At 34.4% G+C, this 72089-nt stretch overlaps 1 protein-coding gene across 1 annotated transcript; it reads left to right on the top strand.

Moving 5' to 3' along the window:
• Window positions 1-21796: 21796 nt before the first annotated feature.
• On the top strand, window positions 21797-59608 carry LOC129231509 (acetylcholine receptor subunit alpha-like). Its single transcript, XM_054865842.1, has 6 exons — window positions 21797-21874; window positions 45038-45082; window positions 45177-45286; window positions 47877-48057; window positions 51433-52233; window positions 59417-59608. Exons 1-6 carry the CDS (start codon window positions 21812-21814, stop codon window positions 59606-59608), a joined length of 1392 nt encoding a protein of 463 aa, XP_054721817.1. The 5' UTR covers window positions 21797-21811.
• Window positions 59609-72089: the final 12481 nt, after the last annotated feature.

Here is a 72089-nt window from a genome sequence, read left to right as displayed (position 1 = left end):
ATATGCCGTTCCCCCATTGTGGATTCAAGGCTAAACAATTGATTTCACGTTTGCTCATTTTGTCTTAAAACAATCAATCCTATTCTCGTACGTCTTAGACTTAGATCGTCTTCGTTTTTGTCTCAGTCGCATGAAAAATTTGCTACCACAATTCGTGAATAGGGTGCTATTTCACCTATGTGACTGGTCGAAAACAACAGAGGAAAAAGTTCAACTAGTATGAAAATCACCATGATTGTTCAGTTCCGTATTTCCTTACGAATACTGAATGTATCTCGTCTCCGCCTTAAACGTTATGTTAACAATTTAATACATTGAACCAGTGTCTTATGCGAGTCATTCACAGCATATAATTGCATAAGACAAATACAACTGTTTCGTGAATCTATGAATGAAGGATATTACATTATTTTAGGCTCCTCAAAAGTCTTTAAATGTTAAAACGTCACAAAATGTGGTTCAATAATGTCTTAATTTTGTTGCTTTTTTTTACCGAAATATACCATGTTATTTATCTCGGGTTCAACAGAATTGTTTTTATTTTATTGCTATACTTTCTGTTTTGTAAAGGGAAACAAATTCATTACGAAAATATACTAAGTTGCGATTTAGCTTACATTCAATCTAGTGGTTTTTATCTTCATGAACAATATTGTGTCATTTTACATCAAGCATTGACGGCGAAAGACTGACTTTCGCTATTTTAAAATAAAAATAATAATATTTAAATCCTAAACAATTTTATTCGTAAAATGTTAGCTAAAGACAAATAACAAAATTTCAATTTTTCCGAGAAGAAAATTCCCTAACGCATGTTATGGCATTTAGAAAGAAAAATCAGAACTGAAGAAAAATGAAATTGCTCCTCGAAATTTTAGTTATTTTACTTATCTCTCAATCGATAATTAAAATTCGAGACAAGAGAAGTATACACAGGCACATCCATTATGTATAAGTGCTCAATTTGTTTTAAACATTGAAGATTGAGCTGTCGCTCCAGAAAAAAAAATGTTGATCCAAAGTACAAGGAAAGCACAATAAAGAAAATGATGCAAGATTCAATAAAGAAAAGGAAAATCGTTAACGGAGCAGTTATTTTGAAGTTTCTTGGGGTCTTTTTAAGTACGAGTTCTTTTAATTTCTTTTAGTTAAGTAATCAGTTTCTGGATTGATTACTTGCAACTCTCTTTGGCTTGCGTTAGCTTTTGCAAAAACAAGCAGAAAAGATTCAGAGTATTAAAAGAGCGCCTATTTGTGTTTATTTATTTACTTATAGCTCTCTTTTCATGTGCTTATTTCGATATGTTTGGAGTCTTCTAGAATGAGCTCTTTGAAATCCCTTAAAAATAGCAACCAGCTTTTAATTGCTCATCTACAAGTATGTTGCTTACGTTAAATTTAGCATAGAGGAGCAGAAAAGGTTTTAAATATTGAAATAGATGAATGTAGAGTCAGGTAGTGTTAAAGGAAGCGTAGAGTAAAATGATTTAAAGTCGATTACCACAATTGGACTAATTTTTGAAACTAAACTGTTGGTGAGTGAAGACTAGGTAACACACAGAAGAGATTCTAAGAGATCCTCGTATTTCCAAACAATTGTATAGGTGCTATTGTTGTTTGAAGAAGAAAAACTTTTTTTCTCCAAGTTTCGGGAACTTGTACGTAACTACGAACAAAATGTCACTAGTCAAATTTCTGAAATAAACGACTCATTTAGATATTCTACGAAAATGCTCTGAAAGTTGAATCTAGGAATATTCGTTCATGCACCACAGCGTTTGAAAGATAGTTCTTTAAAATTAGTTCGGGGTCTGTGATGTAAAACGTGATAAAAATCACGCATTCAATAACTTTTTAGAAATTACGTTTATCCAAAAACAGCCGACAAGATGCACAACAGCAGCAAAAACTACATCCTTGTACGAAATTTCATGTTTCCAGGAAGCACGCCACAAACACCTCGTATTTTATTACATGTATAAAAGATTAAAGATCCATTTCGTATTTCATTGAAAAGTTGCTTTGTTTTCCGTGTTCTTATTTTCAGGAAGAAAGAAAAAAACTATTACAATATTTAAAGGATATGTTTCGCAACAAATTGCAATTACCGTGAATCTGCAATTAAGTGTGCGTCCCGTCGCACTTTGTTCATTTATATCCTATGTTCATCTATCCATCAAATATCTCGACTTACTTCGATATAATACGCAGGGTCTCATCAATATCTTTGATGTATGACTCAAAGTATGCATTCCTTTATGGAAGTCATACATCATACTCTCGTTTAGGATTGAAGCTTTTCTTATCACCCGAAAGTGCTTTGCTGTTTTTGTTTAGCCGTGAGTATGGTTCCATAAAAGCGTTCCCTCGGAAACATTCACTCTTCATTCTTCTCTGCAATTTGTGGCACTCTGGATTTTTTTTATGTATATACTTTATAATATGGCATGCGTTTTGTTTGAAAAGTACTGAAAAGGATGCATATCATAATTTTTTGCCCGATGTTTCTGAAAGTACAGGGAACAAAATAGAAGTGCAATAAATTTAAATTTTAATTAAGTAAAAATAAAAAAAAACAAATAAGGAAATACTTCTGGAAATAGGATGTATATCGCACCTCGACTACGAAACTGACGAAACTCAAAAAGAAAAACAGTATTCGAGAAAACCGAGGTGGAAAGATTGGAGGAAGAATTTCTGAGGTAGTGAGAAGCAAAGGGATGCAACTGGCAAAATGAAAAATTTGCAGATAACCTGTACAAATGGTAGGTGAACCTCTCCTCTGTCTTGGGGCAAGAGATTGTACTAGTAGCCTCTGGTAGGTGCTGCTGTGTAGCATGATTTAGAAAAAAATTTCAATGAAAACCTACCTAGAATCTGATCTTTAAACGCGTTTTACTCAATACTTGAAAATGTCCACTTGCATCCCTTCACTTCTCACTGCCTCATATGCTTCAACATTCTTACCGCCCCGTAGAGCCTTAATTCGTCGAGTGGTTAGAGAGCTAGTTTAAGAATCATAGGATCTTAGGTTAAACCTTACTACTTTCATATCGTTCTTTTTGATTCAGCGCAACCAGCCACAATGCTCTGGGTTTTTTTTTCTACCGTGAAATAGAATTTTATGGTAAAAAGTACTGCCAACCTGAAGGATAGTTCTTCTTACCGTTAACTTTCAGGAAAATTTTTAGCAGTGTACGTTTTACCAAAATATTGAATTACGTCACATTCGTAGCCGGGGTGTGATATGTCCTGCACATGACGTTTTTAAGTTTCTTTCCCAGTATTTTTGAAAGTACGAAAAACAAAACCGAAGTCTCCAACAGACGTAATGCAAGCTTCAATAACTTGTAATCAGGAATTTAGCAAATAAAAACATACTTTCATACTTAATATTCCAGTTAGTTATTCAATAAAAATATTGAAATCAAACTTTTGGGTATTATTTCTTTCAGATTTAAGTCGTGCTATAATGAAATAATAAGGTGCGTAGTTAGCAATGAGAACAAATTATGTCCTAAAATCAAGTTTTTTGTCCTTGCATTAATGTTCTATCATGTTGCATTCCTTTCTCATCTTGTGGTAAAATATTTAACTAATATATTTTTTTTACTTTCAAATTTCTTTTTCCCCATATTCCAGCAAATTTCAATGGTTTACTTGTGTTAGAACATGATCTGAGGGTGAGGGGTCCAAACAAGGAAAATTTAATTATAATTACAGTGTAGAAAGACCGAGGGTAAAATTGCAATGAGTCAAATTTCAGTTTTTTAACAAATTCCCGTAGATTTTTTTTATTACACTGTATTTTATATTTGCTTTTCAAAAGAAATAATTACATTTTATGTTCTTATACAGTTATTTTCTGCAGCAAAGCGACTTTGCAGTGAAGTCTTCACAATGTCGCAAAGTGAGTCAAAAGAGTGACGTCACATAACGTCAAATGAAACGCGTCACAAATGTGTTCGAGTACATGCGGAGTAAGTGCTTGCGAAATCCGTGCGTCCGAAAGTCCTAGGGTCGGTCCCTAGTAGTTACCTTGGGTGCACGGTACTGGAGACTATCTCTTATTCAGCACTATGATGCAAACCTGCAAATGCCTCACTTGCCACGCCGCTTAGGTCCGGGCACTTAAGTTTCTAGTGTCACAAATGCGTCGCATCGCGACTCCTGTATGACTAGGAGTGACATTCCTGAAACTTTGGTGTCACGTGTTGTGCCATCATAGTTTTAGCAAGAAACTAGATGCATTGAAGCACAATATTTCATATTTTATTCAAGGTAATGATTGGTAATGGCAAACTATTGCCATTACCAATAAAATTGTTGTTGTTAATCAGTTGGTGTTTTTTGCGTGAGGTTACAAAAGAAGTGGTTTTATTAGTTAAATACAAACTTTTTGTCCACATAAACTTACTGGGAATATCCACCAAGCAATGTATTCGGATAAATTGAAAATCCAAAGCATGTGGTCGAATGTTGGCCATTTCAATGTCCCTTTTCGGATTGAGACCTTTATCAGATGAAGAAATCGTCCCTTTCTTTGTTGCTGACGCTATTCGCTTCCAGCCATTCCTGCTTTGAATTCTGATTAGTATTTACGTGAGTTTTAATAATTTCTGCCCCATTCAAAAAGTGGCTCAATTCTCAAAATATGGAATCAATAGTGTCCTTTCGAAGCAGCTCACGAAGCGTAATTCCCTTTTGATGCGTTTTCTGGCAAGTTGCCGGCACCTTTCGGTGATAAGCGAGGAACTTTTTCGCTATTTTACATCTGTTCAACATTAGATCGCTCTCGAAATGCAAGTTACGAAGCTTCTTTTTTTCCACACTATGCTAGTGCAAAGAATGGTAATCGATGCTCAAGCTCTGGTATTTTAAAGCCCCGCAGAGCAATTCCCATTTTTCCATTTCTTTGTCTGACCCTTCTGCTGATGGGAAGTTCGCTTGGAAGTGGGCTCGTTAATAGAAATATCTCAAGTACTGAGTCCTCGCAGTTTAAAACCTCATCTAATGAAACAATGCTAATTGAGAGTCAGCAAAACTTAACGAAAACGTCTTTTCATTTCTCAAATTCAATGAAATAATCGACTACTTTTTCCTCCTAACCCTTTAAAGATCATAAGCTTTGCATTAGACAACAGACATTTTTATACGCAACTCTATTAAATTGCTATGGAAATAATATGAAAGTACAGAAATGTGTTCAATAGGTTTTGTGCCAATGGACGGGACGTTATGTGTCTGAATTTTCCATTATATTAGGATTAGTCAATAAATAACGAAGTAGAGGCTATAAAATAGGTTTTATTCGACATTTTTCAAAAATACTGACCGAAATTTGTTTAAACACTTATCCCTCTGGGAAATTAGTCGCTTAATTCCGTGCTCGTAAGTCTTTTGGCTGCTGCAGGAACCAATTACGCAAGAACTCCTTTACTTCATCGGCCGAATGAAGTCGTTGCCCCCGAAGTGCCTTCTTGAAGTTGCCAAGAGATCTGGGATCCATATGGAGATAGATCTGGACTATGTGGGGGATGATTCAAGACTTCCCACTTAAAATTTTTGCAAAAGTTCCTTTTTTGCATTGACTGTGTGAGGTTCCGATAAACTTTCGCGTGCTGTCATCTTGTTGCACGATAACGTTAGACCACGGACAGCCAATGCAAACTGAGGAACTTTTTCGGAATTTTAAGTGGAAAGTCTTAACCCTTCCCCCGCTTCTAGTCCAGATCTTTCCCATATGATCCCACATCTTTGGTGAACTCAAGAAGGCACTTCGGGGGCAACGATTTCATTCGGACGATGAAGTAAAGAAGAGCGTGCGCAATTGGTTCCAGCAGCAGCCAAAGGACTTTTATGAGCACGGAATTGTGCAACTAATTTCCCAGTGGGATCAGTGTTTAAACACTTTCGGTCAGTATTTTTGAAGAATATCGAATAAAGACTGTTTTATAACCTCTGCTTCGTTATTTATTGACTGACCCTCATAGATGCATAACTACAAACATTTTCGAAGATTCGTTCAATTTATTATTCAAACTAGAAATACTTGAATAAGAGTGTAAATAAACTTGATTACCACACTACTTGTGCTAATTTCTGAAGCTAAACTGTTGGTGGGTGAAGATTATTTAACTAAAAAGACATTCTGAGAGTTCCTGGTGTTTGCAAACAGTTTTGCAGGCGTCATCATTGCTTGAAGATGACACGCTGAAAACGGTTTTTTTTCCTAATGGGGGCTGCGTTCTAATGCCTTTTAGTCTTTAACAGACCTAGTGTGATCCTCCGATACGAGATCCAGTCTTTCATGTGCCACCATCAAGGCGCAGGATGTCGATGGCATGGATAATTTGGACGCCCAGTTTCCAAAAGATGGAAGCACCTGGGCATCGCATCATGTGCGAAGTGCAATTTCGCATCATTTGATGCGAAATTGCACTTGGAATTTAATTTAGCCGAAGGAATTCTAAGCCAAACGAATACCCAAGGGATCTTTTTTACATGCCACCTACTCATACGACATGGGCTCTGATGGTTTTCTGCATCTCGAAAATCCACCGACTGGCAACCCCAGGTCAGAACTGGTCCACTGGCGAAGAACGCTGAAAAAAGTAGTTTTTTAAAGTTGAAAAATCTTACAATTTCCTCTGTGGAAGGTCTACAAATGCGAAGTAACTGGTTTCAACAAGTTTTAATTGTCATGTCTAAAGGTTACTAAAAACTATTTATTTGGCAATTTTTCCTTCCCAGGTATTTTGGATTTGCAATTTAGGCGTTTACATTTAACCCTTAAATACTCGACGGTGAATGGAAAAAACTGTTTCACTCTTCCTATTCTTTTGGGAAGATTAAATTTCAATGTAAAGTACACTTTTGTATGTTATTTTACATGAATTCAGCGCATTATTAAATTTTGGCATAATTTTTCTTTTTAAATTATGTTGGATTACGTTCGGTAATCCAGCCGATCACGTGACCTACAAGACACAGTTTGATTATTGCTTGAGTAGAACTTCTTTATTTTCTAAACTGCGTAAATTGCGATTATCTATTTTTATGCTAGTATATCATTAGCCGCAAGGGAAAATAAGGTGGGAAGGGGGGGTCATTTACCCCATAGTCTCAGGGGTGACGAGAAATATACTTGCTGACAATCAATCATCAAATCAAATTTCTCCTACCTAGTTAGTGTCAGAGAGTGTTGTCTTAGACACAATGCAGAAAACTTAAACTCCAGATTTATCCAGAAGAAAAGGATTTAAAGAGGAAACGTTGAAATTCTGTTTAATTCTACCCCAAATGACCCTACTTACATTTAATGTTTAATTAAAAAATACTTTCAAACAGAAATAAAAAGCTCTTGGAGAATGAGCTACTAGGTCGGTGGGGAATAAGCTAGGTTAGAAACCAATTCGCAATTCCATTATAAAATAAAACGAAAAACAATTAAAATATCACCTATCCATTTACGGTAAGATATATTGCAACTATCATAGGACAAAATATGAGGCACATTCAGTATTAAAAGATTCAAAGAATCTACATCATAAGTCTAGAAGATAGAGTACATTGCAAACGTAAAAGAACATGACATTTTGAATTCAAATACTTTAGAATGACTTTCCTTTATACAATCTAAAACAAATCCAATCTTGTCTCACAAAGTAAATTTTTAATGTACTTATGGCTAAAATCTTTTATTTGTAGCGAGATAATTTTATTTGGCTAACGTCCAATATAGGAAGGTGGATTTCCACCAACAAAAGATTCAACTCGGTCCTGAAATACGATTTGGATTACTTTTTCTTAACTGCCGTTTCTCTTGGAAAATAAGAAGTATTTCCTAGTTTTTGTTGTTTAGAAGCAAAAAAGAAATGATTAACTGAGAAATATTTTTCGAGGGGAGAATGTTATGAGATTGTTCATAAATGATGTCACATCTTTTTTCATCATTTTTACACCCACCTCCTTTGTCTCAAAATGTCACACTTCACGTTATCTCCCCGTTCCTCTTGTCACGCTCTATTACATAATCCTACTGTTCAAGAAAATGCGTGATGTCACACTACTTATTAATCCCTCCCTTCCTCTTGTTACAAACAATCACATCCCCCCCCCCCCAAAGAATGATATCATTTTGTGGACGACCCTTTCTGGGTTAATTTTCAGAATTTATGAATTATAGTATCTTAGGTCTTTCTTGTTAGTCTTAGAAAAATTGGCATGAATAAAAAGAGTGGGTACCGTAAACGCGGGATACTTTGGCCCTAGGGTCCTTCTTTGACTCAGATTGAGAAAAAGTTATAACGTTCTCTGTAAACCTTCAAGAAGCAAATTTAAAATATATTTTGTCAAAATCCGCTAAAGGAGAGTCTCAAGCACTCCTTAATGTATACTAAACAGTTTCATAGCTCTCCTCAAGGAGCAGCATCAGTGGCTTTGTGTTCCTTGTGCTAACGTGTGTCTTTATAAACCCTCAGACTTTTACATTTAGAAGCAGTTCTATATCAGCTGAAAGTTTAAGTACTTATTTATAAACACCATTCAATACTTTGTTTTACCATAGTCGTACTTCTCATTTCTGTTAAGGTTTTTCATTAAAAGATTCACAATAATAATACATCTCCTAAAGTAAAAATTAAAACCTACTTTGACTCAGCATAAATACTTGAAAAAAAAAGTCAGGGAGATTTGGAAAAGAAAAGCTAAAAGCAAATCTATGAATCGGAAAAACTTGAGAAAAAACAGGAATTCCCAGCAACGGATTAAGAGAGCGATTACAGATTGTAACCAGTAGTTGGAAAAACTACAGTACTTTTTTTTTGTAGCGAAATACAACTACAACTACTTTAGTACAAATGTAGTTAACTATAACTACTTTAGTACAAATGTAGTTACCTACAACTACTTTTTTTCAAAATGTAGCAACCACAAACTACTTTTGAAATGTAGTCCCTACTTCGCTACTTTTTAAAAATTCAATAAATAAAAATTATACACATCGTTTGAGGATTGAAGGAACAAATTCAAAAAAGGGTTTAGATTAATATAGTGACTCATCTGAACATGGAATATTACTAAATTATTCTTTATTTCCTTTGATGAGCCAATGTCAATCCTAACTTTTTTTATGGTTTTTACGAATATTCCCTGCAAGAAAGGATTTGTAGTGAAAAGAATTCAACCTTCAAATTTTTAATCCTTTCCTAACCATAAATATTTAATTCAAGTGCAACTCGGTTACTTGAAAAATAGATCCAGTCATAATCAAATTTTAAATTATACATACATACATATGCATAAAATTGATTTAGATGATGAAAAGCATCCCAATAGTCTTTTATTATTATGTTAATATATCAACAATCACTAAAAAGAAAAAAATAAAGAAATAGGAAAAATATCCCAAACAGCACTACTATGTATAGTCAAAAAATAATTATCCGAAATATGAAACATAAAACTGCTTACTTTTCCTTCAATGTGTAATTTCTACAGTGACCTACAACGCGATTCGACTGACAGCGAGTTTTTCTCGAGTAACGAATTTTTTACAGCTCACGCGAATTCCTCACCCGCAACACGAAACTTTTTGGAGCAGACGCGGAGGGCTTACGTATCACCTTCTTTCTTGGCACTAAGTATTAGTTTCGTGAATGAACTTTCCCCTTTAGCATCACTGAAAGTGGAAGTTCCCCACTCCGTACTAGTCGAAACATCAGATTGTTAATGTTAAAATCGCCACTCCGCATCTTTTTCAGTGTAAATATAAAGTTGATGAAACATAATTTCACATAAGCGGACTTTTTATCTAAAGCTTGAAAATGGAAGGAAAATCAGAAAGTTTGACGCAAAAGAAATGTACAGATTTTCGATGTGCTTGAACTAAAAGATGCGTCGAATATTATTACTGTATCTACTGTTGTAGCGCTGCATTTTATGTTTGCTACATACTCTACGTACCGTACATACTGTTTAATTTTATGCTATTCTCTCCTATTGCTTTTGTGCAATACAGCATTTTTATTCAAAAACACAGCTTTTTTTAAGTACAGTAAAATTTCAGTTCTCTATGTTTAAATTCGGTAATGTGAAGTTAAGAAATGGAATGAAACAGTTTTAGGGGCGATTTCAAGAGTCTAAAATAATTGGTATGAACATAAAAATCGTATAGATACCCTTTTCCACAATGTGAAATATCAATCTACGCGAATAATTTTGGGAACTCATCCCTAGCGTAAGTTGAGATTCGACTGCATGTGCGGACGGCATTGATACCTAAAGATTTTTTCTTTACGGGCAAACTTAACATGAAAAAGAAAAATTGGAACAAATCTGATATACCCCCCTCTTGGCGACTTTTTCCTGTTGGCGCCAAAAAAGCGTCGCCAAGAAAACTATGTATGACGTCATATGTCATACATCGTTCTTAGCGATGCTTTTTTAGCGCCAACAGGAAAAATTCAAATTATGTCATTAATTATTTAATGAAAATTAATGCATTAATTTTTTTTCCGTTGTTTCTCCGGGATACGAGCCCTCGGTCTCAGCCGAGGTCTCATTACGAAAGTACTATGAGACCTCGGGCTCGCCAGGACCTCGCTACCGCTCGGTCCGTTATCCCTCCGACTTTTAATATACATCACAGTCGGATATAAGTCACAGATCTCCTCCGTTCAGTATACAATAAAGTCACAGATTTTATGTGAAATTAACACCATTTTTGTGCTACAAAAATGCCAACCAGACCAAAATACAAACTACCAGAAACACACTAAAAACACAATAATTCAAAATATGTTCACTTACCTTTTTTACTTTTCTTTTTACTTCCTCACGTGAGGCAGTGCACATATGTTCCGCTCTTAGGAATATTTGTTCGGATTTTAATTCAATGTAATTTAATATTTCTTCATTAATATAATTTCGCCAATCGGCTAAAGTTTGTGATGAAAAAAAATATTGACTTTCAATATCAGCAGTTTTGGTCCCAATTAAAATCTCATATGTTATCAAAAAAATCTCCTCTATTTTCAACTTGCTAGAACTAAACCATGACCCACTCCTGATCGTTGCTTCTTTTCCACAAACACCCCCAATAACCTTTCTACAAAAAAAAAATTAACCCATCTGAACATTTTTTAGTTTTTTTTAATTTTCATAACAGAATTACATCTAGAACATAACATTTCATTCTTAAGTAAACCAATTTCCCTTAAAAATTCTAAAAAAAAACCTCTTTATTTTCAATTAGTTTAAATATAAAAAATCTATTTAGGACTCCGGTACGTCCAAAACGTTGGACGACCTGACGAAAAAAGAAAAAGAAGATTCATTCAAAAATTTCAATTGATACATTTGGACAACATCACAAACCGAACTCATAATTAAAATAGAAAATTCAACTAAATTAACATTAAAAAACAACAAGAAAAAGAATACTCTAAAATAAAGTTTGAATTGAAACTTTATTTTAGAGTATTCAACTTAAAATCTCCCTAAGAGCGAAACATATGAGCACCTACCCTCCTACCACACATACACGTGCAAAAAGACAAACTTCGAGAAACTACTTTCCAGCGTTCAAGTTGCAAAACCAGGGTTGCCAAGTTATCACCTTATTGGCGATTTTCGTATCGAGCGAAAAATTAAAATCTCGCCAAGAGGGGGGCATATCAGAGGAGAGCCGAAAAATTTCCTTAATCATACGTGTCTATAACACTGTAATATTTATTGTTAGCCTGCTAGGGCAGTTTAATAACTTCCTATCCTATAACATTTGCAGTAGCTTCCATATTATGTGGATCGTTCTATTCACCAACGAAATAGCTTAGTTATTTGAGAGAGCAATTTTCTATTCAATTCGAGAAAACGATATTAACATTTTTAAACTTGTTAGAACTTTAATTTGTAACTGGAACGTATGTACATTAAAAATGTGTAGAAAGACGGCCCATTTCAAAACTCAACATCAACGGCATACGAACATTCAAATAGCCACGAGCCAAAACAGCAACGCCCTTCTTGTAGGAGTCTCAGTGTTGCCGACAAATAATTCAGAAACGATTGAGTGCTAGATTTTAATCAAAAGAGGAGGGATTAGTTCCAAAAGATTTGGACCTTTTAGCAGAAAGTCATTAATAGACTGCATTTGTTTAGTTTTAAATTGGCATCGAACACAGGACGTACTTTCGTAGACGAATGGTCCTTGTCAACACCTCTATGGGGCAAATAATGAGCTGATTTATCTATTTTCCTTTAAGGTTCTTCCTCAATGATTCGTTCTTCTAACCATTCCTTAAATACTACGTCGTACTCAAAATACCTGTTTTCCCGATGCAATTTGTTTGTAGTAGACCTGCATCTTTGTTTTGATGTTTCTAGGTTACTTTCTAAATCCTCGAACCCTTCAAGTCGGGTAGCCTGATTTCATAACGCCCTTCATCATTAATTGTAACAGTTTTCTCGAAAGTATTGAACGCATCTTGTTCTAGATTTTTATTTTCTGTGGGGTCACGAATTCCTAAAGCATCCAATCTCCATAAGTTTTCTATGTTAGGAGAGTGGACAAACAGAGATGAAATATTAAGAGCGATAAAGATTTTACTTCCCAATTCAAAATCAGTCTTATCTTCTTTTAACTTGCCCATTAAATGCCAACCTAACTTAGTTTCAGTTGCTACTAAAGCGGAATTCAAGCGTTCAATTTTCCCCGTAACAATTTTCCAATAATTTTAAGCGCCTATCAGCAAAGAAATGCCTTCACCCCCGTATAGCATTATCACTAACATCGGCTAACAATAACCCCTTAGATTTCAGCTCCTCATGTACTTCTGCGGGGGGGGGGGGGCTGACTCTAAAGTAGCATGAGTCATTTCGTCAATCTCAAGAGCTTTCATTTCAAGTTCTGTACAATCCAGTTTATTTTTTATTTTGATTATCTACTCGAGGACAAACGAGGAAATTTTCGGCACGAAGGTATGAACTAACAACTCTTCTTTTCCTAATGTATGTAACCTCAAGGATCTAGATATATCCTTCTGGATAAAAGTCTACCCGTGTCGAGAAGGCAAAGGTAAAACTTTATCAGTATCCTTACGCCCTTAATTAAAAGGGTGCAGTTTGAAGCAAAGTTCTATAATGACCCCTCTACGACACTATTTGAAACAATGTTATCAGCTTTATTAGAATAACCTGTACTTTATTCTTAAAATTTTCTTTCCTATAACAAAGTGACATTGTGTTTCTTTGTACAAAAATTGCAAGATTTATCACTTTATGGCAGTCTATAATTCTATGAAATGATTGCAAGCAAACAAAACACCTTCCGGTACGTTTTCAAATTTGCCCTTATTTGCGTCAGCAGTTAAAGAGCAACAACTTTCACTATCATGATCTGAATTTAAACCAAAAATACAGCATTTATCGAGAGGTGTCAAGAGTTCAAACTGCAGAAAGAGTGTATTTCTTTTACGAAATGTTTTTTTGGAAAAGTTCTTCGATTTATCAAAGGCAAATTTATTCTTTTCAAAGTGTGGAATATTTTGACCATGGGGAATTTGGGTTTCCGCTTTTTTGTATTGCGTCAACTCGTTCTTTCGTCTCAATTTCTACCTCGAACAAATTCCATTTAAGTCTTGAACGCTCAAATTTGTCTTCTGAGATTGTTCTCGCGTAAATCTGAGGGTTAAATCAGATGGAAGAACTTTCAAGATAAAAGGGAAAAGTAGTGTACTACATGTGTCAGCAGCAACATTATGAGATTCCAGGCTTCCAATTTCAACAATGCATTTATCATTAAAAGAAAAAACACGTAATGCATAAAAGTCCCTAGAATTTTTTTACACACATTGAATATTTAACAAATTGTTCAAGAGAGCTTGGACTAAATACGAATTTCTTCCGAAATAAAATTGAAGAATTTCAATCGCAATCTTCTAGTTTTCCACTGTTGACGCAAATCCACTTACTCACTGCATTTGAAACCCAACCACCAAGTACAGATTTTAGATTCGAAAATCGGTCAACATCTGGAAGATTTTCGAAAAAATGTCCCGTGCGCGTAACGCTAAGTTTTTTATTTTTTCCAGCTAACCAAAGCCTTAAAAAAATAATGCTGTTGGGAAAGCATGACAGTTAATTCCATATTCAATTAATAGTTACTTGAATAAAAATAAAAACTAAGCGTTAAGCACGGGACATTTTTTCGAGAATCGCCCATCTGTTAACGAAGGCTTTTTATGAACTGCATTTTCAATCAGACTCCAAAAGTTTAAATATCTATCCCTTTCACCGTAATATTTATCTATGCGAAGTTTAGGCAAGTGCACAGTGTTAATTAAAATTAAACTTTCAAGCCCCGAAACCTTTTGATTACCAGATGTGCTAATGTTGTTAAATTTTAAAAATGTTCGATAAATTTTTAATTTTAATGTACGCAAAAATTTGATCTTTTAAATCTTTCAAAAGAACAGTTTTTTTTGTCTAGCTAAATTTTCAAATCCTCAAACTCCTTAATAGTCGCGCTTGTATTGCTAAGTTTTTCTTCTATTCTATTACAATATGCGTGTAGTTAGTTTTCGATACGATGTTCGTATAGCTTTCAATGCTTTAAGTCCATAATGAATGGCAAAAAAACAAGTTCAAATATCAAATAACGTAAAAGTGGGTATTTTTACTTACCCCTTTCTGAGAAGGTTCAACTGTCCAAAGTTGTTTAGGTATCCAATTGCACAACAGCAAAAATTGTCCAATTTTCCAAAACAATCCAATTTTTCGATAGCTCAAGTTGTGTACATGTCCAAATTTTCGATAATCCAAATATATATATATATATGTGTAGTTCCGAGTTTTCAACCTTTTTCAACAATCTAAAGGAACCTGGTTGAGGCACCAAAATATGTTCTATTCACCAACGAAATAGTTTAGGTGTTTGGGAGAGCAATGTTCTATTCAATTCGAAAAAACGACAGTTCAACATTTTTAAACTTGTTAGAACTTTAATTTGAAACTAGAAACGTATGTACATTAAAAATTGTATAAAATAACGGCGCATTTCAAAACTCAACATCGACAGCAGACGAACATTCGAACCAATACAGCAACGCCCTTTTTTGTAAGAGTCTCAGTGCTGCCAACAAATAATTCAGAAAATATCGAGTACTCGTGACATGGATATTGGCACAATAATCTCAATGACAGCTAAAATGTTCATACACGGGACATTCTTTCTTTCTTTCTTTCTTTCGGTGCTTAATTGCACAGGTTTGTTTTGATGAGGACTACAATATGAGTGCCTTGCCTCCCTTACGCATGATATATTTTTTATTAGACATATAAACAACACATGGAAAGAATTTACATCACAAAGAAGAGAAAGTACAACCAAAGCGAGGGTGGGAGTCGAACTCACCGCCTCAAGTGTGGCAATGTCAAGCAGTCACTTAGACCGCTCGGCCACTGAGGCCCCGGGACATTCTCTGCTGCCAGAAAACACACAAACGGTACTAAATTGGCAGTTATTTCTTATTCCTTTCTTTCTAAGCCATGCTCTATTCAAGACGAATATTTGGAAAAGGAGAAAGTTTCGATGCCAAACAAACTAATGGCGTCAAACAGGTAGAACGAGGTCTCGGCGGCCGTCTGGTTTCGCCAACTTGCTTTGTAAGCAGAGAGGCGCGGGTTCGATTCCCGCCTGTAGCCCTGAGTGTTCTTTCATTCCTATGTAATGTACATCTTTCATGTGTATTGTCCTGGAAATAAAATACGGAAAAAGCTTGTGGATTATAAGAGGTAAAAGCTTCCCCGCTGGGAATAGCTATATACCACAATGTGTGTTATCACAAATCAAATCAGGTAGAACGTATGGTGTCAAAATAATATGTTAGACGTCAACTCGTATTTTTCAGAGGCTTACGAGGCTATTTTTACTCGTGTAAGACTTGCACTAGTCAGATTCGTTTGAAAATTCGTTTTTTTTTTTTTTTTTTGAAACTTTATTGAAAAGTAGTTTCTAGAAATCGCTACAAACTACTTTTATTTTTGTATCGAACTAATCGCTACTCTACTTTTTTTCTTAAAAAGTAGTACGCTACACTACGAACTACTAAAAAGTAGCTACTACAGTTGCGTCGCTACTTGTAACGCGCTACTTCCAACCACAGATTCTAACTATCATATCAGGGCTCAGTTACATGGCTTTTATTATGGAATATGATGAGGAACTAAAAGTTACAGGAGGTTTAGAAAACATTGATCCAGTTGCATCTACTTATTACAAATTTTGGTAATTTTTTCGGAAATTTTACGAAATTTTGTTATTGTAGAATGAAATAATCTCAGGTTTCCGGAGAAAGCTGTTCATGCGAGAGAAGAAGGAGCTAAGTTGAGAGTACGGAACGCACCAAAAAGTTTTGGAAGTGCCCGAAAATTTAGTATCCTTTGTTTTACGAGTTGTGTTATTTAATAAAATTATTCAATCTCTAAACCTGATGAAAATATGACGACTCTCCGTTGGTAATTTCTGAAACAATAACTAGATATGCACACATACACTACATAAATATTTTTAATTTCCCTTAAAACAAATGCGTGTGACTCAAACTTCTTGTAAAATGTTTTTTTCTTTCAAATAAATAGTTTTCCCTGTAAACACACATGTTTCTTTCGCTCTAGTTAGTTCTACAATGATTTTAGTAGGGAAAACCACTATAGGCCAAAGTAACCCAAACATAAGGGTAACATTGTCCCAAATAAAAAACAATTAAAACTGATAATTATACTTTGAAACAAAGTGATCAGTGTAAGAATGAAGGCTACGTCCGGTGTCAATGATGTTGTGAGATTCCGGGCTGTTGTGCCGTGGTCTGAGTGTTTCTACCCCAAACGTTTCGACCGCATCTGCGACGGTTATCTTCAGTGTTTACGTTGTCGAACCTTCCAGGGAAGCGACTTCCTAGTAACTGATGCAGATTTCGAAGTATTGTCAATATTTATGTGGGAAGAGCTAGCTCTCCCTTCGTTTTGGGCCAGGATTGGCTGATGAACGTTCGTCCTTGTTTCTGGTTGGCTGAAACTTGAGCTCTTTTCATTCTGGTTGGAGATTGGCTGCTGGATATCCGTCGCTGTTTTTGGTTGACTAAAATTATCTCAACATCCCCTAAATTTTCAAACATCCCTACAATTTTAACAAAAAGGAAGAAGGAATTCAGATTAACACACTCTGGCATGCTGCACTTAGACGGATTATCCCGAGAGTTACTGGAAATATGAATAGTTATAATATTATTAAGTATGAGAAAAGATAAGAAAGGTTTCAAAATATGGACCAAAGTAAACCGCGTTTACAGTAAAGAAAACAGGAAAATATTTATTCTGCCGTAAAAAATCATAAACTGAATTTGAAATCAAACTACTCAATCCACCAGAAAAGAAGCATACGCACTTAATGGAATGAAAAATCTCACTTATGTGTTTATTTTACATTTAAATACTGATCACACATGTTATGCTACTTTAAGTTTAGCTCATGGTTACTTGAAATGTTCAAACTGTTGAGCGTTAACGGCAGACACATAACGAAACGACTAGCGGTTGCCAAAACAACGTAACGCGTAACATTGACGCAGTTGAGGCGACCCTTTTGTCGTTCCATCATGAGTATTTGTGTGTGTGCATGGTTTTGAGAATGTATTGGGATCAAAAAAAAAAACACGTTCATAAAGTAAAAATATTCTAATTTTAACAATTTTTCCTTTCAGATTATTTACTTATAAATTTTTAAGAATCTAAGATGTTTTAATTTCATGATGGACAAGAATAATTTTAAAATGTGCTCCGTCGTTTGGTGTTAAGATTAAATGAGGCAGTGAGAAGCAAAGGGATGTAAGTGAACATTTTCAAGTTTTGAGTAAAACGCGTTTAAAGATAACAGCCTAGGTAGGCTTTCATTGATTTTTTTTTTTTTTTTCTAAATCATGCTGTATAGCAGAAACTATATAAAAGGTCCTTAAACCGTCTCTTGTCCCAAGACAGAGGAGAGGTTCACCTACCATTTGTACTGGTTATTTCCAATTTTTTTAATTTTGCCACTTACATCCCTTTGCTTCTCACTGTCTCAAATGCAAATGTAGTGAATATAAATGACATTTCAACTGACGCTTTCGAACGAAGTGAATTAGCGGACCACGTTTCCCAACAATATAATTCAATGCTGTAACCCATTCATGTGTTGATAAATCTTGAGAACAGTGTCCGAATTCAATGTTACGGACAGAATAACTGTGCTAATTGATAAATTTGTACACAGACTAATTTAGCTAATCCTGAAATTTTTCAATAATAACAGGAAAATTAATTTACACCAATAAAGAAACTGCTTCTAACAATTTATTGCATTGATTTGGTTCCCTTTCCATCACTATCCACTCAACCTGCCATAATTGGCAAATTGGACACATTTCTGCAATAATTAAAAACTCATATCACTTTTCATTCATTCAAACTATGTTATACAATGTTTAAAGTTACTAACCTTTTGATTCATGAAACGCTACTAAAATTAAGTTATAACTCAAAATCTGAAAAAAAGTAAAATTTGTAAAAACAGGTAAACTTAAAGCTATCTACTAGGGGATACCTTTTCGTATTATTGCGAACTTTTTATGTAAACTCTAGCTGCGTTGCCTGGCGTTACATGGTCGACCTCAAAAATAAAAGTCGTATCACGTGACGCATTTTCGAAAATCAGGCTTGAATAAATTTTTAAAAAAAATGTGTATAATTTTCCGTCAACGTGTAGGAAAGAGCAATTTCATGACTCAAAATTTAAATTTTTATGCCTTTCCTTTTTATTTCCTTTTACAAAAAAGGAAGTATTGTATTCGCGAAAAAAATTTCACTCAAAAATCGGCCTTAATTTCCATTTTTCTCACCCACGAATGAATGTTGAGTTTTTTTTTCGACCCGACCTCACGTGGATATATGCCTAGAAACCTACAGACACTCGAATTATCCCTTTTGACTTCCCCCGAGTTAATTACAACGAATTTTCTCTTGATGTCCGTATGTACGTATGTATGTGCGTATGTGTGTATGTATCTCGCATAACTCAAAACGGTATGTCCTAGAAAGTTGAAATTTGGTACGTAGACTCCTAATGGGGCCTAGTTGTGCACCTTCTCTTTTGGTTGAATTTGGATGTTCCTAAGGGGACTTTTGTCCCTTTTTTGGGGGAAATCTTTGTTAATTTCGATGTAAACTCGAGTGGTGTTATAATTTGTTGGACACTTGGCAATATATCAATAGTCTTTTGGTCGCCAAGTTTTGTCACCAACTTGGCGACAAATTTTGCGATTTTTTTTTAAAAAATCTGGTTTTGTGATTTGGCCACTGTTTGTGATATTTAAAGTAAACTTTTGAATCACATTAAAATTGTCAATAATAGGAAAATGACATTAAATTGGAGTAAAAGGAATTCATGTGATGCACACATCAGCTCGTTTTTAATTCAAAAAATTTAGTCATTGTTGTAGTTAGGCGTAAACATTGTTTCATGGATTTTATGACGAAAATCTTCCTAGGGGCGCCTGTTTTAGAATGAACCAACTTAAGAAATCGAAATTCTTGTATTTTTTGAACAATATTATAACAGGAGTTCGGAATAGTAACTTAAATGCTAATAACGAATCGTCCCATGCTTAAACTAAACTTAAAATATTGCTTTCATTTGTATAAATATTGGCTTTTCTGCGTAAGTTACTGAACTTCTGCAACTTCTGTGGGGGAATGTGTTGTAAAGTGAAATAGCGGGGCAAAGTGAAATGGTAAAATATTTCGTAGTTTGCAGCGTCATCTATCTAGCAATATTTCAACTACGCTATTAAACATGTAGTTGATTCCATTAAAAAAAAATGGATTATATCTGAAGATCAAGGAATATGATAATACCAATCATTTAAAAATTTGACTCTTACCGTAATATTTTATGGTATATAAAAAGTTTTCTTGTTACTTACATTTTAAAAACTAATTGCGATCTACTGATGATCAGTACAGTACTACTTGTTTATTTTGTGGTAAGCATGTTTTAGTTTTAAATGAGTCATACATTTTGTTAACCATCTCAGACGTGGCGTGCCGTCAATGAACTTTAAACATGTGCTAACCATTTATTAATTGATTAAATTACTCGATTTTTTTCGTAGTTAACTTTTTACATTCTGCTAATTATTATCTTTCCCATTTTTTTCGTTTTGGGATTGACAACATTACGAAATAGGGATTGGAAGATTGGGACTGACACATTTTCCCAACCACGAATTCTCGTTGCGAAAGCGAATTTGTTTTTCTGATTTTTTTAAAAAATATATAATTTTTTATTAATCATTTCAAATGCTTATATTATGTTTTATTATTATCTAGAGACTAGTTTATAGTGAATTTTTTTTAACATTTCATTTTTTTTTTAAATCTGAAATATTAAATTCAAAAATATTTGTCCGTATTATTGGACGCGTCATAACGCTTTTAATTTATTTTCTACAAACATGGAATATTTCTATAAAATACTCTCTACCACAGCATACTGTCTAACAAATAAAAATATTTTTGGTTAAGTATTTCATAATTCCGTCTGAAAGCGTTTTAAGGTCATGCAGGGCACATTGAACTAATTCTTTTCATTTATTTATTGAATTATTACGTGTTTACTCATTTACTTCCTTATTTGATAACTATTTTATTTACTCATTAATTTACTTATATATTAACGTATTTATTATTTTATTTATTCGTTTATTGTTTCATCATTTATTTATACCATTCATTCATTTATTTATACATTTCTTTGAAGGAAAATTTTTTTAAATAATCAAATAGAAAATATAACTTACAAAGAATTATAACCGTCCTTTCCCCATGTATGGAGTAAAATGATGACTTTTCATTTTTATCTGAAGGCCCAAATTTACTGCCGAAATTGGAAAGTAATATTTTCGTATAAGTGTTATAATTAAAAATACATTGCTCTTTCTTTATATACTGTACTTTTCAAAACAAAATTCCAATTTGTTTATTATGAAAAATGCAAGTTAGTTATTTCCCCTTGCCTCATCTTCCTCTACTAGTTATAGTGCCAAAAATACTGTGTTGCTTCAAGAAATAAAAACTTTAAACTTATGGATATTTCACATTAAAGTAGAATACATTAGATGTAATATTTTGGAGGGCACATGAGTATTTGGATCAAAAAAACTCCTACGATTTTTTATGTCTATTTAAAAAAGGAAAACTTAACGAAGTCACTAAGAATAGTTCTTTCGTACAGAATAAGATTCTCTAGCGTCACAAATCAAAACATTGCAAAAGTACATTTAAGCTGTATCTGTATACTATAATAAATATTTTACTATTTAATTAGGAATAACATTTTGGGACGTATAGGCATTTTGATACATAAGACTCTTAAGATGTTTCATGTCTATTTCACATATAAAAGCATTGCCAAGAAAATTTTATTGAATCTTATATTGAATCTCTAAGCTTTTTATTGGATCAGGAATAATATTTTTCGGACATTTAAGCATTTTTATACAAAAGACGTTTAGTATATACTAAAGAAATAAACACATTAAAATAGGGAAGGATGTTTCTTGATATACAAAATAAAACATTTTATTTAAATCACTTTTAATATTTATAAATGAGTTATAAAGCAATTCTTCTCATTGCAGGTAGTGTTGGAAATCCTGATGCTCGAAGATTATACGATGATCTCATATCCCGCTACAATAAGCTTGTCAGACCCGTCATGAACGTTACAGATCCGCTAACAGTACACATCAAGCTGAAATTGTCACAGCTCATTGAAGTGGTAAGTAAAAACGCGGGCTCACAATTCATTCATTTGCCGCAAGCAAGCACTAGCACTTTTTAGTCAAGGAAGTACAAAATAATTTTGAAAAAAATATAAAAAAGAAGCGACTTCAAAACTGCAGCTGGAAATTGCTCTAAAAAGTAAAAAAATAATTCTATTTGAACACCATCGATACTACTTTTAAACAAATATTTTGAAGTCGACGCAAAAACGAAAGGGGAAAACGATGTATAACCATTTTTCGTTTGCATTTTTCATGAAAACCAGTCCAAATTAAGAGCGAAACATTTATACTGCTATACAGATTGGTTGTTATTACCGTAATGTTTGTAAATTCTTCTGTAGAATCTGGGTTCCTAAAGTTTTCATTTGTGATTAAAGTTCGGTTAAGCATAATTTTATCGTTTTTTTTTTTTTTTTTTTTTTTTTTTTTTTTTTGCGCTAACTTCAAAATATATGCTTAAAAATAGTATAGATGGTGGTTAAAGAATAAAAGTATTTTTTACTTTTTAGAGCAATTTCCAGCTGCAATTTTGAATATGGCTCGATTTTATTTTTTATTTTTTCAAAATTATTTTACTTCCTTATTTTTAGTATAAATGTATTTCAGAAATAATATGTTGCCATCACGAAACGCCATATAAATGTCCTATATTTTAAAAAACTTATCAATCTATCTAAAAACCATTTAAATATTGATGGTTTCCCCAACTAATTTATATTTCACAGCAATACAAGTTAATCACGATAAAAATCTCATTTCTTCATACTTTGGTCGTGCTGTCCATTATTGGCATGAGATAACAATACCTCAACTAGAGCAATGGTAATGAATGAACTTCATGTTTGCTTCAGAGAAGCCTTCATTCAAACTTCTCATCATGACTACTATTAATGTTATTGTTGTACTAACGAATTTTTTAACAATGGTGTTTGCATTCAATCTCTTGGTGTCCCCCAGTTTCGCTGACCATGAAATCACTCCCCCCCCCCCCCCCCGTTTTGCTGTTCATACCTTACTACGGGGAGGGGGGAATATTTAAAATATCCGAGAAACTGGGAGTAAACCAATCATTTAATAGGAAAATTACATGAAATTTACTGTTTTTTGCCCATAACTTTTCTTCTAAAGAACATACTATATGGGCGATCAAAGGTATGGAACCCTTAAGTTAGAGCATCCCCAGTCCATTAGAAAAGGAATCCTCAAAATCGGTTTAATAGGTGAGACGTTATGCGTGGATAAACAAAAAAAAAAAAAAGAGCTGATATGTGCATCACATGACTTCCTTTTACTCCAATTTAATGTCATTTTCTCATTATTGGCAGTTTTAATATGATTCAATAGTTTACTCTCTAAATATTACCAACAGTGGCCAAATTGAAACCAGATTTAAAAAAAATAATAATAAAAATAAAATCGCCGAATTTGTCGCCAAGTTGGCGACAAAACTTGGCGACCAAAAGACTGGCGATATATCGCCAAGTGTCCGTCAAATTATAACACCACTTGAGTTTACATCGAAATTAACAATGATTTCCCCCCAAAAAGGGGCAAAAGACCCCATTTGAAGGATACGAATGCAACCAAAAAGGAGGTGCACAACTAGACGCCCCTAGGAGTTTGTGTACCAAATTTCAACTTTCTAGGGCATTCCGTTCTTGAGTTATGCGACATACATACACACATACGCACATACATACGTACATACAGATGTCACGAGAAAACTCATTGTAATTAACTCGGGGATCGTCAAAATGGATATTTCGGGTGTCTGTACGTTCCTAGGCACATATCCACGTGTGGTCAGGTTGAAAAAAAACTCAACATTCATTTGGGGGTGAGCGAAATGGAAATTAAGGTAATGGAAGTTAAGTCGATTTTTGGGTGAAATTTTTTTCGCAAATACAATACTTCCTTTTTTGTAAAAGGAAATAAAAAGCATGCATGCGTTATGAACTGATAAAAGCCTCCTTTTTGAAGTCGGTTAATAAATAACCGTTTACTAAGCTAAAATAATTTTCACATAAACGAAAACTTCGTACATCTAATTAAGGTTAATAGATCTAAAGTTAGAGTCAACTCTTGATAACTAGAAACCCTAATGGACCGGTTCATAGCCTTCGAGTTATTTGTAGTTCGAGTTACAGCCTTTCTAAGAGTTTGGGACCCAATGCAAACTTTGAAATAAAGGAATATTCGAGTTAAATGCAGTCAGAGCGTGATTAACTACTAGGCCTGAAAAGGCCCGATCTAGGGGCACTCTAAGTCCATCATTTTCCTACAAACATTACAAACTATTTTAAAATTTATATCCATTTGTATTTTGACGATACAAAATTTGTATTTAATTTGTTTATTATTTTATTTTGAATAAAGAGCGATGCATAAAGTGTAAAGCACTATTTTATACCCTAAGTGTACCATAGCCAGTAATATATGCTGTAACAGAAGAGGTGTGTTGTTGCAACGCTACAACCTTTGTCTAGACTACACTGCTCCAGTGGCCCGCGCAGTTATGGCGAGCCTACTCTCCTGAAATTTCTAAATCGGGTCTTGTATACAGTACTCCCGAATACTCGGCCTATTCTGGACCGAAAGGGTGACTGGCCAAGTTTATGAAAATGTTCGAGTAATATGGAAATTTTAACTATCAATACTTGAAGGAGCTTTTAACATCGATCGATTATATATTTTTGGGATAGCATTTTTTTACTTAAATTTTACACAATTAGATCTATGATCTGTAAAGGCTGTTTGAGTGTTCTCTTACTTTTGTGTCAACATTATTTATTTGCATAATTTCTTTTGCCTCGGTAAATCGTTTAGTTAGCTTAGCGATTACAATAAATGATTGTCTATAAACTTTTCCGATGCACTTTAATATTCACGACTGCAAACTCATGTCCATGTCATGTCCTTATTCATGTTAAATCGTTGCATCACTACTAATGAAGTTTGCTCACAAATTCTAATGAACTTGAAAACTTCGATTAAACTTCTATAGTTTCTGGAATCGAAGTTAAATTAAACTTGTTAAAAACTTAGTATTCATCAAAGCGATTACTCATAATATCCATTAACACAAACTGATAAGCAAATTAAAGCCAAAACGTAGCGTCACTACTTATGGAGAATATATGGGTAAATTCTAGTGAACTTGATATTTGCGCATCGACACAGAATAGTACAAATGTTCAGAACAATTTATCGTTAGTAAAAAATATTATGTGCTCTGCATCTTTAAAAACTTCAATATATCACAAATGAAAGCTCACTTTATATACAAAGAACAATTGGAATAAGTCCTCATACTGAGTTCTTGCAATAACTTAAGAAATGTACTCGAAATATGACAGCAATCTTTCATTTACCACTACCAGTTTACAAGCATGAAATATAAAATGAATTAATGTACGAAGAAGGAACCGCTGGTGCCCACAACCAAAATATTTCCAACAGTTCGTTAAAAAAAGAAGTGTTTCTAAATTGGGCTTTATCCTGCCAAAAACTCAAGCAGAAACAATTTCAAATGCACTTTGTAGTTTGCTTTCAAAAATGTAAAACATTCTAAGTTCCAACAATTTATTCAACTTTCCAGTTTCACACAGCCCTGTATAAATATTCTGGCTTCTACCTAATATGCCAGTTTTAAGCTCCAGTTTCTTTTGAAAATAAAAACTTAGCTTTTTATTTTAACATATCAAGGAGCAAACACATTCGGCGTCGGACAGATGAAGCTGAGAATGACTTAATCATCCGAATCCACAGGTCGCATATTTTACGCGGGGAGTCCCGGAGAAAAAAAAAAAGATGAAACGAGGATGAAAGCCACAAGTGCTTTAGGGGCCGTCCACAAAATGATGTCCGCTTTGATGGAGGGGAGAGGGGGAGGTTCGTGAAATTGTGACAGTTTGTGATAAGGGGAAGGAGGGAAGTAACAAGAAGTAACACATTACGCATTTTTATAACAATATGCTAATGAAAAACAGCGTCACATGCGACAAGGAGGGGGGAGAATAAGGCGACGTATGACACTTTGTGATACAAGGGGCAGGAAGGACAGTTTTATCAAGAAAAAGCCAGGCATCATTTGGAGACAGCCCCTTAGAAATGTTCCAGAGTAGTACGAGTCTTTCTATGACTATTTTTGAACGAAAACAATTGTTTTCAAGTGTTTAGTTAGTAAAACAATTGTTTTACGAAGTCTCTCAATAAAGTGTCCACTGCTTCGTTTCAAATTGCACTTTTATGAAGCTGTTATGTACCATTATGAAGCACAAGTAGTAAAAATATACTCTTACGAATTTCGCTTTGTTTAAAATGAATTGCAAATATACTGACATGGTTCAGCAAGTACAACAGTCATCAACTTTTTAAAATATGATAAAACACACTACAGAAAAATTGCTTAAGCTGGAAAAATAACGACGAAATAATTCAGAGAAAAATAAACATTTTTGTGCTAAAAAATATTAATCTTAAACAACGACTTTTAAAAGCACAAGATTGACAAGAAGTTTCACGCGTGTTTTAGGGTTAAAAGGAAGCCCTTTTTCAATGTAACGAGCTGATGTGTGCATCACATGACTTCCTTTTACTCCAATTTGTTGTCATTATTTTTAATGTGATTCAATAGTTTACTCTCTAAATATCACCAACAGTGGCCAAATTGAAACCAGATTTTTAAAAAAAATTGCCAAATTTGTTGCCAACTTGGCGACCAAAATACTGGCGATATATCGCCAAATGTCCGCCAAATTATAACACCACTTGAGTTTACATCGAAATTAACAATGATTTCCTCCCAAAAAGGGACAAAAGACCCCTTTAGGAACATTCGAATGCAACCAAAAGGGAAGGTGCACAACTAGGCCCCCCTAAGAGGCTACGTTCCAAATTTCAACTTTCAAGGACATACCGTTTTTGAGTTATGCGAGATACGTACACACATACGACGTCACGAGAAAATTCGTTGTAACTAACTCGGGGGTCGTCAAAATGGATATTTCGGGTGTCTGTAGGTTCCTAGGCATATATCCAAGTGTGGTCGGGTCGAAAAAAAAATCAACATTCATTCGGGAGAAAGAAAAATGGAAATTAAGGCCGATTTTTGAGTGAAAATTTTTTTCGCGAATACAATACTTCGTTTTTTGTAAAAGGAAGTAAGAATGAGAGCTTTTGAATAGAAAGACATTCGACAAAAGGCCAAAGTTAGAAACAGAAAAGCCTTAAATACTCAGAGCACAGGATTAACGAACAACCAATAAGCTCCTTTTACTTTTGTTGGCTGTTTGCTAATCCTCTAATCCCACAATTATAGGTTCCTCAGTTTCTAATTTTAGGTTTTTGCCAAATATTTCCGTTAACAGTACGTTGACTAAAAAGAGACTTTTATGCAAAAGTTCCGTGACGATCAGAAAATGCCATAGTTAGTAAGTTACAGCCCAGGTTTTGAAGCGGTAACTTGCTGCTACAATTAAGTTATTAGCAGGTTGCTGCAACGTAGGAACATCAGTTCGTGGGGACATCAGTAACTTTGCAATGACGTCTTCGCAGCGTCGCAAAGTGACCAGTCACAAATTAATTGTTTTCAGTGACGTCGCATTGAAGCACCATGGAACATGTCACGACAGCTTGACTCGTGCGAGACGTCACAATTTTATCACTTTTAGACTGTGACCATTGTGACTTGCAGTGACGACCATACCCTTGTCGTGGCATTTTGTGCTTTCAAGGCCAGTTATTTTTGCGTTAAGAAAATACTTCTTTGTAACTCCGTGTAATTAAATGTTTTGCAAATTTTGCGATTTTAACGTTGCAGTTTATATAAGATAATAATAACTGTTTTAGTTTTTAAGATTAAATCAGAACATTAAAAAATATACCAGTATTAAGTACAACTGCCCATCTGTCTGTCTGTAGACCAAGATTGGTGGTCGCCACTCGCCACATGGTGACTAAATAAATCTTTAGTGACAACTAAAAATAGTAGTATTTTTTACCACCTGGATCGCAATTTTCCCCTAACTCACATGTATTATCAATAAACGTTAATGGCATTAATCAGTTACATTAACCTATGTTTTGAGCGACAATTCTTATGTTTTAGTCGCAATTTTATAGCTAACTTGTTGTTTAGTTACTTGTTTGGTTTACAAAAAAGTGGCGACTAGAAAGGAAGCCATGGAATGGGATTTTACTCACCACTGGCTACCAAAAAATATATATATATAAAAACATTCCCACTCTTGATCTTCATCTGACGGTAATAGTATGTGTGTGCTGAGACAAAAGCAAAGTTTCGAAATACTCTTTTATTCTTAAGTAATATCCTTTCATGATAACCTTCATACACGACTTTTGAAGCAAAGACTCGAGCCAGTTTGTTTCCCACTTTCGCGAGTCAGAAAGGTAATAAATGCCTTTAGTGTCGGACAAGGAGGCCGAAAAGAGCCTTTGGGAATCGGAGGGAGCGCTAATTTGAAAACTAAATGGGCTCCTTCAGCTCTCAACACACACATAATGAAGACGACATTGGACCCCCCTCACTCACAATTTCTTAGAAAGAGAACCACAATTACGCTCTTTGTTTTCTCCCCTACTAACAAAAAGTGTCCCGATGATTAGAGTCTTCTGCACTTTTCTTACGTTTGATTTATAAAGTTAGAAAGAAGAGCTTCTTATTCATTTTTCTTTTTGTCTAGCCCTAGTAATAAGAAAAGTTTTGTGAAAAGCTCTTCGCATTGCAGGCACTCGTTTGGAAAAGAATAAACAGAGCGTAAAAGTCATAGAGCAACTTCTTTCATTATTAGAAAATTAAACATTCAAATCGATATAGATGGTCTGCGAGTTTACTTTTATCTTTGTAATGTGTTTATGTATATATATATACACGAAATGAGTAACATTTAGTGAACAACAAACAACATTAAAAGAACAATAAATAGTTACATTTTTTTTCTTTTTTTCTCAAATACATAACTAATTAAATTTTGTTAATGCGTAGATTATTTTTTAATGTAAGCTGAACGTAAATCAGATAGCGCAACTATTTTTTCTTGATTAGAAAATTAAACATTCAAATCAATATAGATGTTTTACGAATGTACTTGGTTCACAAAAGTGTCCCAAAACTTACACAAGATTTCAATTAAATTGAAAATTAGTTAATTTAGAGTTAATAATGAAGAAAAAGAAAAATTTAACAGCTGACAGTTTTGGGTTTGTAAAACTTCAGCATCGCAAGAAATAGAGCAAGGCGTTTTCATTGCCTAACAATTCATTCACTGCTTTTTTTTTTCTGTTTCCTGGTCTTCCCGATCAGAACTGTGCTCTACGATCATGTAATTAAAAAACATTGGTTTCCCTTCTATGGGGTTATTTCAAGTCAATGTCAACAAACCTACATCCACCTGAGAATTGTAGGAGGTTCGAAGAATCTATAACAATCAGCCAATGCAAAATAATCACAAATTTCTACAAAAGAGTGCTTATGTGCCAGCAAAGCCCGTTTACATTTTGTGCTATTTCATACATAGTCCTATTCTATGTACGAGTCTCGTACTTTATGTTTCGATTTAAAAAAATAGTTCTCTATTAATTCAAATCTTGTGTAAATTTTGGGACACTTTCCAATATGTATTACGCTTATGCGAACTGCACTAAGATCGTTAACTAAGTTAGAACTGTTCCTCAAAATATGAAAGGATTCCCAAAGGTCAAGATCTGATGAATTGGGGCATTTTTGGATAATCTGATAAGAGTTAGTTAAATATTTTTCCAACATCTGGCTCCCATATCTTTAATACTGTCCTTTCCCCATTCCCCCCCCCCTTTTCCCATTCATTTTTATCTATCTTCCTTTGTTTATTTTTACCTTTTTGTCTTGATTGACACCCTCCCCCCCCCACAATTTTCTTCTATTTATCTTTATTTTTCCTTTTTTCGAATATTTTTTGTTTCTGTTCATTTTATTTCATGGTTTTCCATTCAGCTTTTCCTTTCTTGCGGTTCACGGTTACTGACAATTTCTTTTCTTTTTGTTTAAGCTTCGGTTTAATCTTTGTCCAATTGAATTCTTTCTTTCTGGGTTCGTACCTAAGAGAAAGCTCTTGGCATTTGCTTGCATTCCTATTGGTTCCTGATCGGTTTATAACTTTGTCATTGGTGTTTGGCTAATCCGCTGTTTTTATCTTTTAAGCTGCATGCTTATCTGCTCTTGGCTTTTGTCGGATGTCTTTTCATCCATAAGCTCATTATTTTTTGCATTGAAAAAGGCGTTCCCTGTAACGCCGAAACACTTGTCTGCTGTAATTTGCAAATTTGTGCTTCATCTAACGTTGTTTTGTCTTACTTCAATGTGTTAATGTTTGAATTCATTTTTATTAAAACAAATAAAAATCAATATAATGGAAAGTTGTATAAAAATATTAAAATTTACATTACGTACCTTTTTATTATTTCTTATCCCAATCGTACTGTTTTAAGCAACCAACAATTTTCCTCAAACATTAATTTCGCTTAGTTAGTTCGTTAGTTGACTCATTTACAAAAAACTCACTCTGCTCCACACTCCTTTTGTTTACGATCCTAAGCTTTGTTGTGTGCCTGGACCGATCTGTAACTTGTCGCAAAGGATTTATAAATCACTAGGTATTGTATTTCACTTGAAGACGCTGAGCACTTATTTTATTTGATAAATCTATGCCCTACTGTAATATGTATGAATGCCCTTTACTAATTTTCTGCTGAACATTTTTAAAGACCTGTAAAAGCATCTAACGCAAAATAACTTGTCTCACGGAATTATGCATTGCTTGTCCCGTATTGTTTCCCAAAGTCATTTTCGGGCAAACTCTGAGCAGAAGTCTTTAAACTTTATCGTAAATTTCATTTGGCTCACGTTTTTACTTCAATGTGTGAAACTGAGTTAAAATATTTGAGCTAAACTGTCAAAGAAAATTAATTTTAGAAGCGCGAATTTGTAAAGTTCACTTAGTTTTTCTTGTTTTAAGAGCACGCTTTTAAAGCGTTTATCTAAAAGCAGCGTCGAAAGACGGCGGAAGGTGGTGGGAAAACGGGATGCAGTCAGTGATAGCATTTCCTGAACAGGAGAACTCAATGAATAGAGGGCAAATATTTTTCAAACCGAGCCAACTTCTTTTTCTACCATCGTTTCTTTTTTCAACTTCACAGCTACTGGCTAAACAGTTTGTAGAATTTTTTTACTCTTCTCATTTTGAGATAAATATTTTTTTTTTCCGTTCTGAAGGGGAAAAAAGGAATAGAAATTTAATTATGAAAATAGAGCATGTGTTTTTTTGAACCTTTCAGTCAGTTTTAAAGGCATTCTTTTTTTTAAAAAATGTTCAGGAGTACCTAATAAGAGTCGTAATTCAATTCTGTTTGGATGTCTGACATAAAATAGCGGTTAACAATTTTGTCTTACCTTGGGAGATTTCATGAGCTTTATCATAAAATTTTCTCTACCGTGTCTATGATAGAGCTAAAAATATTTCCTGTTTCGCTTAGAAATATTGATTTTAATGTAGCTTCCTTATTACTGAATCCATACACGAAAATGATTTTCAACATAAGATTTAAAAAAAAAAAAAACGATGATATAGAACCATGTTTGTTAAAAATGCTCTCCAAGTGTGCGAATTACGGTGAAACGCGTCAAAAATTTTACATTAAAGTGCGCTAAAATAATTTCTCAATATGTTTATGTTCATTTGGCTTTAAAGAATGCGAATACCAGGAGCTGAGTTTTAAGTATTGCTTAACTGCTGAAGTATTCACAGAAATAAACATCAAAATCAGTGGTTATTTTTCACTAGAAAAATAATTAATTCACTTATTTACCTTTTTAAAGCTAAAATAAAATTATATATATTCTTGTAACTGAATATTTTGCATGAATATATATTTTAATGACTTTAAGTTTACAAAGCTATTTTTTTGCTTTTGATATACCCATGGGTGAGATCAATTTTTAGAGTGGAATAAATGCAATCTCTTTATTACCATTTTAAAAGTTTGATTTACAAGAGCAAGCATTAGTGTTAAAAAATTTTGAATGGTTCAAAAATACCTTTAAAGAAGATAAACAAAAAAGTTTAATATTTGTACATGTGTTTTTATCAAGAGCTCTTTTCCGCAAAGCGGATTCAATGCAAAATTTAACCTATTACATCAGGATTTATGCAAGAGTGAAATTTACCCGCAGGCGATAATGTTAACTTTTCTTGGTGGTACTTTTCTTCAAGTAATGGTACTTTTCCGTTAACGGTATGTCACTTGGTTTGGCGACTTGTTTACTTTCTAACTTAGTGACAGCAAAAAAATTGTATAAAGAAATTGGCGATAACTGCAAGTATATGGCAATCCAACAATTTAGAAGTTGAAGTTGTTGAATGTAACCAACTATGGAATTTTCACTTTCCAAAGGCGATAAAAATAAATTAAAATTGCCAAAAACAAAAACGTGCCAACTGACGTACCTTTAACGGAAAAGTACCAGTTTTTGATCAAGTCGAAATTTAAAAAAAAAAAGCAGTTTGCAAACCAAGAAATAAAATATGGGAAAGAAATATCCTAGAAAATATTTGAAATCACTTTTTTTTTTTTTTGAATTGGACGTAAGGAGTTATGGAGGGAAAGGGGCAGACAGACCAGCAGACACTCATTTCCCCATCTCAAAACACTACTTTTTGTTTCATTTTTATTATTTCATATATTAGGGTAACGACTCCAGTAATTGGCATTTTAAGAGTTTGTCCTTTAAACTAACCTCTGTTTTCATTACGTAGAAAAATAATATTCACTTGCAAATATTTTTGTATCAAAGAATGTACATATGTGCATTTATTTAGTTCACTAAAAGCAAAAATATTTGATTTGATATTTTTATAAAAATATATGTATAAAAAGTTACCAAAATCATCAATAATTGGCGCCTGATATCCCAGTGTATGACACCTTGTGATCCAGTAATTGGCACATGTTAATAGAACTGGAAAATCACTTTTTCACTTTTAGATTACATACAAAGTTTATCATCATAAGAAACATAATTAATGTTAATTTAAAGTTAGTAATTTTTACATAAATTAATGTTAAATCACACATCTTGACGTTGAAAAAGTATTTAAAAAAAAATTAATTTGGAGTGTAACATGGAAGAAAATATCGAGATTATTGCTGTTTTATTAGTAGGTATGCAGTTTTGATTTTACGAATTATAGCTGTTTCCACAGAAAAAGGAATTAATCTGATGATTCAAAGGGACCATAAAAAATAAAATGATTCTCTAAAGTCGCAATATCTGACTGATGGCCAAACATATCTGTTTTTCATTGTATCTCTTAAAAATTAAACAGTATATTCTGCAGGATTCAAATGAATAATAGAATTCATATAATATTATTGTTGCAAAAGTATTAGAAATCAAATTAGTGACACATTGCACAACACATTAGTGACTATAGGCACATGTGCCAATTACTGGAGTCTAGCAAAATTGAAGCACCACTAAATGGCATCCATCAGTACTTCAAAAATCCAAAAAGGGACAAAAATATACTTCTACCCACTCAATGTAACGCCTTCCAACTAAACAAAACTTTTGACAACCAAAATTTAAAATATATTTTAAGTCAGATTTTAATGGATTGATGCGCATGCTTCCCTTAAGCCACGATACATTAAACCTTTTTTTTAAAGATTTTTCCCTTTTTATTTTTGAGCAAAAGTGAACAGCTAAAAAGTTCCGAAAATTTCCCCTGTACATTTCTAATTAAGAGTGATATGTTTCTTTACTATAACATTGCAGGATGAATTGCCTCTTTATTAGAAGAAATAATATTTTACAGTACATTAATTCATAGCTGCAGATATTTTTACAGATAATTGCATTATTTAAGAGCTTACTGAAAGAACATGCTATGTGACAAATAAGCGGGTCTGAGAAAATCGGATTTGAAGTTTCGGGCTTGTTCCTTTTCTTTGCTTCAGGCAATGAGAATTTTCTTTTTAGTGTGATGTTGGAGCTATGATAGGAAGAATTTGTTACATTACATTTTGTATTATTAATTTTGTTCAGATGTGAGAGATCCATTTTAGCTCAATTCGCTCAAATTAGGTTTATATAGTACCATCGCAGCTAATAGACTTCTTTTAAGAGCTACTAAAAATAATAAGCATTGTATAAACGCAAGCAGGGAAGAAGATTCAAGTCCAATCTGATAGGACAGCTAGGAAATAAGGAGGACATTGTTTACAAATCTAACAAGAGGTGGTCACAAATAAGTTTTTCTTATAGAATTAACTAGTTGAGCGGTAATTTACCGATATTTTCAAAGGGTAATTTTGCGGAAAACAATCTCAGTGTGAGTTGTTTATTTTTTACCAATGACGGTGAAAAATAAAATAAAATGATACCAAAAAAAAGAACTTGCAAAATACTATTCATGATACTGCGATTTACCACGCTAAAAGAAAAGTTTCTTTTTCTGATTTTAATGCAACGGTACGACCGTGATTCAGAATCCTGCACTTAGTTTCGATTATATATTCTTGAAAATTTCGATCAAGATTAACCCGGGGAAAAAATCATTGAAAAACGACGAAACTCACGATGCTCGCGTTTCTAGCTTGACGCTCTAACCACCTGAAATACACGAATTCACTTGTAGAGAGCTAAAAGTATACGAGTATACATTATAGAAATGCTTCATAAAAAACAGAATAAACCGATTTTTTCGAAAAACCAATACAATGCTAGTTTTCTGCTTATTTTTCGCCGAAAGCAGTGAAAAAAAAATCTTTAAAATGATGATTTACATATGAAGTTTGATAAATTATTGACGAAGTTATGGCGTTGTCACAAAAAACGTCTTTAAGAAATAATATATATCATGAGCTATTAAGAGGCGTATAAAATAAACAGCTTCATATGAACATGTAGCTGTGCTCAAAAAGGTTAGTTTTAGGGACCTGAAAAGTTTTCGTGGCAACTTCTTCATCAGCCCAGATTTAGTTCCAAGTGATTATCACCTGTTTAGTCAGCTGAAACTGTAACTGGGGAGAGGGGGCATTACGTAAATGATGAAAACGCTGAATATGCAGGTCATACATAGCTGAGACAGCACTCCGAAGACTTTCAGATATTAAAACACTGATAAAAAGATTGCGCGGATGTATGAATGAAAATTGCAAATATGTAGAGAAATAAATGTTATTTTTAAATACGTATTTTGGTTTCCTTTTATTCATTGGATCTCTCAACCTACTTACTGCCCTCGCATGTTTGAAAGATATAATAAGGTACTCATTTGCTTACTTCCTCAAATACATTACTTAAGACGTTCATACGTTGAGCTCTTCAGTTGTCTATCTATTCCAGTTTACCTTAGGTAGCTTTTGAATTTTCCACGAAGGAAGAAAAGTCGTTTGCTTTCCTTATTTTCTTTTACTTTCAAGACAATTCTGAAGCTTTGAAAAAAAAATGCACTTTTTATTTTCCCATTATGCATAGAAATGAAACTATATTTTACGACAGGGAAATGTTTTTATCATCCCTTCCAGACTATCATGCTTAATGATTCTCAAATCACAAACGATAATATGATTGAAATCTTAACTAACAATAAGTTAATGGTCTTTTTTGTTTTCTATTTTTATATAAAATTGCCTGATCGATAGCTTGAAATAACTTTTATTAGTTTAAATGCCCATTTATTTATAAACATTCCCATATAAACCCTCTTCCATCATTTTAGAGTTATTTTTTCTGCCCACGTTTGAAGTTTGCCTCAGAGAAAATGTTCTAGTACAAATCGTAACTGAAATGAAAATCCACGGAATCATCGTGACAATCAAACCAAAATCCTGTTTCATCTTGTCGGCTTAGTAAAATTAAAATTTTTCCGCAAGATGTTCGATCTACGTTCAGTACAAGTTTTCACAGATTTAAAATGTAAAATTTCGTGTTGAGTAACATTAGTCTGGTTTTATTTACCTCTAGTTCACGAACACTGATGGTTTTACTAACAGCTTACCAGGACCGAAGCCTCTTATTCAAACAATGTTATTCTATTTTGCGAAATCTCGATTTTGTGAAAATTTTTCCTGATCCCCAAGAGTTCGTAAAATCGAGCGTTAACATCCTATAGAACATAGGACTTCTGGACATTTCAAAAGGGAAAAGATCATCAGCATTGGAATGAATACACAAAAAAATTAAGCTCTATTTGTCGAAAATAAACGTGGTGCGATTAGCAAATATTGCGCAATCAGAAAACTTCTCAATGAATTCAAACCGAGCGAATTTTATAAAACGTGATACCATAATCACGTTCAACGTTGAAAATGACAACATTAAGCTGCGTCTCTCGTTTCCAGAACCGGGCCCCCCAGGATGAAATTCCTTTACAAATGGTTTTCTCTTTGTCCAAAAGAATTCGATTTTTCGGCACAGTATACACCCTTCCCCATAAGATGCTAAATTACTTTACGTTGCCCCTCCCCCGAGTCCATGCAGTAAAGTGAAACGAATTTGCGTCCACGATGGCTCACGTACCAATCCAGAAAATTTTTCATTTGATCTCGTGCGTCTGGAAAGCAAACTGCATTATTGAATTCGATGAAAGCTTACTTTGAATTGAGGCTAAAAGTATTTCCCTTCAATACTGTTTTGAGTCGTTTTTTCAAAATAATCCTTTTATTTGCTTATTTCTCTCTCACTTCCCTTATAAAATTTTCCCGATAAAACGCATATGTAATGAGTATCGTAGAGAGTGCTGCTGAACGTACAGGTATTCGTTTAACTCAAAATTAATGAGGTGATTTTTTTTATTTATTTATTTATTTTTTTATTTATTTTTTTTTTATTTATTTATTTATTTATTTATTTTTTGTGACGTAAGTGGTGAGGTTGCGTGTGTGTAGCCCCAACGTTACATTTTTGTGCATTCCATAACATTTAACAAATAAAAGTAAGGAAATTTCCAATTGGTGAGGTGATTTTTTTTTGTAACGTAACTTTTGAGGTGGGGTGTATAGGAACCCAGCATTATATTTTTTGTGCACTCCATAAAATTTAACGGATTAAAGTAGGGAAATTTCTAATTGGTGAGGTGATTCTTTTTATGTAAGTAGTGAGGTGATTTTTTTAAAATGTAGGTGATGAGGTGGGGTGTATGTAAACCTAACACGGTAATTTTTGAGCACTGCATTAAATTTAGCAAATTAAAGTAGGAAAATTTTCAATCAGTTTTGTAACTGAAACAATCAAGTCAGTATTCATGCATATAGAGACATATACACTGATGAGCCAAAACATTATGACCACCCTGTCAATAATGCGTTGTGCCACCTTTGGCCTGCAAAACAGCTGCGACTCGCTTTGGCATGGATGCCACAAGATCTTGGTAGATGTCTGGAGATAGATAGTACCAAATGCTAATGCAGCGGTCACACAAAGTTGAGATATCTTGACATGATGGTGTTTCAGCTCTGAACTACCTTTCCATGAAATTCCAAATGTGCTCTATAGGATTCAAAACCAGTAAATTTGGTGGCCAGGGCATTAATTGGAATTCTTCATCATGCTGCTGGAACCACTCCAGCATAATTCTAGCCTTGTGACATGGAGCATTGCCCTGCTAAAAAATGACATTTCCAGTACGGAAGACCGACGCCATGTACGGGGACACCTGATCTGCCACGATGTTCAGATAACCCATAGCCTTCATGGTATGTTCTACTACAACTAAGGGTCCCAGAGCCTGCCAGGAAAATGTCCCTCAAACCATAATACCACCACCTCCAGCCTGTTTACGATCAACGGTACAAGACGGGAGCAACTGTTCGCCAGGAAAACGGCGAACCTTGGCACAACCATCCACAACAAGGATAATGAACAAGAAATCGCGATTTGTTGGACCATACAACTCTCTTCTAGTCATCTAAGGACCAGCCTCGATGTTCTCGGGCCCACTCTAGGCATAGTTGGCAATGACGACTGGTCAATAGAGGCACACGAGTGGGATGCCTGCTGCAGAGTCCCATATCCAACAGTGTCCACTGAATTGTGTGTTTGGAAACACTTCCACTCGCACCTGTATTGTATTCAGCTGTCAGTTGATCAACTGTGTGTGTGTCTGCCTCCGATTGAGCTTTACCAAGCGGCCTAATCTCCGACGTCCCTTATCTTTGATAACGCATGGCCGTCCACTATACCTCTACGCCTACTGTTGGTTTTACCGTCCTTCTTCCACTTTGCATAAGTACTAATAACCCGGCAGATTTTGAACAACCTACCAGTCTTGCAGTTTCTGAGATACTCATTTCGACTTTTCGGCCCATCACAGTCTGCCCTCTATCGAATTCGCGAAGATAGCTACCCTTTCCCATAACTCGCAAAAGAAAGTGATCGAGTAAAGCCTGACATTCTCCAGCCCCCCAGTTATATACCAATCCAACTTCATCACGTGGTCTCCAGGTCATTCAGACAAGTTGTTTGAAAAAGTAAAGGGTGGTCATAATGTTTTGACTCTTCAGTGTATGTACGTATCAGAAAACTTTTGTAAGAATAATAGAGATACTTTAATGCATCATAAAATTATTAAGAAGCAAAGTTACAAATTAAATAAGTCTTATAGAAGGAAAATAATCGAGATAAATGTAAAATAAAACTAAGAAACGTCCTTAGAAGTAAAAGATACAAATTGTAAAAAAAAACTCTTCACTTTTGGTAAGGTGGGGTTTATTATGCCGTAGACCTTGAATATTCAACTGAATTCACTGCTAACGTTCTCTGATTTGTTTAAACACGTACTTTTATCACTTACTTTTATGCTTAGTGACCTTAGGCTGTGTACAGTTCCACAGTTTCTCTTGAAGCCACATATACTAAAAATATTAAATAGTTAACCTACGTTATTTAAAGTTATCCTAATTTGACTGTACTTATATTTTATGTTACAAAAATGCTTTTCTGCTTGAATAAATACTACAATAGGCAACTGTAAGGATCAAAATGTTTTGTCAAAAACCAATACGTCACATGTGGTGCACAAAGAATAAGGACATAAAGTGCATAAATTTCCATGCCGTCGTTATAAAAAAGATTTTCCTAAACACTAATCGTAACAAAATGCATTTATAAAAGCATACCAGTGTCTTTCCGGTTTAGTGAATTGCTATGAAAGCCTCCTTCAATGATTCGCTGTTTTAAACGGTGCTTAAGTTGGCAGAAAAGTTACCTGATAGTTTCTTTCCAAGGGAGCAATTACTGAGAAAATGTTTTCTCATTGGTAAACTTTCCTTTAACATCTATTAGTAAGCTTCTTTGGTTTTTTGTTCGATATAATCACATGCAAGGTGTTGAAGCTGCCCTGATGCTTTCCGAAGACGAAGATGACTTCTTTCAAAGAGTCAAACGATTCCAATTCACTTTGAAATCTCATCTAAGAAAACTCATCGATGAACAATCTGAAACGGTCAGGTTAATTCACAGACAAAGCACCGAAAACCTCCTTTGTCACTAATATGTTTTAAAGATTTTCATTAAATTTTGTTTTACATTGAGAATGTGTACTTAAATGCGAAGTTCTGTCGCAATGTAAGTTTCTTCCTTGAGAAACATTTCCTTAATGTTTTAAACGACATTCAGTATGATGGACTTAGCGGAGAGCCGTTGTTAGTGTTTCTGCCACTAGATTTTGCCTTTAAATTTGCAGCCCTTTAATATATCTGAGGCTTTACTGAAACTATAAGAATTTTATTTAAATAAAACGTGGAAATTAAGTACACGAAAAATTAAAATGAATTTGTTTATCTAATAAATGTAACAAAATCTAGAATCATTGACCAAAAATTTTAAAAGCCAGCAGCCATAATGGAATTTTGTTTACATAAATAACTGGCTACGTTTCCCAGAGGTGCACTGTTTGCCTCGAAAATTAAAGTTGCGTAAAGTGATGCATGTTTAGCGATCAGGCTTAAATAAAAGAAAAAATAGGGTAAAATTTTCACCCAGACACATAGATAAGACATTTGAATTTTTGCTGGTGGTAACGGTGGAGTGTTATTATCGATAGCTTTTGGCTTCTAATAACAAAGACGAAACCATAGTGTATTAGTTTTAGGTTCTTAGTTCCAAAATTCTTGCATTCTTTTTTCACATGTGGTGCCTTTAGCCCAATGTATTTCTGAATGTTAGTTTTTCGGAACTGGTCTTCCTCCATTTAGTTTTTAGTGTAATATTTCGGTCTTTTGACCAAAGCATTCAGCTTTCAGCATTGGATGCTTTTTCCAATTATGAAGCCAAGTTTTCAGTATTGGATAAAGTATCCAATGCTGAAGAGTTCTGGCTTCATCTACTTTATTTAATTTATTTTTTTATGAAATCTTCAATGCTTACTATTTTATTTGTGTTTATATTTTGACTATAATATTTACCTCGCTTATTTAGTTGACTGCTTTGCGCATCTTTGGCCTTGTGCCTTATTCTTTTCTTAAATGTTCCTCTATATGTTGCTTCCATATATATATTTTTTGAAGCAACTCGAAATTAGCAGCATTAAACTTGGTCCCCCCCCCCAATAAATTTATATCTGACGAAGTCGAAGAGCGGTTTAACACAGATTAGAGATGGTTGTTGATGAGCGGTTAAACACAGATTGGAGAATTAGTTGTGTCCACGGAGTATGAAGAAGGAGATAAATGTCCTACGGGTTTGCTAGTGTAAAAGTGGCAACGATTGTTCACTTTTTCCAGAGAGCGCTGTCGGCGAGCCGCTCCCGACAATCGCAGCAGATCAAAGTTTCTCATTTTTTTAGAGACAGCTATTTAAGCAAAAAGAGAAAAAAAAGTACTGGAAATTGTTTGTAATAAGGGGCCAATATAGTGGACGATGTACGGCTTTCTTCCACAGGAAGTTTACACAATATTTTGATGAAAAAATTAATTTTATTTTTCATCACCTACTTGTCGAATTCGTCTGCTATTAATATTGCGCTGTGCGATGTTTTATTTTATACGAGTTGGCTTGTTTCTATTCCTGTAAATAATTGACGAAATGAGAATATAGTAGAATTAATATCGTAAATACTTTTTTAATTAGTTGTAAATTTCGTGACATGTTTCGAGAACTAATTAAAGCGAAATAATTTTTGCTTTCACGACCTTTAACAGATAAAAATAGTTAACGTTCTATTTACTTAACTTCAAGCTGATATTGATTATAATAATTTTATTCATGTATTTACTCACTGCCTAGACATAATAGTTATCATTGTTTTTTATTATTATTGCATTTTTTTTACAACCAAATCGAAAAAAAAATGGGAAACCTTTTTCATTTAAAAATACATGTACAATAAGAGTAAATTGTAATTTTCGAAAACTTGATTAATTTCAACAGAAAACCCCAGAACTATCTCAAAAAAGCAGTCCGAGGTATAATTTTTTGAATGAATAAGGTTTCTCGATTTTTTTCTATTTGGTTGTCGAAAAAAATGCAATAAAAAAAAATAATGATAACAATTCTGTTTAAGCAGTGAGTAAATATGTGACTAAAAATATTAAAATCAATATCCGCTTGAAGTTGAGTAAATAGAACATTAACATTTATTTTTATCTGTTAAAGGTCGTGAAAGCAAAAATTATTTCGCTTTAATTAGTTCTCGAAACATGTCACGAAATTTACAACTAATTAAAAAAATTATTTACGTAATTAATTCTACTAAATTCGCATTTCGTCAATTATTTACAGGAATAGAAACATTCCAACTCGTAAAAAATAAAGCATCGCACAGCGCAATATTAATAGCAGGCGAATTCGGCAAGTTGGTGATGAAAAATAAGATTAAGTTTTCTATCAAAATACTGTGCAAACTTCCTGTGGACGAAAGCCGTACATCGTCCACTATATTAGCCCCTTATTACAACCAATTTCCAGTTGTCTTTTTCTTTCTTTGCTTTAATAGCTGCCTCTAAAAAAATGAGAAACTTAACATCATTTACATAGATCTGCTGCGGTTGACGGGAGCGGTTCTCCGACAGCGCCCTCTAAAAAAGTGAACAATCGTTGCCACTTCTAAATAGGAAAGATTCATCTCGTTGTGTCGAAGAGCGGTTTAACACCTATTAGAGATAGTTGTCGAAGAGTGGTTTCACTCAAATTAGAGATTGTTGTTGCAGAGTGGTTTCACACAGATTAGAAAGGATGTCGAAGAGTGCTTTAACGTCGATTAGAGATGGTCGTCATAGAGTGGTTTCACACGGATTATGGATTGTTGTCGAAGGGTGGTTATTATTATTTTCATACGAAAGGGAACAATCTTTTTTAATCTTTTCTGCTTGAGATCTGAATTTGAAGAGAGTTATCACAGCATTAAGTTGTTATCCGTTTCAATTTAAACGAAAACCAGATTTTTTTATTTTTTTTTCTGAAAGAAACAGAAAATTTTTGTTATAAAATAAAGTTTAACCACACAAACTACACAGATAATTGAGTTTCAGTTAAGGGGACTAATTAAAAGTTCCAATGTCTTTGAAAAAGCATTATACTCAAAAACACCCAACTTATGAGAAAAATCTTATATGAATTAGTATTGTACTATATCAGAATATTTTGAGTTACATTCAAACAATACTTTTCATTAAAAAAAAATTAATGACCACATAATAATAATGGCTGGATTAAGATATTGCGGAGCCTTAGGCAAAACACTTTTTCAGGGCCCTCTATAGCCCCACCTCATAAACACCAAATTGACAGGGAGCCAGGAGGGTGGTGCTCAATCACTCGCTCAAAATATTTGTTAGGGAGCATAGCCATCCACACCTCTATTGAACAGAAGAAAACACGCAATAAATGAAGAAAGAAATCTTAAATTTTCTTTATTTGTTCTTGAATAACTTAAAACAGTTTTAACCATTTGGGGACCTCCAAAAATTGGGGGCCTTAGGTCTCGCCTAGTTGATCTATTTGGTAATCATGCCCTGATGTCTAATACCTACAAGAAAGTGATATAAGTGTTTAAAATATACATTTCTGAAAGTTGATCATCTTGGACTAAATAATGTTCGGATTACAAATATCTTGCTATTCTGAATTAATCTGTTTTACTTCATAGCCCGTGATTTTTTTTTTTCAAACAAACGTAAATCATTGGTAAAATGTTCAAATGGTTGAATATTAAAATTGTTTGTGAAAAATTGCAGTTTTAAAACTTCGGTACATTATGCCACGATTACAAAGGCACATTTTGTTTTGTGAAAGAAATGGACCAAAATCAGAGCATATCGAACTTAGAGGAAACTTTGTGAAAAATGGCCGAATTGAAAATATTTACTTCTAATCAGTTACTCTTACTTCGATGAACTCATAAAGGCAGGGAACAGGTGACGCTGCTTTCCAAGTCAACTATTTTATGAGGACCATTAATTGGAGGAAATGATCTGAAACATTATCGTTTTTATTATCGCAGTACACCAAATAGACTACTTTGTGGTAAAGTTTCTGAAAACTTCATTTGGCGACCGACGGCAGCGAAAATTAATTTCTCGTCAGTGATAAAGCGCTCGCTACCGAAAACGAAAAAGTTCATTATAGTCAGCAGTCGAAAAAACAAACTATTAGCAAAGTGACTTTTTATTATTTCGCAATCAAGATTTTTTTTTTTTTTTTTTGCAATGAAATTATCTAAAACTGTTATCATGAATCATGATAGTGAAACCTGTCGAAATAACTTTTTTATTTTATCTGTGAAAATGAAAAAAACTTATCCCAAAAAAACGTTTGATGACGATCGGAGTAAGCTCATTATGTTTCGTATGCGAAAGTAGATGAGTTCAGAATTTATATAATATATCGTGATTAGAATGAGAGTGGCATAAGACACCCTGCATAATTTTGAGCAATTGAAAGTTTTTTAATTATTCAATCGTGTGCATTTGCTCACGCAAGTAAAATAGTCGAAGATCCGATCGAAGTTGACCTACCCTCATTCAGTTTCTTTTAATAAGTTATAAATAAAAATGTGTAAAAATATTACAAACACGATAGTGTAAGGTTTTCTATGCAAAAGTGGTTTAATTATAGGATTTTCGCGATTTACAGTTTCAATAGTTGAGTAATTCGGCAGATTTTCTGCAGGTAATTTGAAATTAAAGTGAGAAATTTTGCAGAAATCTGCAAAATATCAGCATATTTCGTACGTAGTCATGTAAAGTACGTAGTCTTGTATAGTCATCACATAATATTTTTTCCTGCTAAAATGTCGAGTTTTGAGCAGAATAAGCCAGGTAAAGGAACTTTTAACTTAAAAATCTGCAGAATATTTAGATTCTGAAAAATTTGAAGATACCTGCAGAAAATCTGCAGAACTACTCAACTATGGATGTGTCAAATGACCACTATGATTTATCACTTTTGCTTCGACAACTCTTTTAATATTGTGTTTCTACATATAATATTTTATCTACATTTTTTTTATATAACTAATGAGGAAACTAATTGAGGATAGATCAACCTGAGACGGATCTCATACTATAAGAGGATGGTGTACTATGTGTTTTGCCTCTGTTCTTTATAATAACTACGACAAATTTTAAAATTATTAACAGACAAGATCAGAAAAAAATTCTACCACAAAAAGAGAAAATCACATCAGTGGGAATCGAACCCACGACCTCCTGTATCACAAACAGGCAATAACGACCACTTGGCCACGGATGTCCCGGTGTCGTAAAAACAATGGGCATCAGCTTCAGTTAGTGGACAATTTTCGTGTGCTCTTAGTGGACAATGTTTAATGTTTTTTTTACCCAATTAATACATTTATTAGAGGAACTAAACAGCAACCCAAATCCATGCTTTACTCAATTCGTAAAATATTTGACTTATGCCAGGGTCAATTTAACAAGTACATATGTCATTATTATTACAATTAGACAGCGTGTGAGATTTTTTCTCTTTTTTTCAACGACATATATATATATATATATATATATATATATATATATATATATATATATATATATATATATATATATATATATATACATATATCAGCTGAAATGAAATTGCAACTGTGCTTTGTTTGCGTATATAAACACTGAAATGATTTTAATTTCTCTTACAGAATCTTAAGAATCAAATCATGACTACAAACCTGTGGGTGGAGCAGGTATGATTCATTCACTAATTATAATTTTTTTCATATCGTAATCATAATGTACTGTGTGTTTAAAATACATTTTAACAACTTGAAAACTTTCTAGTACTGGCACGACTACAAATTGACATGGGAGCCGAGAGAATACGGTGGAGTCGACATGTTACATGTTCCTTCGGACCACATATGGAGGCCTGATATAGTGCTTTATAATAAGTTAGTATAAGAACATATTATTTGTATGGAATTAAATGATGTACTTTCTATTACCTTTTTTTCTCTTCTTTAAAAATATTTGTGCATAACTTATAAAAAAAATTTATAAACTAATTAAAAACAACGATACAGTTACACGAACTCGACATGGAATTTCTAATGCTGAACAATCAAGTCTACTTTCTTGCACATTCAAATCCAACAGAATTCGATTGATTCGAATACGATCACTTGTATCTACCAATAGCGAAGTCAGAAATTTCCCTTGCCAGACCCAAAAGGAAATTTCTCGATTGAATCGATTTTAAAACTCGATTGAATCGAACAGAATCGAATTAATTCAGGCCCTATGAGATATATTCGTCTCGACTGAGTTCCATTCGATCAAATTCTATCTACCAGTCGACGAATTCGATCTGCTTTTTTTTTTTTTTTTTTCAGTGAGCAAGAATTAGGGTAGTTACCTCTGAAATAAGACACTTTACGGAGAAGTGAATTATTTTACGATCGACTTTTTGTTGAGACAAGAAAACATAATGATTACTCCTATTTACGGTTAAGTTTATAACGCTATCCTGTAACATTAAAAAGGAGCTAAGGCTAGTAATATGCCAGAAAGTACATTTCATGAGCATTATAGGACTCTCCTTAAATCTGATAGGGTTCTAACTGGCTGACCTAAATATTTTTTTAAATGCCACTTTTTTTACTCCTTATGACTGACTGCATGCCACAGAAATAGATTTTCTTTATTTTTGTTTATTTATCAATACATGTGGAGCTTCCTTTAATTTAGTTAGTTTAATCGTAATGCAAATCATTTTCTAAACAGCGCACGTCTTGCAAAGGGAAAAAAATAAGTAAAAATTATCGATTGTGAAATAAATACAAAAACCAATTACCCTATGCATCGAAAAATAAATAATCGGCAGTAGGATTTTAGCTGATATTAGATTCTATCTATAATATATGATTTCATAAAAGAGAAAATTACGAAATCACTTTGTGTTTTGTATAAAGTTAGAGGAACAAAGTCATACGTAGAAAACGTGATTTGCTTGATATTGGAAGGAAATGAATTTAATGCTACGTGCATGGAATCTTTATTTATCTTAAAGAGATCATTTCTTTTTTCTTTTTTTTCAGAGAAAGAAACATAATATTTTGCAAACATTTAAGTTCTTGACCACATCTTACGTTCGTTAATAGTTTGTGTCTAAATAATAGTGTCGAGTAGAAAAATCGTTGTTAAAGCTTAAGACTCAAGTTTCTTGTTTATGAACTTGACACATTTGCCCATGTCTGACAGGGGCGAAGGTTATTGGCACGTTTGCACAAACCCATATCTGACAAGTGCGTTCTTGTATCTCGCGTTGTTTCATTTCTACTGTAAGTCCGAGTTCCGATATAGTAAAATATAAGTAGATCCAAGACGGAAGCAATTTTAAGATCAAATCATTCGACATTTATACTGTTCAAGTACCGGTGAGATGGAAAGACTTACATTCGGTTTAAGTCGAAACACAAGTATCTATTAATGTACAGAGATGCTTATTTGCTACATTGGAAGCTAAGACATGTCGAAAGGAAAGAAACACGCGCATCAAAATGCAGTTGAATTTTGATAACTCAAAACCTCAAGGAACCGGCAAAAATCTGCTGGTAGTTTGAATTATGGGAAGTTCCCACATCCTTCACAAGAGTTTCGCACCCAAAGAAAACTTCGGGATAAAAGAATATTCGAGCTATAAGACTTCGAGTTATCAATAGTTGACTGTATCTCACTATTGTTTGCTTTCCCAGGCAGGACTCATTCAGATTGTCTTAACTGGCCGCTTTCCAACTTTTCACGACGAACATGGTTGGACAGTGTACGAGATATGGTTTGCATGAAGAGGAATTTCTGCAGTACAATGAACCGCTCGTAGTTTCTGGTATCAAGGATACGAAACATGTGTCGTGTCATCATACTCCTCTAGTTTTCAGTTCTTGTCTTATAACAGTTTCTTCTAGCTTTCATTATTTGACCTATTGCAGTTTCTTCTACTTTTCAGTTAAAGTTAAATTACAGTCGAGCCCGCTTATTTGAATATCAGTTAAAAGAACATCCCGCTTAATGTAATACAGTCGGGCCCGCTTAATTGAATGGCCAATTTGCCACAAAAATATTCTAATAAGCGAGATATTCCATTGACGGGATAAAAATATCCATTTACTACGGCTTGGTACATTGAAAATGTATTTCAATGTACCAATGTACGGGATATTCTTTTAACCGATATTCTAATAAGCGGGCTCGACTGTACATTTTAAATGTACCAAGCCGTAGTAACTGGTTATTTTAATTCCGGACAATGGAATATCCCGCTTATTTAAATATTTTTGTGGCAAATTGGCTATTCCATTAAGCGGGCTCGACTGTACTGAGAACATTGTTAAGTGAACTAAAAACCATCTCTGCTAAAACTCTAACAAAAATAATAGCTGAACAAGCTGCAGTGAAGTTTGTTAATATACCTATATACCCTTAACTTTCACATCTTTACCAAAACGGTTGTTTTATCTTTCAAAAAACTTATTTTTCTTTTAGTGCCGACGGAAATTTCGAAGTGACTTTAGAAACAAAAGCCCAACTCAACAACCGTGGCATGATTCAGTGGAAGCCTCCAGCAATATACAAAAGTTCTTGTGAGATTGATGTGGAGTTCTTCCCTTTCGATGTTCAAACCTGCCTCATGAAATTCGGATCTTGGACATATGACGGATTTAAGGTCAAATATTTTAACACGTTTTGGCCATTCCACGAAAAAGTCAACCCATTGTCCCGCACGTGACGGTTCACATATTTCATTAAAAAGTAATCATTTTAAAGGGTAATGACAAATGTTTTTGCTTAAGAGATCACACATAAGATTTTAATTTGTTAAGCAGAAATAATTTGTTTATTTATATTTTAAAGTGTTATTTTTAATGAAATATGTGAGGCGTCACGTGCGGGACAAAATAACTGTTTTCCGTGGAATGGCTCGTTTCATTTTGAATGGTGTTGAACACATAAACTTGACTATCGCAAGTCATAGCATACTAAATTCGAGGATTAATTGTTAAATATTTCAATTATAAAAATTATGTTTTTCAAAAATAATAAAAACTAATTGATGTACAAGAACTTTTTTTTAAGAGAGAGAGAGCAAGAAAGTGAAGAGAAGAAATTAAAATATCTTGTCAACTCATACGCAACATAATATTTATCGAACTATCTGTATTTTCTATTAATTGTTTTACAAAACACTCCTATCAGCCACAAGTGAAAGCAGCCATTTTTGTACTCACTGTTCTTTCACCGGTAACTTTGACATGAAAAGATAATTTCTAAAATTAAAAAAAAATGAAAGCATAAATACTCAAAAAATTTGCACTACAAATTAATTACTCAAAAAAATTAAATTGTAGATAAATATCAGTTGCACTGGCTTTTAACAAAATGTATCGGCATGCATGAAAATATTTCTCAACGCTAACTGATTTTCAAACAGATTTCTCGAAATAATCTTCTAAATTTTTACTTAATGAATTGAATTACTTAAATTAACCTCTTTCGATCTTTGTAAAATTTCAGTTATGAGTTTCATTGCATTATAGCGTTAGAATAAAACAAATTTGTTTTCATCTGATGTGGATCAAAAAACATATTTTGGAACCGCTGTTAAAGAAGCACTTATTATTGAGAAAACGTGCTTATTTTCAAGCACATCATGTGGGTTAAATGGCTATTTATGAGCACGATTAAGGTTTTTTTTTATTTTTCTCTAATTTTTAATTTGGATTGTTGTTTTACTGTGATGTTGCAGTTCTAGATCACGGAAAAATTAATTCTCACGGTGTCAGAACTCTTATTAATCCACCTTTGGAGCTTTGAAATTTTCATTCATTTTTAACTATAATTTATAGATGTTTTGTTGAGCTAAATTGAAATACAATGATAAGACTAGTTATGGTCCTACTCGTTAAGTATTCTCGCCTCGTTCCTTAACATCACTATGAAGTTTAGCCAAAAAAGCGAAAGGTTCTCTGACGTACGTAGATCAAATCAGAATAGTCTGTTGCTTATTCATGAGACTCTCAGTTCTATTCTGGACTCATACGCTTTCCAAATTTAAAACCTTTGTATCAAATTAACCCTGTATGAACTTTCCCGGTCTCCCTTACTCTCAAAAACGATGGTACGTAAACATGAAAAAAAATTTAGTCAATTTGATATAAAAGTGTGTTTCAGTTAACTTTTTCGGAACTTGTTACGAGGAGTAGGGTGCATCATGACCATTCAAAATCATATAGCAACGTGAGGTTGGAAATTATTTCATGACCTGAGAAATTTGAGATATGTAAGAGTATTGCAGATTGTTCGGAGTTCCATGCACCGAAGATGTGTGGTGTGCATTGTGACCGGTTGAAAAAACTTCGAACACTTACTTAGACCCCATGTACATTTTGCTTTTTTTCATGTAGAATTAAAAAGATTTTTCATTTACGATCTCTTTTCTTTATGGTGCTTCCGTGTTCATCACCAACTCAGGAAAGCATTACCAAGCCCGCATTGCTACATGAGACAGTGAAAAGCAAAGGGATGCAAGTGGCAAAATTAAAAATTTGGAGATAACCAGAACAAATGGTAGGTGAACCTCTCCTCTGTCTTGGGGCAAGAGATGGTACTAGTAGCATTGGTAGTTGCTGTTATACAGCATGATTTAGAAAACAATTCCAATGAAAGTCTATCTAGGAGCTAATCTTTAAACGCGTTTTACTCAAAACTTGAAAATGTCCACTCACATCCCTTTGCTTCTCACTGCCTCATATGATTTCAAGTCGTCACGATGCACCCTACCTCTCATAGTTCTGGAACAGTTAACTGAAACATCCTGTATAGAGGTTTAATTTGATACAGAAATGAAAACATTCTCCGTTTCAAGCAAGAAGAAAATAATCTTAAACTCTTGACACTTAGTGTTTTTATATGAGGTAGAAAATGACAATAAATGAGTTAAAATACTCTAATCCGACATAAGAAACGAGTTTGAATTTTTCTTTATCTGAAGCCTTTTCCAGTTGCAACTCCTACATTCTTGCTCCTTACATACAGTTAAAGCGATAAAGGCCGCGCGGGTATCCTGACCTTAAATGCATTTTCTAGAATTCTCGAAATTTGCTTGAGAATTCGAAAATTTAATTTTAAGACACTAAGTTCCTTAATTGCTGATTTTCTGCAATACTAATGATATTAATTTTAATTTTCTTCCAGAAACTTCATCATAAAAATAATACTTTTTTCATTATCTTTCAGTGAAAATATTAAGAATTCTTAATGCAAAGAATATTTATCAAATGTGGATCTAAAACAAACTTTTGGAATTTATTTTTTGATCCGGAGATTTCGTAATGTAAACTCAAAATGAAGGTTTCTTTTATCTAAAACACTTGAAATCCTCCGCGCAAAAAATCTTTATCAAAAGGTGTTTTTAAAATCAAAACGTTTTGGCTTTTCTTTTTTGTTTTTAAGTGATATTTGCCGACTTCATTAATTTTTTCAAAAAACAAATGCGCGATACTAAAATATTTATTGCATACGTATCATATTTATTAAGAGTCTGTTGAAATATAAGTTTTATTATTTTGTGCTGTTTTTCAGTATTAAGCTATTGGTTCATCAACTACAATTAATTGCTCACGCTCGAAGCTAAAGTGTGAATTATTTATCCACAACAATATTTAGAAAGACAGCACAAATGTTTTATATATTAATTTTGATGTTAAATCCTTAACACGAGCTGATAGTTTTACAATGTTAATTAACCGATTAAAATATTTACTTATTTGTAGCGTTTCCATAGTGATAATAATACAGAAGTACGATAAAGATACCTATTTTGACTCATCTTAGAAACAAAATCCGCAGTTAGTGACTGATATGAAATGATAGATTTAACTTTAAAACGGTGCCAATTTTGAAATCTTACGTTATCTCAAATGCTTATTTTGTGAACTTTAAAATTCTCAATAACTAGTGGGCATGTCAAAATAAGTATATTTACTCTACATTTATTGGCATTTTATTGATATTGTTAATTGAAAAGTTGTTTTCATTGTAGGTGGATCTTCGGCATAAGGATGAAGTGAAAGGGACCAATTTAGTGGATATCGGGATCGATCTCACCGAATTCTACCTCAGTGTCGAATGGGACATACTAGAAGTTCCTGCTGTTCGCCATGAAAAATATTACACTTGCTGTGAAGAGCCTTATGTGGACATAACTTTTAATATCAGCATGCGCCGCAAAACTCTCTTTTACACTGTCAATCTCATCATTCCTTGTATGGGAATTTCGTTTCTGACGGTTCTGGTATTTTACTTACCATCAGACAGTGGCGAAAAGGTGACCCTTAGCATTTCGATCCTGCTATCGCTGACTGTGTTCTTCTTATTGTTAGCAGAAATCATCCCGCCCACTTCTCTGGTGGTGCCTTTGCTCGGCAAATATCTTCTCTTCACCATGATTCTCGTTACGCTGTCGATATGTGTAACAGTTGTTGTTCTAAATGTGCACTTTCGAACCTCCTCGACGCACAAAATGGCGCCGTGGGTGAAGCGCGTCTTCCTCCAGATCCTGCCACGCCTGCTGCTCATGCGCAGGCCTTTGTATTCGGCTGACCCGCGCAAGTTCGGTGACAACCGAAACTCCTGCAACGGAGGTGATCCACCATGCCGAATCCATGGGTATGCGCCCGCCAAAGACGATGATGAAGGCAGCTCTTTGTCTGTGCCAGAACCCGAAGCCAGCCCTGCTTCTGGGCAAACCCTGAGACTTCATTTTTGTCCAGAATTCCAACGTGCTATGGAGTCGGTGCATTTCATTGCAGACCATACCAGAAGATATGAGGAACATATAAGTGTAAGTACATCGAAATCAATGTCCTAAAAGGCTTTGCTTGCATCGTCGAAACAATGAATAGTCAGCAAGTTCGTTCATCTGCTTTAGGCGCATAAATTAAGCGCTTTGTCAGGGCTACAAAAGCTTGAAAAGAACAGATAAGTGACTGCATGAAATAAAAATAAAACATGAAATCTTCTGGCAGTTATTAAATGTGATAGTATGTTCTTCAAGCAGAACATGTCAAAAACGCCAGTGAACGTAATATCACGTTCATCGTCATTTGAATTAGGTACTGAAAATATACCATTACATACAATACTTTAATAAATACAGGGTAAGCCAAAAGTATTGACCGCATTTCATGCTTAAGTTTTAAAAAGGTACAAATGGAGGTACGCAAACGTTTCTTTTTCTTTTTTTTTCTTTGTAAAGACAACATAAAAGTTTTTATTTTAATGCAAAAACATTTACACATTTAACAACTTTCATTAAAACCATTCTCGGTGAAATTTACTGATTGCGTCTGTCTGCAAATAACGTTACACCCCTTTGCTTTTTCTTTTGGGGTTTGTTGGACAGAGCAGCCAGCAGGACTGAGTGTATTGGAGTGTATTTTACTTTGCCTTTCCAATAAAAAATGAATATGTACTTACCCCATTTCCTTAAAAAAAAAAAAAAAAAAAACACATGAAATGCATTCAATACTTTTAGCCTACTCTGTATCTCCTGCAATGGCTATCAGGGTGGGTCACCGTCCTGTGGTGAAAAAATAAAAGGATGCTGATATTTAGCATGCACATCATGAAAGAGGTGCTAAATGACGTTATAAGGTTCAATATTTCACAAATGCCGGGTACATTGGTCATTAGGCCATAAAACCGCGGACTCTCCAATATTTCTCGACAACACAATTAGTTAGTGCAGAGCAGTCGTCCAGATGAGCAGCGTCCATGACTTGTCCAGAGTTGCATAAAGTGCAAGTCGGGGAATCCTTCAGGTGAAAGCGGAACAAATAGGCATTGACACAATCGTGTCCTGTTAAAAGTCAGTATCATCTATTCTGCACTAAAACATTTTTAATTAATGAGAAGGTAATAATGAAAATAATAATATTTAATGAGCATTACCTTTCATCAGGAACTCTGTTCAAGGTCTGCCGATATAGGTGTGGATCGAACAAGGGACCTTTTTTTACAAATATTTGCAGATGGTTCCTGAAAATGTTTCGAGTCTTATTGTGTTTCCATTAATGTGTAGATACGAGTGTCTAAAGGGCAACTGTAGGCATATAATCCATTGTAATGTTTTTCCCCCCAAGCAGACGTATGTGACACCACCATATTTACCTACGTTCATGTTAGCTCCATCACACCTGACTGTCATCAAAGATTTCAAACATACGTATTTGTGATTCCAGGGAGAAATCAGTTATTTCTCGTTGTATTGTACAGTTAATTGCACCACAAATTGGTTTAATACAAGCCGAAAACTTCGACTCTTGGCAAGCCCGGATTAACCAACAGGCCACCCTAGGCCCTAGCTTAGGGGCGCAAGCCGAAAAGGGCACACATCACAGTGAAAAAGAAAAATAACAAATAGCTTGTTGAAAAAATAAAAATGTGGCGCGCTAGTAAAAATGAAGAAGCTAAGTTCAACTAGAATAGATTGCAATCAGCCCGTTAGGCATAAAAAAAGCAATTGGAGGGTAGGGAAGGGGCGTAATGATTGAGTCGAATTCCATTTCTGGTCAAAGCAGATAATTTTCAATGTCTTTGACTTGAACAGTATTTTCTTTAAAATATAGCTTTTCCCAGGGGTGGACTGGGTCTTCCAAGAGGATGTCAACCTTGACTCCAAGGGCGCACAGGTTCGAGGGCGCAAAAAAATGTATAATGATGTAAGTTATCGGGGTTTGCTTCCAACATATTATTTTTATGAATATTTTTATTCAAAATTCCACCACGAAGATCACAAAAAAGTGGATAAAAATACATGGGATGCCCCGAAATATGTTTTAAATAGAAGAAAAATTAAAATATATGTAGAGAGAGTGATTCAGAACATTGTAAGGTAGAGACACCAGCAGTTCTAAATATTTCTAAGGTTAAAAAAAAGAATGGAAAACAAAAGTGCATCAAGAAATTCAAGAGCCTGGACATTTAAATCGTGCAAAATTTTGTTTTTACGACTTCAATTTCGAAACAACTGCTCAGGAGAGTTACAGAATCCTATTCCTTCTCGTAATGTCATTAGAGATGGTTTCTAATTGCGTATTTCAATTTCGAAATCTTTCTGGGAAAGAACGGTTAAACCTCATCTATGTCCGGATGTCATAAAAGATGTCCTACAATTTTTTGGTTTTCAATTTCGAAAAGTTTCCTCGCTAGAGTCACCAATCGCCCTGCATAAAAAAAAATCGTTAAGTTGTGCTGTAGGACCTCATTTTCAAAAATGATTCAGGAGGGCTCTCCCGACTCCCATCGTTCCCCAACATCATTAGTAAAAGGTTGTCGAAAATTTCGTTTTAAAAACTAATTTTTACGGGGGGGGAGGGGGGAGAGTTCCCGAACTCCTCCCTTTCTTTAACACCATCAAAAATAACATACAATTACGTATGTAGGACTTCAGTTACGAAAACTTTCCTGGGCGAGTTCCAAATGCCATTACTTCCCGTTAAATAGCCTTAGATGGCCTAAAATTGCACTTATAATGCTTCAATTTCAAAAAATTCCCGGGGGAGCTCTCCCCCCACCCTTTTTGAGCATCATCGAAGGTAAACAAAGAACGAACTCCATCCCTCATTTTGTCAAACGGGGGGGGGGGAGCACGAAATCAACTGTCACTGGACGCTGCTACGCCTCTGGTAATGGCTGAGGGGAGGGGATGGGAGGGACACGATTTCAATAGAGTTCGGATATTGAGGTGGGGCGTAATCTCAAAGTTTGGCCTAGGGCGTAAATTGATGTTAATTCAGCCTGACTCTTGGTCCATACTGAGTGAAATAAGCTCTTCAACAATGCTTGTTCTATACATTTTACTGATTTTTCTTATAAAATTCGAGTTTTATATTTACTTCTGTCGAAATATAAGATTCTTACTTGTAAGAGTTTGTCTGATGGGTTATTATTTTTGGGATATTCTACACTTCTGGCGAAGGATATTTTGATTAGTATATTAAATTTCCAGTGTGGTTGGACTTCAGTTGTTCTGCAGAACAGTTGAGCTGCTTCCAGCTTCTGTCTAATATTCCGTATCTGCCACGTGTCCGTGAAACCAAGTAACATTCAGAAGTATTGCCTTGTAGGAATTAACTTATTGATATAAGAATTTGAAGTTGAGGCTTGTAAAAGTAATTGGAAATCATTTTCATTCGTATCGTATTGACTAAATGCAAACGAAGTCGAGACGCAATACCTATCTGCTCTTTTCTTTTGAGGTTGCAGCTCCAATTTTTCCGATAGCATTTTCCTCTTCACAGTACTTCAAGTAGTCCCTTTCCATGGTTGCAATCTTCTTTTTTTATTTATTTTTTCTTTTGGAGCTGCGTTAGTAGCACTGCCTTTTGCAGACCTAGAGTGGTCTCCGGAATTAGCATCCATTCTTTCATGTAGCACCACTGTCGGTGGATGCTTTTACCGTGAGACTTTTGACGCTCAGTTTCCCCACCAGATGGAGGCACCTGAGCTCTATTTGATCCGAAATTGCTATATGAATTTAATTTTGTCAATGAGTTTTCTAAGCCAAACGAGTGTTCGAGCGATCTTTTACATTCAGCATAATTATACGACATAGACACTGTCGTTTTTCTGCATCTTGAAAATCCACCGACTGAAGCCAGGACCTAACCTGCGTCTTTGAACGTAAGAGACCAGCGTCTAACCACTACACAACTCTGTCGGCTGATGGTTTCTACTCCTTAGAAGTATCTCTCTCACCCTCTCTTTTTCTGGAGGGGGTGCAATGCAATTAATCATTGCTTTGCATTACAAGATGAAATGTCTAATAATACATGATTGTCACCATGTAACTCTTCTAATTTTTTATTTGGAATTTCAGGGTGAGTTGCAGAAGACTTTTGCACTTCAAAAGGTGTTTTTCTAACATCACTTTTACTCGTTTAAGTTGAATAGCGGGAAGAGAATCTTTCTTCCAAACTTCTCCAGGTTTTTTTTTTTTTTTTTTTTCCAAACACTGGCGGGTTTTTTCCTTGTTCTTTGGTCCTTTACTTTCTCTATCACGTTCCCGTTTATCACGGCTCTGTTCATGTCATTTACAACATCTTCGTTATTTTACAAACTATCGCTATAACTGCTATCATATGAATTACCAAACGACCATTTCCATCCTGAACGAGTACGGTCCATGATTTTAAGAAAAAACGCTGTACAAAATAGACATATTCTAATAGAAGCTATACTGAAATGGTGTAGTGAACAAGCGCAAGCGCAGTTGATGTTCCTTGACTCTTATCCGCACATTCCAAGACGTTCTCACAGCTGAAATGGAAGGTATGAACACAGAGCAGATGATTTTTAGTAAATTGTTCACTGGTAAACGAAGTAACATTTAATATTCCTGCAATCCTACATGGAACATAACTAGTTAAAGGAATCGAAATTCAGAAGCTCAATCCGAAGGCAAAAAGACTTATCAGAATGCAAAATATATTCACGCTTGTTTGCTTGAGAGCATTTAGTATTTTTTTAATCCTGTGCCTCATAAAATTTCGAGAAAAATTAAATGATCCACCCTAATTGCAATTCAAAGTTCTTTGTGGGGTATATAATCTACTATTGTTCCACGGCCGGTGAAAGTACCGACATACTTCAAAAATTTGAAGAAGAAAAAACGCAATAAAATTTAGCGTTTTTTCTTGCCACGAAACTTGCATTTTACTGCCACGCATAAATGATACAACCAATAGTGTGACACAATATTTAAATTTCATAACTTTAAAGAAATCTTTTTGAACTTTTAACTCTGCATTATTAATTTAGAATAACAAAATCAACTATTAAACATAATATTATGAATGTTATGAGAGTATTGTAGAAATTAAGAATTAATCAATTAGCCAGCAGTATTGAGAAACCTTGATTTCCCCCCTTTTTTTTTTTTTTTTTTTTTGAAATGTGCCACTATTGTTGCCGATGTGCGATAGTTACCCTATTCCAATGAGTCTTCAAATAGTTGAATCAGCAATCTTACTCTTTCTTATTTAAAATCGGTACCTGTTGTAGAAACATACACTCCAAGAAAACACCTTTGAATTAGTTTGAATTAGTTAGGATCGTTTTAAGCAACTATGCAAGAACGATGTTAGATGTACGCAGTTCTTGCTCTAGTTACTCATTGCAAGTTTGGAGAACTTTGAACCTCGGAAGTGTGACCATTACCACAAATAATAGATTTTAAAAAATCGCATAAATCTATCAGTGAAAGTTTAAGAAGAAATTTTCGACAGTTAAATTTGATGGAAAATTAATACTCGATAATATTTTCGCCTATCAAAACGAAGTAAACATTTTTTTGTATGTGAGAATACTTTTTGAAATCGAAATGTTCGTCGGGGCACATGCAGGGATGGTTTTCAGGGTTTAAACCCCTACCAGACATCTTTAATTCAAACTATGTTACTAATTCCAGTGTGTTAATACAGATACAGCAAACCCCGTCCAGCGCAAAATTATAGTTGCCTCACTGATGTCCAGTTATGTGTCCTACAGTTTGAAAATGTCATTGATCACTTAATTGCGAATAGAAAAAAGTATTATCAAACTCATATGTGAATTTAATGCTAAGAAATTTTCAAAAATATGCCAAAAAAAAAACACATTTTCTTATCTTTAAAATTTTATTCCCTTCCAGTGCAATCGAAGTAAAATTAATTTTTGAATCAAGCAATTCATGACGGAGACAGTATCATTTCTCCGTCAATGTTCAGTAACTAAAGTTACAATCGTCATATCATTCAGTCCATTGTCACTGGTCACCCTTACTAAATCATTAAATAAAAACCATAGGCGCCCATATGGAGAAGGGGGCAAGTGGGGGCTCGACCCCCCCCCCCTTTATGAAATTAGAACTTCCTTGCTTTTAGTACTTTTTCTTGCAAAAATGTAAAATCATTTCTTCTTCAGCCATTTTAATGAATAAGTTATTATTAAAAATGACAAATTTTAATAACTCTAATCTGTACTGCAATCGGTATCCATGGGCAAAATATCCTGCTAAACCTATTGCGAATGATACAAATGATGTTTTACTTCAAGGTCATCCGCCTTCTTTTCGTGGTCAAGCTTTAGTTAAACATGTGCTTCAAACAGTAATGCAAACATTTTGATAAACATTCAAAGAGATGCATGCTTCAGCAGATGAGAGCAATAAAAATCCATACGCTGAGTTTTTCTGAAGGTATTGGGGGGGGGGGGGCAAGCATTTGTGAAGTTCAGAGGATGTAGCAGGCCATATGTGCATCATATTTCTGTTACTTAAAATTTAAATGGTAAGTTGTTTTGATGACATATCATCTAAAATCTGTCTCAGCGTACGAGTGCATAAAATCGACCAGATAAAAGGAGTAACACAAGATGATAAATAAGTTGAGAAATGGTAACTCAAAATGGGTATATGCCAAGTTTTCTGAAGTCCCGCTGTGTTGTGTATAATTTTAATGTATGTGCCTAAGAGGTAAAGGGCACTAACTCACACAAGCAAAATTTGCAAGGAGAAAATGAGTTTAAAGTTTTTCTGCTGCGATGACTTGTGTTACTAGATTATCATTTGTGGTCTTATAAAATTAAAATTTATTGATTCAAGTTTTAACGCTTTATACCTCTGAATAAAAAAACTAAGTTTTTTTTTTAATCAGAAAAAAAATGGACATTGTGCTCTTTACTTTAATAGGTACAGACTTTAGGACTTGGTTTCTTATTTCACTCATCCATGTTTCAAAATAATTTCAAAAAATTGACCTCATTTATTTCATGTAATAAAAATTAACATGTTATACATTCATAGTGGTTATATCAGACGTTGTACCATTTTTTATTCCTTATTTCACAATTATATATTTGTAGATTGTGTATTGGGGATAAGATATCCATTAAAAGTTTTTTTTTTTTTTTTCAAATTCGAACGAAGTTTTTCAAGACATTTAAAGTCTTTGTTGGCTTAACAGTTGAACTTGTTTACTCTTCAGGTAAAAGAAGACTGGAAATACGTGGCAATGGTTCTGGATCGGCTGTTTCTTTGGATTTTCACTGTTGCTGTCCTCGTGGGAACGTGTGGCATCATTCTGCATGCCCCTACACTTTATGATACCCGGGAACCCATCGATGTCAAACTCTCCGAAGTAGCCATGGCTACAATGCACCACCACCGACGAACATGAGGGCAGAGTGTTTAACTCTCCTAAAATCTCACAAGTGTGCACACAACTTCTTACCACTTGTTCCTAAACTCTAATTATACTCCGAGAGAGTGAGAGAAAGTCACTTTCATGACCAAAATGATCCGAACAATGGATCGTCACTCAACCTGTTTTCTAGTCACATTTAGTGAATCAAGGACTTAGGAACAAATACTCTTTTAGAATATGATTATTTTCAAGAATTATGTTGGTTTCTAACCTAGAAGCAATATTTTCCAACTAGATTTTGTTCATTATGAAAACCTAGTGCATTAGTACATACCTTCGTCTACACTACAGAACAAAAGAGGAATGAATGATACGAATTCTAAAATTCAAGAAACAGATGTCGCGTGAACTATTCACCGATAGCTCAAGTTATAAAAATGATAGTTTTAAAACTTTTTTTACAAATGAACTACAGAACATTTGATACCATCTATTTATAATTCATACGCTTAATTTTAATATAACTATAATTTTACTGATAACAAATATTGAACATCATTTGACTAATTTATTTTCATTTGACCTACTGTTTATAACTGAAATACGATACATTTGAATAAAATACATTTCACAGCAAAATAAAATCCTTGCATCTCAATTAAGTACCGTTATGAAAACTGACAAAACGAAGTACTGAACAAATCCTTAAAGAGGAGTTGAATAATCAATAACAATATCTACTACCGCACGTCAGGAGTAGAATAGTTGCCGATTAACAAAGCGTATATGGCCGCTGAACCATATGGAAATGAAATCTGGTAATGCCGCATACACATGTCCAATGTTGCCTTGAGGTATGTTCCTCCAGATACCTCAGCGCGTCATGACGCTGTCAGATCAGTCACGTTATTATGTCACTGGAACCAGCCGTTAATTTAGTTCCAACTGTTTGCAATGATAGAAAGGTTTGGCTATCCAGATAGTCATGGAAGAGTTATCAAATTGCAGAAAAAGTGCGCGCGTGTATGGCCTTATAATTTAAATTAGTCATCGGCTATACAGAAAGCATATTTTTGTTTCACCTCCAAAACCCACATTGTGCAAAAACTCCAATTATTCCAATTTCTATAGATTCAGCAGAAACTTTACAATACGACTTGGTCCCAAACCCTGTTATGTGTATAATATTTTTGTGGCTAAAAAAATCAAAGTCACTTTCCGTTCAAGAAAAAAGCACTGCCTCTAAACCCCCTATGAGAAAATGAACACGCGAAATATTGCAAGAAAATACTGTACAAATAAATGTTAAAGTTGAATACCTACATTAAACACAACGTAAAGTTAGAACCAAAGTTTTAAATTAGGAAATATGGAAATTTTGAATGCTAACATTTTCATCTTCCTGAACAAGTTACAAATGCACATATATGGAGATTTAGAGGTACAACGACAATATGTACTGCAACAAATTACACAAAATTATTCTTCAGTCTAGCTCGACCAACAGTAATCAGGTGTTACGGGCAGAATTTCAACGAAGTCAGATGATATTTATTGCTTTTTCGTCTGAAATGTTTTAAACTGCACCATTGAACCAAGTTAACACAATTGAGTCAAACCACTGTATGCGAAGACTAGTCGCATGGTCGAAGATGAAAGCGAGAGGTCTTCGCGGAGCTTACGAAATGTTAACTGGTTATATAAAATCTCGGTTGGTATTCTTCCTGGGAGACATAGCTATAGCAGCCAACCATTTACACAATGAATACAGTGTGGCGTATGGAATGTTTTGCTGTGAAGTGTATTTATATATATATATATATATATATATATATATATATAATCTTTGTAAAGTAGTTTCGTACGAACAAATCATCAAAAGTGGTTATATAGACGTAGAAAACTTTCTGAATATAAAATGCAAGTATGCATTAACGTCATTCAATATTCAGAACTCTGCTCTTTCTGAAAGTAAATAAAAATGTGGATTCTTTAGCAATTGTTTGTTCCATTAGGGCAATGAGTAACTATTTTAAGAACAGTTTTGAGGCTGTAAGTTTTTTTTATTTTTTGCTCTATCCACTGTAAAAAGTTCTTAAATACTTACTGTAACTCAGCATTTTGAATGCATGAAGCATCTTTTTGCTATGACCATTCATTGCTTTCTAGCAGAAACTAAATCTTCTCATATGAAATCTAGAATTATAATTTGATCATGTTTCAGAGTAACATTTGTTTATACAAGCCAAAATGATGTTTATACTGACTATCAATTCAACGAACCATTACACCCAATATTTACTAAGCGCTGGTGTCTATTATTGGACATAAACATCTATTCAGAAAAGGAGGAAGATGATGATGTTGTCAAAATTTTCTTTTTATGATTCGCTGAAATTAGTGTTGGTTTTGACTTATTGGACTGAAAACTTATTTGAACATAAGTAGCGAAGAAAGGTGCTTCTTCTGCCCAATAAGCCCATGAAACTGCTGAAATTTTTTCATCATAGATTGGAGAATCTTTACTAGAAGACCAAAAGACATAATGAGCGAAGTTGGTGCTTTTATTGGATGTTACTTCGCTTAACGCGCGATGTTAATTTTTTAAAGAGTCTGAACTAAATAAATATATATAACTATGAATTTATTTTCTTTTATTAAACATTGTTCTAGACGAAAATAAATATATTGTTAAAATTGATATAAATATGAATAAAGTTTTGAAATTTTCATTGCAGATAGATCCGTTTTATTGCTCATTTCACCAAACAGGTTACCGTTTATTTATTTCACCAAATGGGTAGTGTTTTACATGAAAAATAAGGTTACAGACTAATCTTTACTAATAATAAAGCTCAAAGTCTCTCTGTCTGGAGGATGTCTGTACGATGTCTGGATCTCTGTGTCGCGCATAGCACCTAGACCGTTCGGCTGATTTTCATAATATTTGGCACAAAGTTAGTTTGTAGCACGGGGGTGTGCACTTCTAAGCGATTTTTCGAAAATTCGATTTTGTTCTTTTTCTATTTCAATTTTAAGAACATTTTCCGGAGCAAAATTATAAGATGGACGAGTAAATTACAAAATTATCATGACGTGGAATGGGAGAGCAAATGAACATAGCCAATTGGCGAGAAAATCGTCATCCATTATTTGTAAATATACAGGCGAGCCGAATGACCTTTTAATTTTCAACTACGGGCAAAGCCGTGCGGGTACCACTAGTATGAAGTAAAAGCAATGCATCTTTCTCAGAAGTTATAACTTAGAACTAAGCAATATTGCACCAAGAGGCAGAAATTTGAAGCGTTTAACAACACAATAGCCACCCAATATCCTTGAAGACTTTTACAGAATTCAAGGATAATGCTGCAATCGATCAAGTAGCACTAAATGCTGAAAATTTAGCATCAAAACACTAAAAGAAAAACAATATTTCTACGCTTAAACCCTTCTATGAAGCTATAACATACCTATGTACGCTATAGCTTCTTCTGTTAAATTGTGAGATACACAGTATTTTTAGAAAAGTAAAGAATAGCTCACATATTTACATGCAAAGTTTTGGGATTTTCCCTTAAGTGCTATTGATTCATGCGTTTTTTTCTTAATTTCTTGTGGAAAAATTCAATACACCGAAAACAGTCGTGTTTCAATTTCTCTCTCTTAGAATGAAATAAGAAACGAATACAAAGGCAAAACACTTATTTAGCACTCCTTTTCCTAATATTACAGGAGGTTAGACTATTGTAGATTGAAACCAAATCCAGAAAGGAGGGGGACGGGGGTCATAGGAGTTTTGACTTGTCCTTTGTGTGATCAAAGATACCCTGAAAGCTGTGGCAAATTTAACAAATTTGCAGAAGGATTTTGAATTTGTTTGTTCACCCCTAACATTTCATTGACATTATAAATTTAGCTGCTTTTTTTTCGAATCAATTAAGATAACTAACTCATTGAGTTTTCTCTTTAATTGTGTTATAAGTTGAGTGAATCACAGGAAAGTTATTAGTTGGGAACCCAAAAATATCTTATAGCATTACATTGTTATGTTTAGTTCAACTAAAGGTCGCTTTTGTTTGATCAACTATAATTTTCTACTAACGATGCGCTAGTTTAACTTCTTGATTTAGCAATCGTTTAAGAATTACGAGAGTGAATTAAAGGAAAAGGAAGTGTTGAAAGAAAATAGTTGCGAAAAAAGGGGGGGGGAAACAATTTCAGAAAAAAAATAAATAGAATCTGCAAAAAAATATTGCCACCTATTTTGAGGTTTTAAAGATACCTAATTTGTTTTGAGCTTCGGAATACTAAGTAATTCTGTTACTTTTCGGGGTCTTTTTAACCAGTTTTTCTTCTAAAACTGTGTTTTATGGCATACAATCAATAAAAATGCGAGTACAGTTCCGTTTTCAGGGAACTGGGACACTGAAACCACTTTTGGTAACTGGAATCTATCCCTATCCCCTTTAAAACCCTAGTTTGGATGTAAATATTTACACATTCCCCCCTCTCCCCCCCCTGTTCAAATAAAAAAAAAAAAACAGGGTGTTGCGAAAAATAGAAGTGAAACTTTTGTATTACAAGGAAGCACTAAATTGGTGGGGCGGGGGGCTGCATTGCCTGGGGGGGGGGTCAATTTGAAGAACTCGATGAACCAGTGACTCGTCCTCAAACCCCTCCAGAGGTTCGATCTCTATTTTGGTCCCAAGAGCGCTTTGGAACCGGACTTCTTTCAAGTACTTGTTAATGCAGTTAACTATAGTCGCTGACTGCTATGTCTAAAAAATTACTGATGAAAACTTGAGTAGAACACGCTCTTTTTTCAGCAAATCTAGCAAGGTAATTTATTTCAAAAATGAATAACTGCTCTCCAGGAACTATTTCCCGTTAAGAACTCAATTTTCATAAATAATTTGTGTTAAATGTGATCGAATGAAATCGTTTCCTTTTATGAACTAAAGCAGTCAAACATCAAACTACACACCTAGTCTAAACTTTTTAACTCTTTTACACTACTTTATTTGTACTTTATACACGTTGTTGTCATTTTTATTCATTCCATAGTACAAAGTTTTCGACTGCTTTTTTACAATGAAACTACGCGTCTCAATTTCAGACACTCGTCTTCTTCAACATGGTTTTCGTACACATTCTAATATTGCCTTACTGCACAGTCTTACAACCAGAGTGACCTTATATACAATGATAACACGAAACAATACTCGAAATGCGTTGTTTCAACGGATGCTTCTGATAACCAACAGTTGTACTCAACGCAGTACACTCAACCACGGACAATGAAAAAGAAAGAAAGCGAGAAGACCGCATGTGCGAATTTTCGTCACATAAAACAACAACAACGTCACTTCCGTCACACAAACGATCCGAATTTTCAAGCCTTCACATGAGAAGTTTCACTTCAAAACAAGCTTGAACTGTGTTTGATTACAGCTGGGGGAGCCTACGAATGATACGAATAACTAAAGTATAAGGATTTCTCGATACGAATAACTAAAGTATAAAGTACAAAAGAACCTCGTTTCTCCGGATCCCCGGTTAATCCGAATAAAATTTGTAGAGTTTAAAAAACTATGTTAACTAAAATAATAATTTTAAATCATGATTGCAAGAGCGGAACAATAAATACGTCAAATATTTGGTTTTTGCTTTGATTAAACGTACAACTCTTGAATAGAGGGTACTATACAGTGTAGTACTATAATTTAACAAGCAATATGGCGTTCTTTGGAACGTCTGACACCACTGCAGCTGAATTCTAAATGATGAAGTACATGGTTAGCATAAAAGAATATCCCGATTTTAAAAATTTATATTTCATAAACTTACTTACACTCAGCACTATAAATAATACATAAAAATAAAGATTAACTGTCCAAGTTTTTTCCCACTCACAAAGCACTCCAAGTTCGATCGCGTTTCGTAACGCGACGCGACATACAATTTGGAAATTTATCGTCTGCCAGCGAGCTCAGTTTTAATAACAGATAAATTTAATAAATATTTCAGAACATATTAGCAACCTTGTATTTTATTGCACTATTTAATTCAGTGCCAAAAAACTAATAAAGCGAAGCGATTTTCGAATGCAAGCTGAACGGCAAAAACAACATTAAAATCCCGATAGCAAAATGGGGAGAAAAGTGTTATTGCAACGTAGCAAAAAGCAACTCCGTTTTCGTTATCTGCGGCGTGCGCGTAAAGGGATTTCTGGCTGATCATGGAATGGGATAAAAAGAAGACAGGTTCGAGGGCACAAAAATACCAAAGGCGCTCAGATCAAAAGCGCAAATTAAAAAAAAAAAAGTGGAGTCGAACAGGTTTGAAGCAGCAAAAAAAAAACGCACACAAGGCATTTAAGGGCGCAAAGGCGGGAAGGCACATCGGCCCCGTGGCTCGAAATGGGAAGATTGGGTGCCGTTGATTGGGCGCCGGGAACATTGGGAGTCGAGCACTTTGGGCGCCGGGAACTTTGGACGCCGAGCATTTTGGGCGCCGGGAAGTTTGGACACCACGAACATTGGGTGGAGAGCACTTTGGACACCGGGAACATTGGGCGTCGAGCATACTGGGTGCCGGGAACACTGGGCCCAATTTGCTCGGCGCCCAATGTTCCTGGCACCCAAAGTGTTCGACGCTCAAATATTCCCGGTGCACAAAATGCTCGGCGCCCAAAGTTCCCGGCACCCAAAATGCTCCGCGCCCAATCTTCCTAGACCGCCTCTGGCTAGCCGATGGGCCAGTCCGCTCCTGAACAAGATAATAAATGTTTCGGTTTGAAATTAAAACTTAATTTACAGAAATAGTCGTAAGACATTGAGAAAAATGAGTAACATATTCTTTCGCTTTAATTAAAATTATTTCAATAGTGAAAGAATTTGTTTAATGATATTGGGAACTGAAAGTAACCAACACGCCATCTGGCGAGAGAATCTAAATAGGAAACGTTGGCTATTGTCCGTTGTTCTGCGTGTCAAACTTTTAAGCAAAGGAAAAAAAAAATGTCATTCGTGTATTTTAACTTATTGAACGAAAATGAAACGCTCTCAAGCTGTTATATTTGTAGAAACTCTTGTTTAACCGTTGATCTTTCTGATAAATCTAAAAAAGGCATCATAAGAAAACTTGTCTGTCACTCCCAGGGCCGTATCCAGAGGGGGGCGCGACGCCTCCCCCCCCCCCCCCCCGATACCCAAAATGTTTTGTAAAAACAGAAGAAAGTATTTTTTTTTTTAATTTCTCATATCAGAAAAGGAAAATAACAAAGTTTTTTTTGTTTTTAGTTTTGTAACTATTGAATGAGTGAACATTTGAAGACATACAGAAAAAGCAATTCTAGTTCTCATTAGCTGAAAAGCATACTTGAAATTTAGACCCTTAATTAGAACTTCCTGCTTTCTTTCCTAATTCAATTCAGATCCGTCCGGTGCCAAGGCAAGCCCCTTGTCAGTTTGGTAGACTTGTCCTCCTTCTGGGGCGTACACAGAATTTTCGAGCCCCCTCCATATTGTTTACCCCTATTTTCACCTCTCGTTTTAAAAATATTGGGTCCCCTTCGGGCTCGGGCCCGAACCAACAGGTGTCCCTTCTCCCCCCCCTGTGCACGGCCCTGCTCTCCTTCCCCTAAAACTCTTAAAAAACTTACGCTGCACCGATTACGAGCCGGGGACTCCCCAAGGGCCGGCCCCTAGTTTCCGATTAGGCTAGTATCTGGTTACCAAGATGTGCCACATTCAGCTTTTTGATACATCCTGAGTAAAAACTGCAAAAATCACGATTCTCGCGTTTTGTAGCACATTTTTCAAGATAAATTTTTGTGACTGATATGTTCCATTAATTATTTATTTAATACCGAATTTAGTATTTTGGGAACAATTTTGTAATTACTTGTTTTTATCTTACTTCTACTGCATACTGTTAATATCTTAAGCATGAGAAAAAAAATAACACTTTCTCTACTCTATTTCATTTTCTGCACTGCTTGTGATTGAAAAAAAAATATTTGCTTTGTTAGTTTGAAAAACTAATATTTTTAAAAAATATTTGCTTTGTTTTTAATTTCGTTATATTTATTTATAACTTAAAGGGGGTGTCTTACAAAGTTATAATCATTTTGTAAGACTGTTCAATAAACTTCGGAAAAGTGCAAATAAAAAGTGCTTTAAATAATTTCAACTGTTCTAGAGTTTTTGAAAATTATTTACGTTTTTGAAATTCCTTGAAAAGTTCTTCAATTTTGTCTCTTATCAAGAAAATAAACTATGAACAGGGCCCGATTTCCCAATTGGCAGAGTAGGCAGATAACTAGGGAGGCAAATTTTTTAGTGGCGGCAAATTTTGCATGAACCACACATTTTTTTTTTTTTTTTAAATTATAGTACTTTCAAAGTAAAGTTCTTTTATTTCGATAGCGACATCCTTTTCTTGTTATATAATAATGTTTACTTTCATACTTCTCTTGAAAATGAAATATTTCTCAAGCATGGTAATAGATAAGTGTAAAACAATAAGTGTGAAGATGAAAAGCGGTCATCGATTGAAGAAAAGCAGGCGTTTTTGCGTTTGGCCAGAAGTCGCAAAAATATTGGAGTTGAACTAAGATTTTCAGCGCCAACTAAAGTTTATTCAATGGTGCTTTCTTGAGTGATAAACGCTTATTTTCACTTTTACATTATTAACATATTTAAAAATTGCATTCTGTTAGTAGGGCTCGACCGATGGCATGTTTTGGCCGATGGACCGGTGCCGATTGTTGGCCGATTGTTCAAAGATGGCCGATTGTTTTTCTCCAAATGGCCGATGGCCGATGCCGATGGCCGATGGCAAAAAAAATAAATAAATAAAATAGATATAAATTGCTAAGATTGTCAGGGATTTGAAGAATCATTTATTCATTTTACTTTACTTTCTTTCTACGAATAGGGAATTGCAATCACAAAAAAAAAAAAAAAAAATTAAAAAAAAAAATCTGATTTCGACCTAAATTTCTATTTTAAGATTACCCAATTTAAAGTCTACAAGTTTTTTCGACACATCTGTACATGCATATGTACCTAAGAATATATAGATGACCGAAATATCCATTTTGAACACCTCCTCAGTTAATTGTCGCACGTTCTCTTATGATGTCTTCATTTGCGCAAAATTGTGTCACTCAAAAACGTTATGAAATAGAAAGTTGAAAACTCATACGTACGTAGTATGATCTAAAAGTTCGAGGACAAGCTGTATAAAACCTTATCCTGAATAGTTCGCATTACCGAAGCACATCTATCTACAAAGTAGTCACCTTGAGCGACTACATACACTTCTGCCAACGTTCGTATAGCTTTTAGAAGCACTCCTGTGGAAGCCATTTTTTGCAACCTCCTGTAAGGCTTCTCGTGCTGTTGCTTTAACTTCATCGTGAGGAAGGAGGCGACTTCCATGTCGAGGATACACGGTTCGATTGGTCAATACTCTGATATGACAAACAAATAACAGAACGTTTCGTCGGACTTAGCTCCGTGTGACTTTTACCTATTCCCAGCTAAAAGACATTTGCAGGGTCGCCGCTTTCTTTCGTCAGATAAAGATAAAGCTGTATCACAGGAGGTTGCGAAAAGTGGCTTCCAGGAGTGTTTCCTAAAGTTATATGAACATTAACAAAAGTACACACTAAAAAAATTCCGAAACGTTACTGAGTATTTCCATGTAACGTTTCGGGATTTTAATGGTTTTTATATACTTACTAGAAAAAATCAATTACCATTGTCAAAAAGTTTCCTGAATTGCTACAAGTCGCATGAATGCAGACTTCACACTGTCTGTTGTGAAAAATATTTTTAGCTCCCAGTTTAAAGATTAACTGAACGTATTTATAAAGTGGTCTGATTACTGCCCGTCCAGACTGATTAAGCTCTCAATGAGAGCAAATAAGGCTATGGACTGCGTAGCTTTGCAAGAATTGCACTCGAGTAAAATTCCTGATACTTGCTTGCAATTACGTCGTAACTTTGGCCATGATTGCAATACTCCATGTTTGCAATACTGTTTTTGCAACTTTCTTGATAAATCAGGAAGGTGCCAAGCTATTATATTTTGCCTACTTACGTTTTCTCTAAACTTCCAGAGACACGACTGGGTTTAAACGGGAAGATTTCTGAATTTTTAGAAGGCTTCCAGGATAATTTCAGGAAGGTTACTGCATTTTAGCGGAAAACGTCACTGATTTTTGCAAGATATGTTACTGGCAGAAATTGGGCACATGAGCTGCCAATTATTTCCCAGAAACGTTTCTGAATCGTTTTTACAGTGCATAGTCATTCAAGGTGACCCTTTGAAGGTGGATGTGCTTTGGTAATGTGAACTATTCTGGGTAAGGTTTTATACAGCTTGTCCCCAAACTTTTGAATCGTACTACGTACAATCTGTAGAGGGTATACTTATGCTTCTCCTTTTTTGACTGATGTACCTGTCTGATGAAAGAGAAAGAACAACAGCCAAAATAAATAAATAAATAAAAAGAGAATGAAACAAGGAAAAAAAGGAAGAAAAACAAAGTCACTGTTTAATAACCAATTGATTTTTTTTAATTGAACATATAACTAAAATTTCAGCAATAATGTAATAATGTATGGATTTAGGTAGACTATACATAGTTAAAAAGTGTTAACTTATGTTGTTTAATCATTCAAAAAAAAATTAAGAATAAAAAAAAATAATGAAACCGTCAACAGATTTGAAATGAATGAAAGTGGAAAGATTGCACGAAGACAGTTTTTAGTCATCATATTAAACAAAAAGGGTAACAGGTAAACTACAACAGTAAATCATAATAGGAATTTTTTTTTTTCTATTTAAAATTTATAAATATAAATGTTTCCATTTTTCATAAAAAGCTATGACAGTGAGATAAATTTTTTGCTGAAAAAAGAAATAGCCATGAAAAGAGCGAGGTTCTTTAAACGCAGCACAATAAACAAACTCGATATTTATACCAAGTTAACAGTAACTTAATACCTGATGTTTGCAGACGTAATATTGAGCAATTTGATTGTTTAATCTTTTATGAAGCACTCTAAACAAGTTCAAATTAACCTTTTCAATTTTACTACGAGGGTCAGTCAGAAACTTAGTTGCACTGCTCAAGAAAATAAAGAAAGGATTGAAATTTTACAATAACTGTATTGTTATTTTAAAGTTCCATTCAAAATCCACTTTTTAACGTAACCACATCCATTATTTAAGCATTTGTCGAGGCGTGGTACAAGGTTTTCGATGCCTTCTGCAAAGAAATCCCGTCCAGTATCCGATAACCATTGTTGGGTTGCAGCTTTCACTTCATCATCCGAATGGTATCATCGCTTTGAAATTTCTTGTTTTATGGGAGCAAAAACATCGAAGTTAGGAGGTGAAAGGTTAGGGTGACTTGGAAAGGTGATTCCACACTTCGCACCTAAACTTCATCTTCCCTCGCGCTCAGCGTCGTCAATATCTGTACGTCCATTCTCAAACATGTTGCACCATTTTACGATAGCTTTGCGTGACATTGCATTTTCATCATGAATTTCATGCTACTGCCCATAAATTTCAGTGCAGTTGCACCTTTTTGCATGCAAAATTGAATCATTGCACGCATTTCCAATTTGGACGCTACTTGCAGCTGTCGAGACATGTTTGCGATTGATATCAGAAAAACTGAACTTGTCTTGGGGAAGCCGTTACGTCACTCGATAAAGGAACATGTCTAAAGTATTGCCACAGAATTTCATCAACATTGTCTTAGACGGAACAGATTTACGAAGAAGTGCAACTAACTTTCTGACTGACCTACGTATAATTTTCTAAAATTTAAAAAATTGCATAACAGAAAATCCTTGAAACTTTTCTATAACATATTATTAAAAATATGATGAAATGATGAAAACAAAAACAACTTTTATTCATTGATTTTGTAAAAATACATAACAATAGTTATTTACAACAGAAAAAAATCGATCGCTATAAATGACCCAAAAAAGATGGCGCATTACGAAATATAGTTGAAACAGGTATGAGAAATAGAAATACAACGCAAAATGACATTTCTTGAGCAAAATAAGTAATCGCTAAGCATTTAAGAAATGCTTGAAAAGACAAGGGAAGGGGGGGGGCGGCTCACTCTCTGATTTTGGAGTAACTCGCAACATTAAGCTTCAGCTCTAACTTCGGCCTCATTTCTTCAGTACAGAACCGCTACCACCAACGCCTCGGAAGAGTTTCTGAATCAACTTCAGCACTTCCGAAGAAAAAATTCAAAAGCCTCTTTGATTTCCGAATTACTTCACCATCCAAAATGTCTTTAATCAATTTCTTACATTAATGCTCTAAATTCTTCCTAAACAACAGATAAAGCTTGAAAAAAAAAAAAAAACTCCAATTTTATGAATGGTGTTAGTTTTAAACAACTCGAAAGTACAACTAGAGTTTAATTTCAGAATTAGATGAAGGAGAAGGGGAGGAAGCACCCAAG

The sequence above is a fragment of the Uloborus diversus genome, chromosome 10 (assembly GCF_026930045.1).
Source record: "Uloborus diversus isolate 005 chromosome 10, Udiv.v.3.1, whole genome shotgun sequence".
Lineage (NCBI taxonomy): Eukaryota > Metazoa > Arthropoda > Arachnida > Araneae > Uloboridae > Uloborus > Uloborus diversus.
This window is presented reverse-complemented; position numbering and strand designations above follow the sequence as displayed.

Bases quoted from the DNA above. Each gene is read 5' to 3' on its own strand.
- LOC129231509 (XM_054865842.1), top strand. From the start codon at position 21,812: ATGAACGTTACAGATCCGCTAACAGTACACATCAAGCTGAAATTGTCA. The intron at 45,287-47,876 runs GTTAGTATAAGA...TTTTTCTTTTAG, and splicing joins GATATAGTGCTTTATAATAA to TGCCGACGGAAATTTCGAAG. The intron at 52,234-59,416 runs GTAAGTACATCG...TTTACTCTTCAG, and splicing joins GATATGAGGAACATATAAGT to GTAAAAGAAGACTGGAAATA.